Here is a 72,089-nt window from a genome sequence, read left to right on the forward strand (position 1 = left end):
TTTTATCTAATGGCATCTGAGTTTTACATTTTTTTTTTCTTTAGAGGCTGGAATCTTTCAGCCGAGATCATTCTATTAGAATCTGATAAAATTATTAGAGCAGTGAAAAAGTTTCTTGAAATATTTAAAGTAGCTATTATATACTCAAGATTTAAACTTGAGATAATTGGAAAAATTAAAAGTAAAGTTTTATATAGTATACATTGTCAATACTTACTATTTTTTATCTCTCTTTTTATTGCATTTTATTATTTATCATACTTATAATTTCTAATCTCTTTTTTTTTTCTTTCTCTAGATGTCAATAAGCATCTAGGTATCCATGAAATATTTTCTATGACATAATTGCAAACACATGCTCAATTGTTTGGTGGTTACAAGCCAAGAGGTGTCATGCATCTCCTTTTCACCTAAAAGAAGAGAAATCGTATGTTAATTATGACAACTTGATGGTTTGAATTTTTTTTATAAATTTTGATCAAATACTACTTCTTTTACGATAAAATAATATTTCATGTTTTTTTTTTTTCAAAATCAAAAGCAATCAACCAATTTATTTTAAAAAAAAAACGATGTGATGACTATATATAAATTTATTATTTTATTAATAAATAAATATGTAGGAGCAGGAATTATATAGTCCTTTAAAAAAAAAGGAATTGTCTCGCCAAGTCAAAAATATCTCTCTTTCATAATTCAATTTCTTTTGTAAAATATATTATGTTGCTTTATTCCTTGAAAGGTTTCATCTGTTTACAAATTAATTAAATTCTTGAAGGACAATATTGTTTACAATTAAGTTGACAATTTTGTAAGATAAAACTTGTTAACAAGTAGGATATTTTTAAAGACTAATTTGTATAGACGTACAACACACTTTCTAGAAATCAAAACAACTTAAAGTTAATACTTTTGGAGATTGTATATTTACTCAATACTTAAATAAAAATCAAAGGACTGTTTCAAGCCTTGAGATGCAGGACTGTTGCCTACTCATATAACAAAGCTTGGAAAAGTTTGTAATGTTTTGATGTTCAGAAGACTCATCATAGTTTTTGAGTAAATCAATTGCAACCATGATTAATTCAATTTAACACTTTTACTTTGACCAACCAAACCTCAATATTTTGTAGGCAAATTTCTTTCAAAATGCAAGTTTTGGACTAAGATCTATTTTGATCCCTACCAATAGAAACCTTTATATCACCCTTTTAAGTTTTACCAAGGACACATTGAAATGAAATAAATTTCATGCCAACAATATGGTAACTACAAAACCATGGTTCAAGTAAAAGCTATGAAAGAAAAGTTTTACCAAAACTACATTTCTAACAAACATCCAAACGCACACTGACATTTGAATCCATGGATCATGGTGTAGTAGCTACAACATCAATAATGGCACCAAATATAAGTGACAAGAAAAGTTTAATAATAATGAAAATTGAAATAAGCTAAATAAGCCATTGAAATACAAGTCTCACTGTACAGTACAATCACCATAAATCAATAATTTAAAGTCTGAAGAGAATGAAACTAAAGATGAAAAAGCTTTAAAGCTTTACAGTGAGAACATGAGGAGGCTTGTACAGATATGTTTGTGCATGCCACAAAAGTACAAAACTAGTATTTGAATTCAATCAAGATGAAAAATCTTAAAGCCTCAGAGTGAGATCAGGAGATGCAGATGTTTGTGCTGGAGGTGCAGTTGCTACTACAAAACAAGTATTTGAATTATGAGCATGCTCACCATGCCCCAAATTAACACCACCCCTTTCATCAGTCTGTCTGAAACTTCCAGGCCAAAATAGACCGACATCATCATCTTCCAAGAAGATCGGCATCCGAAAATAGTCTTTACCGAATTTTGCTGCAGCTCTTATATCAGGAGCCCTCATTGAATGATGATGCACATGTCCTTGGTGCATTGCAGCATGAGCTTCAAGTCCGAGCGACTGAAAAGAGGAACCATGAAGAGGCAGAGATGCTAGGCTTGTGTACCTTTCAGCGAACATCCCCATTCGCATTGCGTGCTTCGCCATTGTCCTCTCCCTTTTGTGAGCATTCTGGTGTCCACCTAATGCCTGTGAGCTAAAGAATTTCCGCCAGCAATAATTACAAGAGAAAACTCTAGGAATTGCTGATGCTGAGGCATGAGTTTCAGGTCCTACTTCACAGTTAGTGTCACTTGTAACTTTCAACTCTTCATCACCGGGATTGAAGTTGAGGGACAAGTCCAGGGAAACAGGACCTGGGTCAGGATCGGCCTTGGTAAGATCATGTGATGTCTCTCGTATCGACTTATCAGAACCTACTTGGATGAGGACTTTAAAATCATCTTCTGGTTCCAGATTCAAGTTTGGAGTCATCATGTTTATATGGATCTGCCGTGAGCTAACTTCTTTTAAGCAATTGGAAAGAATGGAACAAATTTTTGCTTTGGTTAGCTTACCATTTAGGCATCGCCTGCATTGATGAAGCACAATATTTGTTATGACAAAGCAATAAAAGGCATGGAACATACAAAATTCTGGTGTTAATATCAACTGGTCAATCAAAGTCATGCAAACCATGGCCAAGCAATTCATCATGTATAAGCAAAAATACAACCTGTCTTGGTAAGTAAATTAGAAATTAACTTTGCAGAAAAGTATCAAGGTTTCATAGAAAGCTCCTTCTATAAGATAATATTAAATAAGCAATATATAATAAGTACTTGAAAAATGTGAACAATGTAACTCCACTTCCTTTTACAGAAAGTTTAATCATAGGTCAAATCTTAAGAACAAGTGACAACTGCAAAATAAATCTCATGCAGATGCCAGATGCCAGTTCATTTCATGAATCTCTCTAAGTAACTATCCAACTCAAAACTAAACACATAAATCATGCATGTAGATTTTATCTTATATAAACTGCCTCAATTACATTAGCGCCTCCTCAAACAAATATGTTGAATATAATAAAACTGTCCAATTTCATTGTTATTTAACATATATGTTTTTCTTTAGACTTAGAAGGGTTTAATGAAACACAAACCAAAGGGAAAAAAGCACCAGAACAGAAAATTACTACATAAAACATTTTATATACCTTTATTCACATAAAACCTAAATGTCAAAGTAATTTAATTAATGTCTGGATACTAATACGTTTTATACATTGATTTTCAGTAGACAAGCCTAAGCTGATTCATTAGTCACATTACATAACCAATTGTTTCATACAGCTTATTATCTGAACGGCAGTTCACCAAAGTTATAATAGAAAACCTTTTTTTTCTAGGTCAAGCATGTATGGTATAAAGATGTATTAAAAGGAGAGTCACAAAGCAAATATAAAAGAAGAACAGAATATATATTAAGAATACTAGAAATAACATGTGTAAGTAATCAAAAGGGATATTAATGAAAAAGTTGTACAGTAGATAGAAACGAATAAGATCAAAGAATTCCTTTCAAGGATCACAACTATAAAGAATTATTTTTGTCTTATAGCAGGACTCAAACCTTCTATGGCAAATGTTTTGTGTCTTGTTTACTTGACCAGCTCTCAGCAAGTAAAGTTACCAGTATTATCTTAGATGCAAAGTGTCTCATGATGGATATACATATTTCATGTACTTCAGAATATGATTGTGTTCCTTTGTCACAATGGATGCGAAGTGTCTTGAATCTCTCTGCTTCCAATGGTCTAACTTTATTAAAATACTGCATGATCAAATAAAAAATAAATTAATAATGTAATAACAATGATAAGAAAACCAATTTTATTTGAAATAAACAATTACCGTTTCCCAATTAGTCCTGAAAGATCCTAAGATTATTGTAGACATCTAGTGCATGACGTAATAGCCGCATTCAGTGCTTTCTTTTTGTCTATTACACTAAATACATAATGAAATTTGGATATTAATTAAACGTTAACCACAATTAGTGTACACACACATAAGCAGTATATATAAGTAGAATAAATTTAAATCACGTACCTTAACAACAATCCACCTAGAAGCAACCTTAGATTTAGGTTGTGGAGTATCATCAAGTCCTTTCAAAGCACTGCTGAATACGAGGAGCTTGGATGCTGACATTGCTATCTTAGAAGAACTGTAACATCCCAATTTTTGTAAACTAGATTAAAAAGGATTGTTATTTATAAATAAATAGAGTTTAAAAAAAATGATGAGATTTTATAAATGAATAAATAAGGAGATATAATTATTAATTAAAATAATGATTTGAGAGAAAATAAAAAGGGTATTTTATTTAATTGTTTGATAGAGAATAAAATAAAGTTTGTTTTTATAAAATAATAAATAAATAAATAGAGTAAACAATAGGTCGTAAATGCCCCTAGCTATAAACAACAACATGCTAGGTCAATTTTTAGACGGACTCCTCAGCCTCCTCTGTGTCTCACAATGTTGTTTTTTCTCCTTCTCCCAAAACCCTCTCTTTTTCCCGCAGGCCACCTAACCTGTCTCAGAAAAACAACGATCTCGGACTCATTCACCGTTGGATCGTCGTGAAATTTGAGCACCACGTTCGCAACCCAATTATGAGCACTCTCACCGTTGGGAATTTCGATATTATGTCTGAGCTAAGAGAAATACCCCTAGCATTGTAGCATTTTCCTTTCCCATAGAAACCCAGAGCTGTCTCGGTAAAATTATGATCCCGGTTTCGTTAACCGTTGGATTTTCATGAAATTTGGATATGTTGTTCGAAATTCAATTTCTCAAGTTTTCACCGTTGGGATTTGCGATATAATATTTGTGGAGGGAGAAAAATAAATCGCATGGTGACAGTACAAGTGGAGGCTTCAATCCCTTCTCTGTCTCTTTGACGTTTAGGAATTCTATCGGAGCAGCTAGAGGAAAAAATTGGAGGAATCTCAGAGAACCGCTAGAGATGCTGCTATCGCTGGCTGAAGACACGTGAGTCCGCTTAGAGGTAAGGGATGAGTTATTCACAATTGGGAATTAGTGAGAATATGTGTAGGGATCCTTAAAGATATCAATTGGAATGAGTTTTGGGATGTTTTTGCAATTTTTATTTTATCCTTATAATTATTACAGTGAATTATATATATTTGACAGACCAATTGTTGTGAAATTGATATGCTATTGTGTTGTAGCGTGAACCCTATAAATCGAGTACTTTTTCTAATTAATATGAATTGATGAAATAAAAGAGAAATTTAGAGAGAGATATTGATTTTGTATTTTCTCTTTTTCTTGTTGTTTAGGTTTTTATATATAATTTAAAAAGTTAATATCATAATTGAAATTGACCAAAGTGTTCATATAATTATTTAGAATTTGTGCATTGAAAGCTTATTTTGTAATTTGTGATTCAATATGATGTATGCTAGCTTATATATATATATAGAGGTTATTATTTATATTAATAATTTATGTAAATAATATTGTAGAGTGTTATAGTATGATTCCAAAAATTATTAAGTGTTGGAGTTTGAGAATATTATGGTTAAATTTGATGAACATGTGTATGTTGTACCTTATGAATATCATTAGGAATGTTATGAGATGGTTGATGTGATGTTATGAGATGTTAAAGTGTGGACATGATATTCGATTGTAAATAAGTGAATGTGTTTAACACTTGATGTTACATTAATTATATCGTGAGCTATGAATTATACAATAACCCGACCAGTGTTTATGCGCAGTGTTAAAGAGAAAGTGTAGGTTCCTAGTTAGGAACCAGTGTTAAATTGTAGCGCAATTGTGTTAAACATGTTTGAAACATGAGTGTGAGGTCGTGGTATTGTATAGTTCATGAGCAGTGCTTATAAATGGAATATGTGATGAATTGTGGAATAATATGTTGCCTTGAGATTATAATATTGTTATTGAGATTGAGTAAAAGTGTAAAGTAGAACAGGTGTTGAATTGTGAGATACGTGAAAACATGTGATGGTGGATTGTGACATTATGAGATGTGAAATTGTGAATGAGTTTTGGTTGTGAATAAATGTGTGATTAATTCTTGATGTGACATTATTTGTGTTGTAAGCTGTGAATTGTACAATAACCCGACCAGTGTTATCTTGAGAAAAGTGTAAATGCGCAGTGTTAAAGAGAAAGTGTAGGTTTCCTATTTAGGAACCAGTGTTAAAGAGAAAGTGTAGGTTCCTATTTAGGAACCAGTGTTAAATTGTAGCGCAATATGTTGTACGTGTTTAAGACACGAGTGTGAGGTCGTGGGTATTGTATAATTCACTAGCAGTGTCTGTGTGCTAAAATGATTTTAGGGGTTGGACCTGAATCAAGAGGGAGAGGCCCTGACGGACTCTTCGGAGTGTAGGCCTTGGGGGTCATCGGGTTTGAGTGCTCCTTTAAGTCTATGCTGATCCCATATGGTTGGAGCATTCTCGCAAAACATCGTGACCCTGACTGGTCTCCCTATGATCTTACTTAGTGAGAGTGACCTGGCAAACCCATTGTGTGGTGTGTCTTGTTATATACTCCTAAGCGCCCCAGGGTGGTTTTTCATTGACATGGTACCATATTGCATGTAGGCTTGAGTCTTAGCATAATTGTCTCATGCGCTTGCTAATTGTTCATTATGAAATTGAGGTGTTATTATGTCTTGATCAGAGCGTGTGATTCTTGTGTGATGTGATTGATGATTGAAAAATGTGATTGATGGATGAAAAGTGAACTTTGAATGACAAAGTGGTGAAATTACGTGAATTACATGTAAGTAAGTTTTATTTGGTTTATATGATATGTATATCTAGTTGTCTTGTTTCTCTATTAGTTAGGAATGTGATAACTCACTCCCAGTTTGCTGTTTGTGTTTGGATCTTGTGATGATCTTGAACTTTGTGTTCGGGGGAGCAGATGACTAGGTGAACTGCTTTAAGGAATATTGTGTTGAAGGACGTCGGGACACAACGCTCTGATAAGATGTGACATTGGGATATAAGTTTTTATGTTAATTTTATGATGTTAGTCTATTTTATTTCACCTAACTGATTTAACAAAATATTTTTGTAAATTTGACGGCCTTATTTTGAGCCGAATATATTTTTAATGAGTTTATTTGGTAATTGAAATGAATGTGAACCTTTTACCCATTTGATTTTTGTTTACCAATATATTTTATTTATTTATATATATGTCGGGGTAGAGGGTGTCACAAGAACCAGAACATTTGAAGTGGTATCCTAGTAACCTTGGATGAAGGTAGAAGCTAATTCACTATATTTTTGTTTAGATGCAAATGAAGGTAGAAGCTTGGATGAAGGTAGAAGCTAATTCACTATATTCATGTTGTACTAGAGCACCCCAGAACCAAATCTTGAATCACATGCAGTACTAGAGCATCAAAAGTTGGCATCCCCATCTAACTATGCTCTAACAGAAGAGTCTAAGTCTTTGGTTCTTCACAACAATTTTATTAGTCCAGATTCTCAGGATGCACCTGTAAAGCATGAAACTTTTGGACACAAAACCTGCACTATTTGTTATTTACAAAATTGGTTGAAAAGAATTCAAATGTTTCTGGAAAAGAAGCTAATGGGGAAGTCATTAAGGATCAACAGCCACGCCCAATTTCACCACTCCTTTTACTAGTTGGCAGTGCTCAGATTCTGTACCTATTCTTTTCTTTTGAGTGTCCTACACCGAACTCATTTTCGCTAAATTATCAACAACAGCCAAATATTTATGTACTGTAAAGGTCCACAAAGAGAAGAATTGATATCCCCACATTGAAGAATGATCTTAACCTCAATGCGTGTCTCCAATGTATTGGGTTAAAGGAAACTATATGATATCAAAATTGACCAATGGTATGTGGATCTGAATATATATCTTGTACAAGCTATTTGGAGCCACATAGGACAAAGAAGACAACTTTGTATGTAGCATGGTAAACAAAACGTACATGCATGATTTGTTTCTTGTGCAGTAAAGGATTAAATGGAACCTTAGGTTTATGTTAGTTAGGCTAGTAGCTAAGCTTTTTAAACTATAGCTTAGTGTTTGTTTATGCAAAATTGTCATATCAATAAATATTTAGGGAACATGCTAGTGTGTGTGTGTGTGTATATATATATATATATATATATATATATATATATATATATATATCATTTGAAAGTATGATATGATGCTAAAGTGTTGAAAGATAAAACCCACTAGAAATTCTCAATCTTAACGCATAAATTAACCTAAGTTGATTGGTTAACGTCTTTATCCTATTGTTGGACAGTGATCGATGAGGAGTTTGAGTAGTTGATCAAACCTACTTGTCATCCCTATTGACAGAAAAATTTCATGAGAAAGCAACAAGATAAAGTTAATTAGCTACAAAGAAGCACTAATTACTTCAAAGATCTCAATTTATTAAAAAATTTCAAGGAGAAGTGTTTAATAAAATTAAAGAAGATGCATATATGCTAGACAATTAGATGATCAGTATGTTGTAGTCCTTCAAACCCTACAACAAGTTAATATATTTTGAAATTTCTTAAACCTTAAGTGTAAAGTGGTATTACATTTTTTTATTTTTTAAAGATTAAATGTGTGATTTCATCAAAGTTAACCGAAATTTTGAACAGAAATTAGTAAATTTACATGTAGTTGCATCTAGCTAGAAGAGTTTCTCAAGGTGTATCATCCACTGAAATCCCCTAGTCATCATGTTTTTCCAACTCTACAAGCCTATGGGCTTCCACATTTCCTTGTGTTGTAAACAGAAAAGACTAGAAAGGCAAATGATTCACGATGTTTAAAAGTGCATATGGGATTGATATTACCAATCTATCTCTTCAACAAGACAGTGAAAATCAAGAACTAATGTAACTGGCAAATATCCATATATGAGTGCTAGCTAGGGCCTAATGCTTCTCCTAGTTTACCAACCATAAAGTAGCTCTCCCCACTCCATAGTTACCACCAACCAAGAGTGCACCATCCTTCAATTGGTTTTCGTTAACTTACCATTAAAAACTAATAAAAGTCACTCATAATTCACCCCTTTATCTAAGGCGCATGCACACATATATTCCTACGCATAGACTTTTTGGTATAGATTACATTACAAGTGATCCGTGTTATATCTTAAGGACTCTTTTTCTTCTTTGGAAGCTTTGACTTTCATTTCCAAATCATCCTTTTCTTACTCCAGTTGTGAGATTTTTCTATGAAGCCAAATCTTCTTGCCCAAACTTTAACATTTGATCGCTTATAAATTATCTAACAATTCATCACTTTAAGGTTAAAGCATGATATAGACACAAATAACTAAAAATGATAGACAATTATTCTCTCATGTTTCAAAGGAAAAAAGGGCGTGCCAATTGCGAAGAAGCTAGCCTTTAATTTTTTTATAAACTGTGAGCTATAATGTCCTTGCAATTACAGTATGGTAATTGTGTATTAAAACAAAATGCACTCATTTTGACTTGTTTCTAAATACTATGAGGAGGAAGTATATGAAAGAATCTCGTTGGATCTCAACATTAATAAAGAGAAAGCAAAAGGCGTGGTTCTAGAGCTTGCAGAAAATAGGTTATCTAACTATCTAATTCAAGCCATGGCACTATTAACACAGTTACATCGTCAATATACACAAACTGAATGCAAGTGCTTTACTATTATTCCCAAAAAAAGGCAGAGGGAAACACGAACCTGTGTGAGTTACTCGTGCGACGTACTGTTGGGTGTTTCACAATTGGAGATCTAGTGTGTGGTAGATGGAAAACACAAACTTAGCCTGAAACTTCAACAAGAACAACATTGTCATCACAAGCATGGTCGTGGAAAACATGCAGTTAACACGTACCTTGGGTTGATGCTCACAGTCACGATAATGACGAACGCAGAGGGAGAAGAGAAAGCTTTTGTTTGTCAGTCAGCAGAGCGCGCGGGGGAAAGAGGGTTTTTGGCCTTTGGGTTTTATAAAGAAAGCGTACGGTTAACATCGGTCTTTTTTAAAACTGCTGTTAGTTACCCAAACTTATTTATGGAAATGCCACCTTGTGTTTGTTGACATCGATTGTTCCAATAACCGATGTTAACTGTACGATGTTAAATCTATTAATTCTAGTAGTGAATAAAACCATGCTTTCGATTTGTGAGGGAAGGACACGGTTGAATTCATTTGTGTTGGACTATTGGTTAATGATTTATAGTGGATTATGATTGTTTCTTCAATCATATTCTTTTATTTATTTATTTAGACCACATATTTTTTTTAAAAATAATTTTATTCAAATTAGATAAAATTATTATGAATAACAAAGATCAAGATCGACTTAAGTTGTTTCAGAGCGGATAAATGCACCTCATTTTAATAAATTCACATATTATTTTTCTTTTAAAAAATTATATTTATACCCCTAATTTTATGTATCTAAACCCTTGAATTATTCTCATCCAAGTGTAAATAAAATGCATTCCTTATTTTAATAAAATGATGAGTATTCATCTTAAAACTTTTATACATATTTTACATTTCTTAATTTTTATGTATTTGAATTATTTTCTCATTTTTATTAGTCAAATTTATTTTTTAAATAGTTTGTTCCCACGAATTTCAGAACTTAGATTTGAGACTGATAAAAATTGTATATCAGAATTTGAATTTAAATTTGTAATGATTGATTAATTCAAACATTTCATTCGCCCACTTAATGATATTTCTTCGGTCATGAAATGATTTAATTTACATGTATTTCTTCTTTCCATGATAGTGGTCATGTGGCGGATGTCAATTAGGTTTGTGCACATTTCGCACTCGGAAAGAGGCCAAGCCCACCAAGAACTTGTGTTTGGAAGAGTTTGGTAAGGTGGCATTATGCGCGCACCACCGACTTTAAAATGGAGCACATATTGTGGTTTTCGAACTTTGTAAAGTAAACCCCAAAATTAAATAGAACATGCGAACTCTTTATGCGGTTTAATTTATACATATTGTAAACCACTTATAAGATCCACTTCTAACTTAAATGGATGTCCATCAGTTCAGTCCTGTCGCTATATAATTTATACTTGGTAAGAGCCAAATGCAAAACGTGATTTAAAATTGAACCATCTTGGACTTTTGTGAAATTACACAAATATTTCTGCCTTATTAATATTTATAGTAATCTCTCTTATAGGAGAGGTTAGTGTAATGTATGACAAAATATAATTGTATAATTTTTTAAAAATTACAAGAGAATTAGTGTAATATATAGAAGAGTATGTCTGTGTCTCAAAAATTAAGAGTAGTTAATGTAAGAGTAGATAGAAGTAGGAGAAATTGGTGCAATTTCATAAAATCTCGTAGATAGTTAGTATCATTTACTTTTATTTAAAAGTAATATCAATATCTAAAATTGATTTAATGAATGTTTGAAATTTTTGAAAAATAAGAAATTTTTTAAAACTTTTAAAAATATGAAAATTAAATTTTTATATAAAAAAATATATGTGAGAGCAAAGATATTTTAAAATTCATTAATGTAATTTTTATCTTCATTTAGTTATTCAAACCAATCAAATTAATTTGATTTAAATTGATAAAAAAAAACATTTAACAAATTAAATATGATCATTGAATTTATTTTTACCTCAACTCCAAATGATACTATAGGTCATCACCACTGTTTTCCATCAATTGGAAGTTTTGACTTATCATTTTCATGGGACTTCAACTTCAAAGTGATTGAGCTTCGTGGACCGTTGTTACAGACTGGCGAAGACCATATCAAAGACTATTAAGGAGCCCATAGCCATATGCAAGTAATTTGGGCTGCATCACCTGTCTTAGCTAGCCCTTTTCTCTGTATACATTAATTTTTCATTACAAAAAGTGACATATTTTTCATATGACGTTAATTTTTATAAAAAAAAAATTGTCACGTCAAAATTATTTTATACAAATGTTCCCAAGTGACTGAATTCTTATGAATAAATTAATTTATGTACTATGTGAAGGGTTTGCACATCCATTCAATCATAATTTTTTAGGGATGTAAATGGGTGGTGTCCAAACCAACACAATTATATTTTACATATTGTATTGAGTCATTGAGGTGGGTTGAGTTTTTCTAGTGTATCCAATTGGAAATGATTTACACAACAAGTTTTAAATACGATCAAAATCAATTCAATCTAATTATATAAGAAATATACAATAAATAAAATAATGGTCTAATATAATTCTTTTTATGTGTCCTATGTGAGAGTTTTAGTGATAAAAAAGTAAAAAAAAAAAAATGGAGTTGTAAACCAATTTTAATAACTTTATTAATACTAACTGAGTTGTAAAACAATGAACTAATAAAAACTAACTACTAGCTTATGAAAATTAAGAAGTAATGAAGCAATACTAAATTAAATTACTAATTTTGAGATATTTTCTCGTTAAAATTAAAAAAAAATGATATATTTTTTTAATTACTCAACTTGATGATCCAATTCCATTAAAGTTAGGTTAGGAAGTTAAAAAAAAATCCCAAATCAATTAATTTTGAGATATTTTGACAAAGTTACCTTTTATATGTATAGAGAGAGAGAGAGAGAGAATTCAACCGCATTGGAAGGCTATTTGACGCTATTTTTTTGTTCTTAATAGAATTTCACTGTGAACATATTTTAGGTCGGTAAAGCTGGTGGTGACAAATGGAAATCGCTGTCTGATGCTGTGAGTATTAAGATTTTGAGAATTATTTTTCATTATTAGTTTTTGCGTGTGGTCCTATATGATTTAATTTATTGACCATATCTACTTTTTTGTAACCTAGTTTGCGTTAATTTAATGTTTCAGGAAAAGGCCCCCTTCGTTGCTACGGCCGAAAAGAAGAAACAAGAGTATGAGAAAACTATTTTGGCTTACAATAAGAAATTGGTGAATACTTTTTACCCTATACTACTTACTCTTATTTTATAGTATAATGTAATGTAATGCAATAATCGATTGAGCTTGTTATTTTGATGTGTTAGGAGGGGAAGAATTCAGAGGAAGACGAGTCTGACAAGTCAAAGTCTGAAGTCAATGACGATGAGGAAGATGAGGTAGATTGAGATATTTTCTCGTTAAAATTTTTTAAAAAATGGTATATTTTTTTAATTACTCAACTTGATGATCCAATTCCATTAAAGTTAGGTTAGGAAGTTAAAAAAAAATAATCCCAAATCAATTAATTTTGAGATATTTTAACAAAGTTACCTTATATATATATATAGAGAGAGAGAGAGAGATAGAGAGAATTCAACCGCATTGGAAGGCTATGCTAGGCGAACTTGGAGAAACTCAGATATCAGTCTATAGAAGCACACCAAAGTCAACACTCTCCAAGAATCCTGTGCTAAATTACCAATCCATTTCAAATACTTAGCAGTTCACCTTGAACACATCATTCACATTCATTTCGGACAAATCAAAAATCAATTTTTCTATTGGTCTTTTGTCAACATCGATCAAAGAGAGGGGAAAAAAAGCAAGACACAGGAAGGGGAAGAAAAACTGGAATCCAAAATGGTTCTTCTTATTCGTCAATCGTGTTATCTTAATTTAGCAAAAACTAAAGCCTTGATGACCCTTACAAAAATACAAATAGTTTTTACTAATAAGAAAAGGAAAAAATAAATCATTCTCGAAACAGCGCAGTTGAGAGTTTTGATTTTTTATAAGCTAACTGTTATAGCTACGATGCTTACGTTTGTCTTTGCATTGACATTAACTATTAGTCACTTGCAAAAAAGAAATCACTGTGATCGACTTTTATGGCGTTATACTATGAAAGAAAATCTTCAGTCTTATACATCAAGCAAATTAAAATTATCAAACAAACACTGCATTTACTTATACACCCAAATTAATAAATTAAGTTTATGTTATCATTTCTCATATTTTAGTTAAACCTTTTATTCCGACGAAATATTTTAGTTAATTCAAACTTGGCTGCTAAATGAATGACTTAAGGCCTGACAAGTAAACGCCTGAAATCAATATCCGAACTAAACCCTTATCTTCTTGAATATAATAACACATCCTTCTCTTTATAAAAGAGAACATGACTAAGACATTTGACCATAAGAAACTGATGTTGATAGAAATGGGGAAGGGACGAGCAAAGAACAAAGAAAAATAAAGTTGTAGTGTACCAAAATAGAGAGTTAGTGAAAGACAAAGGCAGCTTTACCACTTTAATTTGCTTTTAGCAAGACTCATCAATCCATCATGTGTTCGACCCGAAACAAACAAAATTCGATTTGAAAGATCACATATTTAACACAACCCTTCATCCAAATATATACAGTACCAATTTTATTCGACGTTACATTTGAATGACACCAAACTTGTAATAGTCAAGATGCCCAATTCCAGGGCAGTACTTATTCATGGGCATAGATAAATACAAAATAACAACAGCTAATCATGAAAGAGAAATATACTAACATAACCGCGTTAATAACATGAACCCGAGTGAACCAAGATTCGAAATCCCCTTGAGAGAGATGTTTCCATCCAGTGAGATATGTGAAAAACTAAAAATAATAATAACAACACAAGGGACTAATATGAGCCATCCTATGATATCTGATCATCACAATCTCAAGCGATGTGGTTTGAGAGCGTTGTAAGTCACAGGCTCAGAAGGTGGAGCAGGGGGCTTGTTGCTCTGTGTCCCCCAGTGGGATTTACACGGGACGTAGTAAAATGAATTCTGGTTAGGGCATGTCTTCTTTGTTTTGTAAAACTGGTAGCATTCTTTGGGTGATTTTTGGTCTGGAAGCCCCGGAATGCAGTTTCTTGACACATCCAAAACCTTGGACTTGATCAAACTCCAACACGAAGGTCCAATTTCCTTGAAATAATTATCCGCCAAAGAGAGATTCCCATTGTTCCGGATAGAAGGAATTTGACAAAGGTTGTCCGGAACACAACCGTAGAGCTTGTTTTGCGCCAAATTAAGAAACTGAATGCTCTTCAAGCATCCGAAGGAGAGCGGGATAGGGCCGGTCAAGAGATTTTTGCTTACGTCAAACACGACGACCTTCTTGAGGTAACCTATTTCGAAGGGCAGACACCCTTCGAAATGGTTCCCCAAGAAGAGCACCTCGGTGAGACTCGGCGCGTAGCCGAGACTCTTCGGGAGTGACCCGGAGAGTCTGTTGTTGGCAAATGTAAGGTACCGGGCCGGCGTGGACCCGAAATTCTCCGGGAGGCACCCGGTGAACTGGTTATCGTTGACAAAGATCACATCGAGGTCCCTCTGGAAGAGTTTCGGGTCTATCGGCCCGGTAAGCTGGTTGAACCTGAGGTCCAGGAAGACTAACTGGTTGTTCTGAATCGCTTGCGTGGGGAACTGGCCACTGACTTTGTTGTTACTTAGGTCAAGCTCGAAGAAGAAAGGGAAGGTCGTGATGTTGTTGGGGAAGCCACCGGTGAAGGAGAAGTTGTTGGAGTTAACGTGGAAGAATGTTAACTCGGGTATGCTGTCGACGAGACCCGTGAGGGGCAAATTGCAACCGTCTTTAGTGCTGAGTTTTGCTCCGTTTAGGTCAAGTCCAGCCACTGCTTTCTCTTCTGAGTTTGGATATGTGGCGCATCGTACCCCGTTGAAATCACACGTGTCGGTGTTCTCGTTCCAGCTTTGCGTGTAACAGTCTGGATCATAGATTAGGGTTTTGAACTTGAGAAGCACTCGACGCGCTTTTTCTAACCGGCTCAGTGGTTTTGGTGGAGGAGGTGGGCAATATGCAGGGGAAGATGGAGAAGGAGAAGGAGCAGGGTAACCACCACCACCACCACCACCAATGATGATTTCAAGTGTTTCTCTTTTTTCTAATTCCGGTTCCCCTAATGCTTCACTTTCGGATTTTGCAATTGCTACCTCTTGGGCTACTACTACCACCACCCAAGAGCATAATAAGAAGGTGAAGAAAATGGACTTGGTTTTTCTTGCCATGGTGTTGAATGAAAATTGAGAGAAAGGGGTTTATTGTGGCCTTATCGAGTTGTTATTTGTGGGATGGACTATATATATATATATATATAATTATTATCGTGTGTGTGGAAGATTATTGGATTTGATGGAGCTGAAGATATTCTTCTTCACTCACTCTATATAGTGAGAAGCTGTTGTTAAGCTTTCTCTTTCCGAGAAGGACAATGATTTGTTGTGATCCAGTGGGTAGCCAAGTTGACACGTTCTCCATCGTTTTGTGAGCCAAATACTACCAAAAGAAAAAAGAAAACAGTGCAACCACTACAATAGATTAGATTTGACTCATAATTTTGTTTTCTGGGATATTTTGCAATATATTTAGTATTAGTAAATATTGTAAACTAATCTAGATTATTTTGATTAATTCGAATTAAATTGTCAAATTTGCCGAGGACCTTGTAAGAATTAATTTGATTGATAGAATAGTAATTACATCAAGTCAATTTAAAGGAGCTTCATGCTAATATGAGGATACGCTAATGTATATATTGTTACTATATTTATCTGTGTGGTATCCAATCATATCAGTAAAGATTGAGATATGATTTGGGAGTTATTTTAGGAAGGTTGTTTAGATGATTTGTATATATCTTTGACTTTGTTATATTAGGAAATATGTAATCTGATAGCATAATTCTAGAAAAATTTCGTGGGAAGTCAGTAGCTAATTCTTGTATATATTGTACACAGTGGTTCAATCAACGCAGGCAATTCAAGAATTTGGCATGGTATTAGAGCCATGGCAGAAAATAAAAAGCCTCATACCGATGGTACCAAGAAAACACCTTCTCCTTATGATCTAAACTCAAACGACAACCCTGGGAACTTGATCACACAAGTGCAGCTGCGGGGTGAGAACTATGAAGAATGGGCCCGAGCAATGAAAATCTCGTTGCGTGCCCGGAGAAAGTGGGGCTTCATCGATGGAACCTATGAACAGCCTGACGATGGCTCACCAGAAATGGAAGATTGGTGGACTGTTCAATCCATGCTTGTGTCGTGGATATTGAATGCCATTGAACCCACCCTGCGTTCAACCGTGACATATGCGGAAAACGCAAAAGATTTGTGGGAGGACATTCGAGATCGTTTTTCAGTTGTAAATGGTCCGAGAATCCAGCAATTGAAAGCGGAATTGGCTTATTGCAAGCAACAAGGGATGACCATGGTTTCCTACTATGGCAAATTAAAGACACTTTGGGACGAGCTCGCGAATTATGAGCAGATCCCTCGGTGTTCATGTGGAGGATGCAAATGTGATATTGCATCCAAACTCGAAAAACGAAGAGAGGAAGAGCGGGTTCATCAGTTCTTGATGGGCTTGGATGATGCGAGTTATGGTACTGTGCGGTCTAACATATTAGCTGCCGATCCTCTACCTTCATTAAATCGAGTATACGCAATTCTAGTGCAAGAAGAAAGGGTGAGAACAATTAGCAGAACAAAGGAAGAGAGAGGAGCAGTCATGGGTCTTGCAGTACAAGCAGGACATAAAAGTAAGTGGAGAGGAGAAATCAAAGACAAATCGATGGTGTATTCTATTTGTAGGAAAGCAGGACATGATGATAAGAACTGCTTCCAAGTCGTCGGATATCCTGACTGGTAGGGTGATCGCCCACGAAGTGAAGGCGGATCTAGTGGCAAAAATCAGCAACGAAATGGGACTTCAGCTGGACGTGGCAGAGGAGGCATGGCCCGAGCTAACGCAACACACGTTGAGAAATCTGAGCTGCCTGGTTTAAGCAACGAACAGTGGCAAACTCTTGTTGAGATGCTGAACAACCGTAAGACAGATGAGACTGAGAAAATGACTGGTAAGCATCCTGATAATTTGTGGATAATAAACATTGGTGCTTCTAACCATATGACAGGGTATTTGAAGAATTTATGTCAACAAAGAACAATACGAGGATGTCCGGTGGGATTGCGTGATGGAGAAAAAGTAATTGCCACCAAAGAAGGGACGGTGATTCTTGATGGGGGTCTCAAACTTGAAAATGTCCTTTATGTACCAAACTTACAATGCAATCTTATCTCTGTGTCACAAATGATTGATGAAATAGATTGTGTAGTCCAATTTACAAAAAAATTATGTGCCATGCAGGACCGCACTTTGAAGACGCTGATTGGAGCGGGTGAGCGGAAAGATGGGCTTTATTTGTATCATGGTGTTCGAAATTCCAAGGCTTATCATACCAGTACAAAATATGACCTTGATATCTTGCACAAACGCATGGGGCATCCATCCTTTAAGGTTGTTAAATTGATCCCTAATGTAACTAGTAGTGGTAAGCATTCGAATAAAGTCTGTGAAATATGTGAAAGAGCAAAGCAGACAAGAGAAAAATTTCCCTTGAGTACTTATCGTGCATCAGGAATTTTTGATTTAATACATTGTGATCTATGGGGTCCTTATAGAACTCCTTCATCATGTGGTGCATCCTATTTTTTAACATTAGTAGATGATTATTCCCGTTCTGTTTGGATATATTTGTTGAGTGAAAAGAGTGAAGTGTCTCAAACAATGATAAATTTCTTTGCTCTAATTGAACGACAATTTGATAAACACGTTAAAGTGATTAGAAGTGATAATGGAACTGAATTCACTTGTTTGAAACAATACTTTCTTGAACATGGCATTCTCCATCAAAAATCATGTACTGGCACTCCGCAACAGAACGGAAGAGTCGAGCGGAAACACAGACATATTTTAAATGTAGCAAGGGCTCTAAGATTTCAAGGGAGACTTCCAATTCGCTTTTGGGGTGAGTGCATTTTAACCGCAGGTTACTTGATTAATTTGACACCATCGCCCATCCTTGATGGAAAAACTCCATATGAACTCGTCCATGGAACCTCTCCTTCCTATGACCACTTGCGCGTGTTTGGTTCGCTTTGCTATGCACACAATCAAGATAGAAAGGGAGACAAATTTGATAGTAGAAGTCGTAAGTGCATTTTTGTTGGCTATCCATATGGTCAAAGGGGATGGAAATTATATGATTTAGAGAGAGAGGTCTTCTTTGTCTCACGAGATGTAAAATTTGTTGAAACAGAATTCCCATTTGAAGAATCAATCAATAATCCTTCCCCAACATCACTGGTGCCCCTCATTAATCCATGTATGGATGGGGAATGCATGGTTGAAAATGGCCATGATAATGACACAAATGCTGACGTCAGGGGGGGTGCTAGTGAAGCAAGCAATGAACCCCAAAGCTTTGCACCACCACTAGAAACACAGAATTGCATAGATGTTGTACAATGTAGTAGTGAAGGACCGGAAACAAGAAGCAACATTCCTCCCACCTCTCCACTTGGAAAAGGTCATCGGATCAAGCGACCGTTTGTGAAGTTAAGTGATTATGTGACCAACACCATGATCAAGTTGAGCCCATCTACCTGTTCCTCCGCTTCATCACATGATTCAGGTGCGCGTTATCTTATAGCTCACTATGTAAATTGTGATAGATTTTCAACAACTGATTGAGCGATGAAGATCGTTCCTCTAGTTGTATGTTACTCTGGAGTCTGTGGTCTAGCAGAAATGAGAAATTGTTGATATGACTATGGATAATATTGTGGATGGAAGGCCACCAATATAAAACATTCAATTCAATCATTGAAGCTTCAAAAAGGTGTTAGGAAACTTCATAGTTAAGTACAATTTTCATTAAATATTTCAAAATAAAAAAATATAGAAAAGAAAAATATATTATGCTAACTATGTTCTACTTTCCTCTAAAAAAAATTATGTTTTACTTGTTTTTGTTGAGCCACTGTTTAATTAATTAGCATTATAGTTTGTTGTTAGGTGAATGCTAAATATTTTTTTTTTCAAGATGTATCCATGTCGTAGGGTAATTAAGAAAAAAAAAACTGGCACATAATTAAGAAAAGGTTTAACTATTGCTAGCTACCTGGAGGAATATTTTTAAGATTTCGTGAATATTCGTATTGATGATATTGTTTCACTTTTAAAATTGAAATGATTAAGATAAGTGCCAAAAAAATAATTTAACACTAATCAAAATTTTAAATTATATCAAAACATTTTTTTCCAAATGTATGTATTAATTATAGAGTAATAATAATAATAATAATTGTTATTGTTAGAAATAATTTTTTTAAGAAATTAAAATTGTTTACATTGTATAATAAATCAACGATAGTTCCTTCATCCTATATTATAATTGTCCGTATAATTTTTTTTAAATTTTTAATGTAATATTAATTATTTTTTTATATCTCTTATATATTAATGATAAACTAATATTTTAAAAAATATTAATAACTAACTAAAAAATCTAAAAATGAATTAATGATAATGTAAGTTTAATTTTCTAAAATTATTATTATTTTATCTATTTATTATTATTTTTTAGTTTATGAAAATAATTAAGACAACAATTATTTTGGGACAAATAGAGGACTTGAGTTATCCATTTTATTTATTAGAATAAAATGTTAAAATTACGTAATTATAAATATTTAATGAATGTTTTCACAGTTCTTGAAAGAAATTAAAAAATATATAAAAAAATAAAAATATATTATGTTAATTATGTCGGTTAGAACAAAGGATGAAAGTTTGAAAAAAAGAAAGAAAAAAAAGGCTTCAAGTCCCATATTACTCAGGATAAACACTTGAATAGTGTTTCACTCCCTATATATAGAAATCTCATTTTTTCATTTTTCCTTACCCCAGCTGAGAAGCATTTCCTCAACTTTTCTTTCTCTCTCCCATATTTCAGCCGATGCATTTCTGGCAAACTTCTCCCTGTTTCTTTTTGTCGCTCTAAAATTTTCAATTGGCTATAATAGTGACTTTTTAAGTCATATTTTTCGGTTGACTATAATAGTGACTTTTTAAGTCATATTTTTAGTTGGCTATAATAGTGACTTTTCAAGTCATATTTTTCGGTTGGCTATTAGAGTGACTTTTCAAGTCATATTTTCGGTTGGCTGTTAGAGTGACTTTTCAAGTCATATTTTCGAGTGGCTTTAGAGTGACTTTTCAAGTCATACAAGAGGGTGTAATTCTAGAAAAGGTTCCCTCAGTGCAGTGGGAATCTTATACAATGATCTGGGCTGTTTTATCCTGGGGACGTCGTGGTTGATAGTCTGTTTGCACAATTTTTTGGCAGTGCCACGAAACGTCTTAAAGAAAGCGACATTGTCCGTGACTCAGTCAGTAATTTTTTCAGTCTGCCATAAACTATTGTTACAACAATTTTAAGACGGTTTCGGTTCTGCTATGGCTACCGTAGATATTACTGGCTCGAACAGCAATGACCTCAACAAACCTTTTAGGTTTGAAGGGTATCATTTCAAACGTTGGCAACAAAAGATGATGTTTTCTTTAACTATGAGAAAAGTTGCTTATGTTTTGAACACTGATATTCCGGTGGTACTTGAGGATGCTGAGAAGGAAGTGAAGGATAAAATGACTATGAAATTAGCTCTTTGGAATGAAAATGATTACCTATGCAAGAATTTCATTCTGAATGGGTTAGCTGATGATCTCTATGATTATTATAGCCCATATAAGTCTGCCAAATTAGTTTGGCTGGCTTTGGAAAAGAAGTATGATACTGAGGAAGCTGGGACTAAAAAGTATGCTGTTAGCCGCTACCTCAAGTATCAAATGACTGATGATAAATCAGTAGAGTCTCAATCCCATGAGATACGGAAAATTGCTCATGATATCATATCAGAGGGTATGACATTGGATGAGCAATTTCAGGTTGCTGTCATCATAGACAAACTGCCTCCTAGCTGGAAGGATTTCAAAAACCTTCTCAGACACAAGACCAAAGAATTCTCTTTGGAGTCTCTGATCACACGTTTGCGCATTGAGGAAGAGGCACGCAGACAAGATCAGAAAGATGAAGTGTTGGTTGTGTCTCACAACAACATTAAAAGGAAGAACACAGGTGCAGTTCTAAAGCCTATTGGCAAAAACTTTAAGAATCAGAACCGCAATGTGAGCAATACCTCCAACTGCAACAAGAACCCCCAAGGGTCCAACATGCTAGACAACATCCACCTGCCAAGAATAATCTCGGTGAGCCATTCCTCTGCTACAATTGTGGCAAACCGGGACATATGGCACGTAAATGCAGAAATCCTTCAATGACAGGTGCTCCCCAGGCTAACATGACTCAAGAGCCATACATAGTTGTGATAACATAAATCAATATGATTGGAGGATCAGATGGATGGTGGGTAGACACTGACGCCTCTCGCCATGTCTGCTATGATCGTGCTATGTTTAAAACATACACGAATGTTGAAAATAAGAAAGTGTTGCTGGGTGATTCCCACACCACTACTGTTGCTGGAACTGGAGATGTTGAACTGAAGTTTACCTCTGGAAAGACTTTGATTCTCAATGATGTGATGCATACTCCAGAGATGAGAAAGAATCTGGTTTCTGGTTTTCTTTTAAACAAGGCTGGGTTTACTCAGACCATAGGTGCAGATTTATTTACTTTGACCAAGAATGGGGTATTTGTAGGGAAAGGGTACGCCACTGATGGCATGTTCAAATTGAATCTTGATATTAATAAAGTTTCTCCTTCTGCTTACATGCTGTGTGATTTTAATATTTGGCATTCTAGACTTTGTCATATAAATAGTCGTTGCATATCTAACATGAGTAACTTAGGTTTTATTCCAAAGCTATCTTCTAATCACTTTGAAAAATGTGTTTTTTGCGGTCAGTCTAAAATAACTAAGAAATCATATAAATAAGTAGTTAAAGAATTTAAGCCATTAGATTTAATACATTATGATATATGTGAATTTGATGGAACGTTGACCAGAAATGGAAAACGATATTTTATCACTTTTATTGATGACTGCTCTGATTATACATATGTATATCTTATGAAAAATAAATGTGAAGCACTTGACATATTTAAGTTATTTATAACAGAAATTGAAAATCAATTCAATAAGAAAATTAAGAAACTTCAAAGTGATAGAGGCACAGAGTATGATTCCAATTTGTTTAATGAGTTTTATAATTTGCATGGAATCATACATGAGACGACTGCTCCATATTCAGCTGAAATGAACGGTAAAGCTGAAAGAAAGAACATAACTTTTACAGAATTAGTTGTAGCTACTATGTTGAGTTCTAGTGCAACATCTTTTTGGTGGGGCGAAATTTTGTTAACTGTTTGTTATGTGCTAAATAAAATCCCCAAATCAAAAAGCAAGACATCTCCCTATGAGATATTAAAGAAAAGACAACCAAATTTGTCTTATTTGAGAACTTGGGGATGTCTGGCCTATGTAAGGATCCCAGACCCTAAGAGGGTTAAACTTGCAAGTAGAGCCTATGAATGTGTGTTCATTAGTTATGCTATTAATAGCAAAGCGTATAGGTTTTATGACCTAAACGCAAAAGTGATCATAGAGTCAAATGATGCTGATTTTTATGAAAATAAATTTCCTTTTAAATTAAGGGATACTGGGGGTACTTCATCCAATTATCTTTCTGCTATTAGTAGTGAAAATCTTGCACAACCAGAACAAGATATAGAGCCTCGAAGAGGTAAGAGAGCAAGAATTGCTAAAGATTATGGGCCCGATTATATGACTTATACATTAGAGGAGGATCCATCAAACCTCCAAGAAGCTTTGTCTTCTTTGGATGCTGACTTGTGGCAAGAAGCCATTAATGATGAGATGGATTCTTTAGAATCTAACAAGACATGGCATTTAGTAGACTTGCCTCCTGGTTGCAAACCAATTGGTTGTAAATGGATCTTGAAAAAGAAACTAAAACCTGATGGTACTATGGATAAATACAAGGCTCGCCTTGTAGCCAAGGGTTTTAGGCAAAGAGAAAATGTGGATTTCTTCGACACCTTTTCACCAGTCACTAGAATAACATCTATTCGGGTGCTAATATCTCTTGCTGCTATTCACAGTCTAGTGGTACACCAAATGGATGTTAAAACTGTTTTTTTAAATGGTGAATTGGAAGAAGAAATCTATATGGAACAACCTAAAGGGTTTGTGATTCATGGACAAGAAGATAAAGTCTGCAAGTTAGATAAATCTTTGTATGGCCTAAAACAAGCACCTAAGCAGTGGCATGAAAAGTTTGATAACTTAATAGTCTCGAATGGGTTTAAGGTGAATGAAAGTGACAAATGCATTTACTACAAATCTGTAAATAATATTTGCACTATCATATGTGTATATGTCGATGACCTTCTCATATTTGGTTCAAATATTCATGTAGTGAACGATGTGAAATCATTGTTGTGTAACAACTTTGATATGAAAGACCTCGGAGAAGCAAGTGTAATCCTTGGTATTAAGATTACTAGGTCAAAAGAGAGAATTTCTCTGGATCAATCTCACTATATTGAGAAGATCTTAAAGAAATATGACTACTTTGACTGTAAAAACCTGCTAGTACACCATATGATCCAAGTGTAAAACTGCTTAAGAACACTGGTGAAGGTATATGACAAACTGAGTACGCAAGTATCATTGGCAGCCTTAGGTATGCCACTGATTGTACTAGACCTGACATAGCCTATGTTGTGGGATTATTATGCAAGTTTACCAGTAGACCTAGTATGGAGCACTGGCACGCTATTGAAAGGGTAATGAGGTACCTTAAAAGAACCATAAACCTTGGATTACATTATAAAAGGTTTCCCGTTGTACTTGAAGGATACAACGATACAGATTGGAACACTCTTTCAGATGATTCCAAAGCAATCAGCGGCTATATATTTAGCATAGCTGGTGGGGCTGTTTCTTGGAAGTCAAAGAAACAGACTATCTTAGCTCAGTCCACTATGGAATCTGAGATGATAGCACTAGCAACTGCTAGTGAGGAAACAAGTTGGCTGAGAAGCTTACTTGCAGAGATTCCTTTATGGAAAAGACCGATATCAATTGTGTTGATCCATTGTGATAGTACTACGACTATTGCAAAAATTGAGAACCGTTATTACAATGGTAAGAAACAACATATACGTCGTAAGCACAACACTGTTGGAGAATTACTCTCAACAGGAGCTGTTAAAGTGGATCACGTACGCACTGATGATAATTTAGCAAATCCTTTGACGAAAGGATTAGCTAGAGAGAAAGTCCATAACACTTCTAAAAGAATGGGACTATTGCCCTTACTATGATGATCATTCATGATGGTAACACGACCTAAATGACTGGAGATCCCAAGAACTAGGTTCAATGGGTAATAACAAGTTATGAAGTGATATGAGATGAACATGCTGTTATAAGTGAAACCAGCATGATTCCTGAAGTAACAAGAGGATGAGTTATGAAAAAAAATTCATAATTCTTAATGAGATCTATACTTTACGTTGAGTGGAGTACCTAGGCTACAGGAGTACTCTTGATAGACTCACTTATGTGAATGTTGAAGTGGGGGCCGCTTCATATGAAATTTTGGGCAAAAATTTCTAGAGCGTTCACTATACCGGGATAGAAATGCATGGCCTTTAACGCACGGGCTTTATAGAATACACCTATGAAAAGGTTGTGTGTGGTTTGATGTCAGAGATAGAGTTCAAGACTTCGAGTCACTCTAGTAAAATCTAAATCTTACTCACTATGCAAAGGTTCAAGCTATATGACACCTTTGTTTATGCACAATTTTATGAAATCCTCGAAAATCTTCTTTTCAAATTTCAAGTGGGGGATTGTTAGAACAAAGGATGAAAGTTTGAAAAAAAGAAAGGAAAAAAAGAAGAAAAAAAAGGCTTCAAGTCCCACATCGCTCAGGATAAACACTTGAATAGTGTTTTACTCCCTATATATAGAGAGCTCATTTCTTCATTTTTCCTTACCCCAGTTGAGAAGCATTTCCTCAACTTTTCTTTCTCCCTCCCATATTTCAGCCGATGCATTTCCGGCAAACTTCTCCCTCTTTCTTTCTATCGCTCTAAAATTTTCAGTTGGGTATAATAGTGACTTTTTAAGTCATATTTTTCGGTTGGCTATAATAGTGACTTTTTAAGTCATATTTTCAGTTGGTTATAATAGTGACTTTTCAAGTCATATTTTTCGGTTGGCTATTAGAGTGATTTTTCAAGTCATATTTTCGGGTGGCTTTAGAGTGACTTTTCAAGTCATACAAGAGGGTGTAATTCTAGAAAAGGTTCCCTCAGTGCAGTGGGAATCTTATACAATGATATGAGTTGTTTTATCCTGGGGACGTCGTGATTGATAGTCTACTTGCACAATTTTTTTGGCAGTGTCACGAAACGTCTTAAAGAAAGCGACATTGTCTGTGACTCAACCAGTAATTTTTTCGGTTTACCATAAACTATTGTTATAGCAATGTCTAATGATTTTGCCTAACGATCTAGAACTTCCAGGCACACAACTCTGTTTAAGATACTGTACTTACAAAATAAGCCTTAAACCACAACAGATTACCGAGAGATAACCTATCAAATAATTTCAGTTCCTCATAAGCATGCATTGCCATTCATTTAATCCTGCCAACTCAGTTTCACAAATATAAGGTAATGAATAATCTTCCTGGCTACATCGTAGGGATGATGAAGAGAGAGAGAGAGAATAATTGAATTGAATTATATATGAGACTTTTTAAATATAAATAAATGTATGTTAAGAAATCTCTCTGGGTAAATATAATTAAATATTTAATAATAATATTCATTGTAGCTTAGTTGATATTTTTTTTAAAGTTCTTTCTTATGCAATTATATGCAAATGAAAAAAAAACACTTTTTAAATTACTGAATAAGAGAACTTGCAAATTGAAAGTTGTAAAACGTATAAAATCCATGCAACAACAAAGGATTCAAATGCATTATTAGACTCGTGAAATACTTTGTCCCGTGAGAGGCCAAAGACAGAGGAGGACTGATATGATTTGCGATGCTGTAAGATATCTTGATTGCACAAATAGTTAACCAATTTATTATCTCTTCAAGCTTTTTTTTGAATAAAAAAGAAAGAAAATATATAACAATAATATTTTTATAAAATATATATATATATATATATATATATAATAAAATAAGTAAAAGGAAGAAAAAGGTAAAAAAATATTTTTATTCAAATAATAGGCGATAATAAAAATAATTTAATCTGATTAAAGAATTAATTATACAGATCACACCACATCACTAAAACTTAAATTATTAAAATATTATTTATTATGAGATTTCTTTTATATCTTTTTTATCTTCTTTTTATTCCTTTCTACACAATTAAAAACTATCAAATTCATTATACTCACCTAAATACATATAAAATATTTCGTTAATAATACATGTAAAATAAGAATTTAATCAAAACCATTATTTTATATATTTATAATATAATGAAAATTATTAGATTATCAATAATAAATTTATCCATTTTTTGGCTTAAATATCCTTTTATACCTATAAAATAGGTTTTTATTTTATATTAATCCTCTAATTTTTTTTAATTTTAGTCCTTTAAATATTTTTTTTTTCAATCCCTACTCTCAAATAATAATATTAATCAATGACATAACAATAATACTAATTATTCATTAACTTGTCATGTCATAAAAAATATAACAAAATAATCACACATTTTGTTTTGTAAAGTGTATTTTTCAATTTTTTATCAATTAATTTGACGCCATTAATTATTTTAAATATATGAGGTTTTAAAAACATTATTTATCTGAAAAAATTATAAATAACTAAAATATCAGACTTCTTAATAACGAGGGAAGTCAACCGAGTGTCAATGTTAAAGAACAAAATGTTATTTAAGTTTTTTTAGATACCTTTCATAAATACCCTACATGTGGCACTATAAAGAAAAAAAAACGTTATATCCTAGTAAAAAAATGTCGGTATTAAACTTGTTTTTATCAATTAATATATTATTTTTTTATTCATAAGAATGAGATTGAAGAACCAAAAGATTTACTATAATTCGTACATTTTATTTAATTAATTCAACTAGATGTTTTTAAAATAAATATAATAATTATTTTAAAAAATTATTAATATAAATATTTTTAGTTGTTTTACTCTAATATTTTGATTGATCAATAAAAAACATTAAATATGTATAGTAAATGATATATATGTGCAGTAAAAAAATGATATCTGAGTGTTTACTAAGCAAAAATTTCTCTCTAATTAAAAATTTATACATCCCTTTCTCTATATAAAAGTGTAAATTATCTACTTTGTCAGGCCTCCATTATTCATTTTAATTTTCTCTTATACTCACTTTCATTTGAATATTTTCTTTCATAAAGTGAGACTTCACTCTCTCAACATGCATCAATTGGTACATTTTCTAATACTTTTAATATCATCGAATGATTTAATAAGATGTAACTTAGTTAATATAAAAAAACCTATAATTTAATTTGAATAATAATAATAAACTCCGTTGTTTAGTAAGTTTAATTTAATGATATACAGTAATTTTTAATTTAATTTAATTTTTTTTGGAAGAAATAGATTCTTCAATAATTGTATGAAAGAAGAAAATTGTAACATGGCTGGAAAAAAAGTTGCAGCATGTAATGAACACCTATAGTTTCAGATATAAAGAAAATGATATTTTCTTTTGATAGAAAAATATATTATTCGAACGAAAAATATTTTTTTATGTTTTTGTTAATTACTAGAATTGAAATCTGTGTAATACATGATTTTTTTTAATAAAAGAAAGAGTGAGAGAAAAAATGCTAAAAAAGATAAAGTATTTAAAATTTTTGAAAAACAAAAATAAAATGTATTAGAAAAATAAGAAAATGGAAATATATATATATATAACAAGTTTTGTTTGAAGTTTTTTATGTATGAATTTGTACTCCTATTTACATACGAGGACCCACTCATGACATACTAAGACTTATGTCTACAACCTACTTTTTGTAGTGGCCTAAAAATACTTTTTATATAAGGATATAGATATTAATTATTATTACCACAAGCACTCCAGAGCAGAAGTGCTGAGGAATATTCATGTCAACTAATTCTAAAACTTTGTTTTATCAATATTTTCACGAGCTTATATAATATGTGACAAATTAAAAAATCCAACTACGACCAACGATCAGCTAAGTGGAAGAGTCAAGTCTTTTATGCACTAGTTTCAATAGTGCTTGATCCAGAGATTTCAGCTGTATAAATCTCTAAACTAATCATAATTCACCCAATTATACAACATATTTAATGTTTTTTTAGGTTTAAATACGTTTTTATCTATGATATATACCCATTTTAGATATCTAGTCTCTAATAAATTTTTCCTTTGAATCAGGTTCCAAATATTTTAAAAGTTTTGTCTAAGGTCATTGCCGTTAGTCAAAATTTTTTATATGCTTACATGACCGTTAACCGGACACGTAAACATGTAACTTGTGATGTCACATGTAATCTTTGTTTGAGTGAGATTACACGTAAAAAAAGTTTTTTTTTTGTAAAAAAAAAGTAAAAACGACGTCGTATTATTTAGGTGGTCTTGTACCCTAATTTCCTAATCAACGGTGCATACATCTTCTCAAGGTCCACCCTTTTGCTGAAAAAAATTGTCCACCCAAAGGTACCCTCCGCCTCTCAGCACCCTGTCCACATCCAGTAGCAGGAAATTCCATCGCCGTCAATGGAATCCACTGATTCATAGCGTGCCTACATTGCACCAAATCCACAACGCCGTCGCACAACAGCAACCGTTGTTGCAGCGACACAAGGTGGAAGGGTTTCAACAACGTCGTTTTGCTAAAGCTTCTTGCGGAGGTGGAAGGGTTTGTGGGGTTTGAGGGTGAAGTTGAGGAAGGAGTCAACGATGACATGCTAGTTGCTTCATCATTACCATTGTAGTAGTTTTGTTGTGTGCTTCCTTTGATGGCATCGTTGTGGTGGCTACGGTGGTGTCGTCTAAGTGGTTCTTGGTGATGACGATGCAATGTGCGTGTGGAGCCATTCGGACAATTCCGACAATACATGTGGAACAACCAAGTAGACTCTTAGAACATGTTTTGGTCCAAGCCTGAACTCGTTTGTCAGGTTCGAGGACTCTGGTGATTATTTGAAAGGGTGTTACCGTGGGGATGCGGGGTGTGATGATAGGTTTCAAGATCTGGGGGATGTGAGATTTGGGTTTGGGAATGTGAGCTTGATTAAGGGGAAATCTAGAAGCTTTTGTGAAAGGAAGTGTTTGAGGGATTGTGGGTGTGGTGGCTTGAGTTTTGACGAAGGGAGTGGGGTGTGCAGGAATTTTTATGGGTTGCTTTCGGATTTTGATAGGAAGGTGGTGAAAGTGAGGGGTTTTATGTTAGGGTTCCAAAGAGGGATCGGGTGGGAGGAATAAGGGGTTTGATAGGAAGGTTTTGAGTGGGGTTGTTGTGGTTTTGGGGGTGGTGGTGATGAGTTTGTTGGTGATGGTGAAGAAGAAGAGGGGTGGTGGAAAAAATGGGTTGGAGGAGGAGGAAGATGAGTTTGTGCTTGTGTTGAATTTGAAGGATGTGGTAAGAAGTTTTTAAAAATTAAAAAAAACTTTTTTCTTTGTGTAATCCCACTCAAACAAAGATTACATGTGACATCACAAATTACATGTGTACGTATCCGGTTAACGGTCACGTAAGCAAATAATGAGTCCCGATTAACGATAAAAACCTCATACAAAACTTTCAAAATATTAGGGACCGAATATGTAAGAAAATTTTATTAGGAATCAAAGGTCAAAAATGGGTATATATCATGGAACAAAAACATATTTAAATTTTTTTTATTGTTTGAGTTTTCTTTCTCCCAAGAAGAATTAATGTATTTATATATGTAAAATTTATTTAAATTAAAAATGATTTTATAAAACTTAATTTTGGTTAAAATTACTTTTCAATCGAAGTAATTTATATCTAAATGTTTTAATTCAAAAACAAAATTAATAATAAAATTAAATATAATTTTTTTTATGTAAAGAAAAATTGGACTAAATTTACATTAACTCAAAATTATTTTTATGCAACATAAAATATATTTTTTGGGAGAGACAATATACTTTAAATGTGATTACTTAAATCTCGAATTTAAGATTAGTTTCATAGTCCAAATGATCAAAACTTGTAAAAATATATCAGACTCTTATCTTATCGAAAAGTGAAAGATGCTAATTATGGTAATTTACTGAAACAAATATTAATTTTAACCTCAATTAATTTTTGAACGTTAAATCAAATATGTAAATTTGACAGAGGATCTGTCGGTATAGCCATGTAGGGGCTTATTTTATTGTCAACCTGAAGACCTGTACCTACCAACTAGTGATACCCGTGGACTTAAATTGACCTAAACATTATCAATAATTTAGTACGTTCAAAGGTTGTTAGATTGATTTTGTAATTATACTTTTACTTCTTATACTTTAATTTATATGTGATTTCGACATTTAATTTTTATTATTCGTATTTAATTCATGTAATTTTTAATTGACATGATTAAATTCTTACATAAATTTTGATTAGTCACTCTAATCAACATTTTGATCTTCTACTCAACCAACTAATCAAATCAGATAAGTAAGTTCCCTTGACAATCATTAACAAGAATATAAGTTACGTTACATTAATTTATGTGAATTGTCAAGGGAAAAATGCATGTTAAATATTTGAATAAAAAAAGGGCTTCATATCTTCCACACATAAAGCTTCAGCAAACTCATTATTTATCGTGGAAATTAATACTACATTTTTTCTGAATTAAAAATAAGCACGAAATGAAATGAAATAGACATGAATAGAAGAATCTCGGTTTAATTGTATTTTTGGTCTATCAAATATTATTTTTTAAAATTTTTTTCTGTAATCATATTTTTTCTATTCAAACAACTCAAACGACCTTGCTTAAATGAATTAAGTTTAGTATTACTTAGATCAAGGACTTGGTGTACATATATTATATTTTTTATTAATCATATTATTAACTCAAATTTATTTATACAAATATATATTAGTATATACTTACAATTAAAAAACATATGAATACTTCTATCTAAATATAAATATAAATACTTACAAGTGAAAATGTTGCTGAGCAAAAGAAAATTAGTCAAGCAAGAAAAAATGGTCCTTCACCTTTTTTTTATTTCTAGCTGAAGATATAAGGACTGAAAATTGTTAGATATTCTACTGAAAAAATAGATGTGGTGTTTAGAGTTGGCATTGGTTGCCATTCATTTAATTTTATATCAAGTGAGATGTGCACGGTAAATGAAATTCGAAAATTATGCGTATGACGAGCTTAACTATTTGTTGATCCTACTTAAATATGTTATGATTGTGGTTGATATAAGTTGGGAACTATATTTGCAAAAAGATAGTAGAATTATTGATTGAAAGGAAGCTGCTTGATGATGCTTTGAACTATATGGACCTGAGTGCTTGAGGCAACTTAAGAAATGACTTTCATTTGCTTTGAAAAATAAATGTTTGATTGGTCATTAGACTGACTGTCGTGGTTCAGAACCACATAATATGCTATACATGCGTCTGATGTAATATAGAAAATTTAATTTCCTAATTCCTCAATATTAATGAAAGTAATTAATTTAGTTGATTGTAATAAATTTATTTTAAATTTTTATATATTTATTTTAAATTATCATTATCATTAATATTTTTTCTCTTTTTTACTGTTTTAATAAAAAAAAAATTCTTTTTTTAATGAAAGGTATTTCTAATTTAAAAATAATTAATATAAAAAATATTAAAGATTGAATCTTATAAAAAAAATAATTACCAATTTAAACTTAAATCTTATAAATAGAAACAGATAAAGTAATATTTTTTTCTTCTAGGCTCGACTATTCAAGTAACCTCTTCAAGTATGTACAGTAGTATTATGATATTTCAAGGTCATGCTACATATATTTTTTTAGCTTTCTAAAATCATTTATTATGATGATTTAATCATTTACTTATTTCCTTCTCTTCTCTTAACTTAGCAACATAGAATTTTGAGGATTAGATAACAGCATCTTTTAGGGATTATTTTGGATTTATCGTTCTTGTTTCTGATTTATAGTTAGCAGTTTGTAGAAATGCTGTCCCATGCTTACAGGCTTGTTCTGATGTGTGCATAGATGCTTAAATAACACTGTCTCCTCTCTAATTTTAAAAGTTGCCCTTAATTTCCTCCAATGAGAGATGACTATGAGCTAAACTTCAATCCATTTTAGTATAATCGGATCCAAGAGAAACCACATTAGGCTAATGATATCTCGTATATAGAATTCTAAAAGCTGAATTGTTAGTTATGAATACAATGTTAAAACTCTAGAAGCTAATTAGAACACGATCAACGTGGCAGCTTTAAGTCGTTCATGCTATCAATGATTTTCCTTCTATTTTGCCTTCACATTCCCACACCCACCACCTAAGTATATGCAAATTGCCAACATTGGGGGCAGAAATATGGAGATTAATAACAGTTTAAAGAGAATAGAGAGGTAGATATCTATATGAATCTGTTCTATGTTCAGTTCAACAGTCAACACCTCTTCTGGTGGGAGAAATTTCTGTCTGTCCCCTTAACAAATTCTGTTGATTTCTGAAGCACAACATTCTTGAAATTAATGACTTCTTGAACTTAAGAGAAAGACCTCTGCATTCTAACCCCATTCAAGCTACTCCATCATTTCATTGAGGGAGAACCTCTTCCTTGGACTTGGTTCTAGCCGTTGCTTTGGGAGCACTATGAGACCTTCATGTATTTTTGATCTGTAAGAATTGAAGACAGGTACCAGGAGAGTTTATAACAACTTATGAGACCATAATCTTGCCTTAAAAGAATGAGTATCAGCCATGTAATTTGGGAAATTCCCATATTGCCTTAGGAACAAGTTATCAGTGCACACACTATTCGCCTATTCGGTGTTTTAAGCACAACTGAACCACAATTACATGAATTTGTGAAGCGTGGAGTGCTTTGTGCAGTAGAGAACCTAAAGTTTTCTCCTCTTGGTTCAAGAGAAAACCACATTAGGCTAGCTGATATCTCATATGTAGAATTCGTTGTTTCTTTGAACAGCAAATTTCTACTTTTTAATATAGTAATTTGAGAAATTTAAACATAACAAATGAAACTGGCAAGGATAGAATTATTTATGAACTTACCTAGATATTGGCTACTTTACCTTATGTATTAATGCAAACTGACTGACTGTCACCTTTTTTTGTTTTTTTGTCATTTGAACTAATCAGTATTTATGTCCTGATATTTTGATTCCAAATGAACATACCTTTTTAACTTTAAAATGTGGGAAAACTCAGTTCTCTCCAACTTGAGATCATAATATACTCAATTCATGTATGATGTTATGAATATTTCTGTTTTTATATATTATACTGGCTTAATTTATATACTGGTAGCAAAAGGTTATCTTCTGCTACTGTAATTATCTAATATGCTCATCTAATACCAGCTTTTATGATTGTGTATTGTAATATGCTCTGTTATACTTGTACTTATTCTAATAATTGGTGTAAATTGTAAAATATTAAGAAAGACAAAACCACACCAGAATAGGCAGAAGAACACAAGTTACAAGTGAGCTCAGCTTTGGATGTCAAACTCGACAGTTTGAAGCTCCACCTTGGGTTGGAACACTTTGCAACATCCTCCCTTTAACAACAGTAACAGTGAAGCAAAACTCACCTTATGTTGTATAAAGCATATCTAATAATTAGTTATTAAGTTCACAGGACTTCAATCTATTTTAGTTCAAATCGTTGAAATTTAGATAGCAAAACAAAATCCTCAGTGGAAATACACTAAACATATGCATACTAGCTTTTGTTGCGGGGTATATTAGTAGTTCAATGAACTTAACTCCTCAACTAAAGCTTCCAACTCAGTGAAAGATGATCCTCCTCCTTTCATGGCCTGCTTAGCTAACTGCGAAGGCACCTTTGTTCTGTTCCTCATTTCAATGGCTTCTTCACCAATCATTATCCTCTTCACAGCCTCCTCCACTGCATCACATGTAATACTATCTCCCTCCAATCGAAACAATTTTCTAGCACCAATAGGCATCCCAATTTTAAGGACCTCAGTCACCAACTTCTCATTGAAAATTTGGTCGGCACCCATAGGCCAAGTGATCATGGGAACCCCTGCATTCACTGCTTCCAAAGATGAATTCCATCCGCAATGAGTCACAAACACGCCAATCGCTTCGTGTTCAAGAATCAACACTTGAGGCACCCACCCTCTTTTGAACTTTACTGTGCATCCAAAGCATACGTGAACAACTGAATTGGGTTTCTTTGTGTCACGCCATTTTAGGCACTCATGCTCATCTATAGATGCCTACTTTCCTCTACGTGCTTTCTCTTCCGTGTCTTTGTTGCAAAGAGATAAGGGACCAATATGCTACGATTTTCTACCAAGCACGTTCCTGGAATGATCTGCATAGACCTTCTCAAGCTCGTAGAAGCTATTAACAACAACCCCATAGCTCCTCGACTCTGATTCCTTTGCTACCGCGCCTTTTTTTCTCCTTAATCTGGTTAGAAGGTGGCAGCTGATCACGGCTTGGATAATTTCCATCAAAGTTGTGATGATCTTGAAACATGTAATTATCTGTTTTCTCATATTCTCTCTCTACTCACCCATTTTTTCTTGTTTCAGTCTCTTGTGATTACAACATGGTTGGTGAAGGCACATCCAAGGGATGTGAGGAGCAACAGAGAGCAATAAGGCATCAGCAGCAGCCACCACCGTCTCCATTTGAAACAGCTGACCAGTTGCCACTGTCTACTAATAATTCAAAAACAAAATGAGAAATTAATTTAAAATTTGAAACTGACTTATTCACGGACAATAACTAATTCAAATTAAAAATAAAAACGATCTTGACAACATCTGAGGCACATTCATGTGATTGGAGACAATTCACTGGTATTCTCTTTTATTGAAAAAACAATTTATGCCTCCTCCAATGGATTTAAAGCAAAACTTTTTCCTCTCATTTTTAATTTGACAATATCCCTTGTCTTCAACATCTTTAATCAAACAAATTTTATTTTCGAACAACACCTTATAACCTTTCTCAACTAGTTGCCCAACACTCAACAAATTCTAATCAATTTGAGAAACATACAACACATCATAAATGAATTTTGTATCTTTGTTGGTTGAGATTGTTATAGTTCCCTTTCCATTCCCAGTGATGAACTTATCATCTCCAACTTGAACCTTCAATGTGCTTATATTGCTTAGTTCCTTAAATAAATCCCTGTTATTTGTCATGTGATTAGTATAACCATTATCAATAAGTCAATTTTGACTTGATTCAATACTAGAGAAACATGTAGAAACAAACAGGTACTCCTCCTCTGGATCAGCAGCCTTTGCAGCCTCATTGTGTGGTTGATTCCTGTTTTTGCAAATACAAGCTTCGTGCCCCATTTGATTACACTTATTGCACTTAGCATTAGGTCTTTTCCAACATCTGAATAGAGGATGCCCTTTCTTTCCACAATGTTGGCAAGACGGATAAGATTTCTTCTAATTTCCTTTTGCATTGGTTGATGTTGAACTTGATCCTGTCCCATCAAAGTTCTTGTTTTTCTTGTATTTGGTCGCATTCTGGTGCTTGGCTGGTAAAGCTCCTTCAACTATTGATTCTTCAAACATCAATCTTTTCTAATCTTAGGATTGCAAGACATGCATCACCTTTGTTAAAGAGATCTTGGACATATCTATTGTAATCTCCAAAGTGGTTATTGATGCTTCATATCTCTCAGGCACTGTAACAAAAAAATTTCAACAATTATGGAATCTGCAAATGTAGTGTCTAGCAATCTAACCTTATTAGCGATGTCAAACAATCTGTCCGAGTACCCTTTAATTATCTTGAATTCTTTCATCTCTTGCACCTCAAATTCCCTCATCAGGTTTAGCACTTGCATGCCACGAACGTGTTCATATCCTTCATATTCTTTCTTTAAATAATCCCAAATTTCTTTGGGTGAATTGACATTCATGATCTTCGTGAAGATCGTTTGAGAAACACTAGCAAATAGGCATGTCTTTACCTTCACCTTCTTGGTTTTAATCTTCTTGCGATGCTTTATTTAGACAATGGTGGGATTTTCAGGTAGTAGAGACACTTCATAATTCTCTTCCATAGCATCCCACAAATCAAAATACTCCATGTAGGACTTCAGTTTCACCTTCCAAAGGTCATAACTCTTCCCATCAAAGACAAGATGAGCAATTTGTGAGAAATTAGATTCAACATCCATTTCAGAAGTCCCTCAAGAAGAAAGCTCTGGATACCAATTGTTGGTTTTAATTTGAGAGAAAAAAACGTAGGAGAGAAGAGAAAATAATAGAAAATAAGGTGAGTTTAATTTGAAACAATTGACACAATTTTTTTATTGAATAAGCTTCATATTTAAATACTTTTAAAATAACTGAATAAAAAGATCATGTTCCATTATTATAGGAACTGTTACTGCCTATTGATCATTCAAAAACAAAATAAAAAACTAATTTAAATTTTGAAACTGACTTGTTCACTAACAACACAATAACTAATTCAAATTAAAAATCAAAACTGCCTTGATAACATCTAAGGCACGTTCAACAACACTCACATTGCAAGATTGCTTCTTTCATGGTCAACCTCCGACTTGAGAAGGTTTTTTGTTGTTTTTTTTAGTTTCCAGTATTTTTTTTTTCAATTTCTTATTTCGGTACTTTTGTTGTCTTCATTTAAGCATTATTTGCTTCAATTTTGTATTTATTTTGATTGCATTGAGGACAATTAAAGGCAAAGTGAACTCCAACCTCCTCTCTTGAGTCAAATAAAAGAGATCAAAAGTTATTCAAAACAAAAAATTGACCCAATTACAACAAGAAAGAAAAAAGAAGGAGGAAACAAGTGAAATTCAAAGCAAATAAGATTGGTGAAAGTCAAAGGTAAAAGTTCCCCTAAACTTTTAGTTAATTGTTATTGAAGCCCTTTGTTGCTTATTCCTTTTAGTATCTACCTCACATTACAAGTTTAACCCCATTACAACCTGAATTGCCTCACTTGTTTGAAATTTTTTAGTGTCTATTAGAGTTGAGTTGATTGATTAACAAAATTGTGAATATGTTTGTTGTATTGTGATTTGAGTGTTTCTTGATATCTGATACCACTCAGAGATTGTGAGAAAAGTGAACCAACAACTTATTAAGATTATTGTACAAAAGCAATTAAGCCTGATGATTCCTTGAGATTCTATGTGACATGAAGTGTCGAATGTTTTGTATAAAGAAGTACAATGAACTCTATTAGACTGTTACATAAGACTTGATTGGAGAAATTTGCTTAATTTTGATATGAGAATCAAAACTATTGCTTGAGAATAAGCAAAGCTCAAGTGTAGGAAGGTTGATAAATCGGATTTTGAGATCACCTTTTTATTTGTAGTTCTAGGCCTATCACATGCATTTATGATATAAATTATTGGTAGAACTTATGGGTTGCGGTTAGTTTTATTAAACATGTGATCAAAGAGCATTTGTAGAAAAAAGACTAAAAAACTTGCCAAAATCTAATGAGCTAGACTCTAACCATTCATCACAACCTTGTTCAATCATCATGGTCGTCATCAACTTGGGCATCATCAAAGTTGTGTTGTTTTCATCATGGGTTAATGTTGGCAAGTTATCAAGGACTTGATCAATTTATCAACAGTTAACAAAGCCATGGTGGATTGATCATGACCCAACACAAATTTGAATCTGAAACACCATCATGGCCTTGATGGATCGGCCAAGAGCGTGATCAGGACGCACTGGCTATACTTAAATCTTTTGTTATAAATAGTCTCTTTTATACCCTAGGTTTCTACTCTTTTTATTCTTTTGCAATTTTGAGAGTTCTGAAAAGCAAGAGTGTTGTTTGTGAGTCCTTAGCCAAAGATCACAATTGAAAATGTTGCTCGCTCAAATTCCAAAACCTCTTGGTATGTTTGGGTTTCTTATTGGGATTTCTAGTTCATTCATGGCCATGAACAACTCGTCTCCCTAGTATGGAGATTATGATGTACCTTACCTTAAACACTTTCTTGATTTCAATAAGATTCTCGATGTTTTTTCAGTCTTTTGATTTTCTTCTTTGCACTTTAACTCTTATTTGAAAATGGTCATTTTAATGCGTAATCGATTACATGGTCATGATCATCTACATGTAATTGGTAGATCCAAGAAGGAAATGTTTTATATCAAACCACATGGTCAAACTGGTTGGATAATCTTCGGCTATCAATTGAGAAACTGATTAATCACCATCGTCTTCGAACTTAATCATTTGTTTTAAATTAAATATGTCAACGATCAATTGAGTATTATTTAAGACAAAGTACATTTTTAGACCACGATCAATAGCTAATAATTAATTTTAGGATGCCACAATTGACTATTGAAAGAATCTTGGTTATTAGCTAGACTTCAAGTTTGCTAATATACGAAGGGGAAGTAGGGAAAGATTGAGATAGATCGATTGAGAAAAAAAATTTATTTTCTTTAAATTACTATTTTATCCCTAAAATAAATGAAACAATGGTGTTATTGTCTTAACTTTTTTTTGTATATAATACTAATGTACTCCAATTGAAAAAAAAAAGTGTGCATATTAACAAATATAGGGATTTGAAAATATACAAAGGGCAAATAGGAGGATGACAATTCTCACCTATCTTTCTTCTGAGTTGCGGTCATCCAAACAAACACGTGCCATCGAGCAGTCCAAACAAACCGAAAGCTTAGTTGATTGTAGCTCCAAAGATGTGAGGAGAGGATTCGTCTGAAATATAGCTAAATCTATTATTATCCAAAATGTACATATAACTTCAAAGGGTCATGCTGATATTCTGGCTGCTACAATAATGCCGTACAGGCATTCGGGTTGGACCTCTCCATGCATGGGAATGGTGCTTATATCTAGCTAGGTTAATTTCGTTATTTGATTTGTATGTTTGGTTTGGTATTCCATGTGCATGCATGCCAAGTGCCAACCGTTCTTGCCTATGCCAATCTTACCATTCAGACACTTTTTAGTTGACTGCTACTCTATTCTCGTATTTAAAATTTTGTTATATTAATGTACAAGCAGTTTTGTCTGGAATTCATGTACTTCAGTTTATTTTCCATGTTATTTGCTGCATCTTTTTTTAGGGAAAAAACAATATTATCACTAAGAACTAAAAATGATAGCGCAAAATTAATGAAGGATAAAAAAATGTGTGAAGAATTGGTGACACTAGCTAAAACAAAAAATATTATTTTTTTAGGGAAAGAATATTTAAGCCTATAAGAAATTTAAAATTGATTTATTAATTGTAGGGTGTTTTTCGGCCGAGAAATGTCAGTACATTAACGTAAAACACGACAGTCATTCACTTTTTGTTATGAGCAAATGGGCATAAAACTGGATTTAAAGTACCTGATCTACAAAAGTATCGTGATCTGATACGTGGTTGCTCCAACTCAAAGAGTGAGGATGTATTTTTTTAAGTATATATGCTTATATGTGAGAAAATAAAAAATAATTATATATTATATTATAGTATATATATATATATATATATATATATATATATATATATATATATATATATATATATATATATATATGATATTAGTTTTTAATATTCAAACAATAAACTAAATTGTATACATGCAAATGTATTTCCTCGAATGAGAATTAGGAGTCAGATAAAAAAAGGATTCACTTTCTTAATTATTTATCGTCATTTTTAGCTGAAAACAAAATATTCTTACAATCAAACCTTATAAGACTAATTTTAAAGGATAGAAATTATTGAGATGAAATTTACTTTTCTCAACCAACTTTTCATAGAAAATATTTGATCATTTTCATCTACATAACTGTTGTCATTCTCTCTTATATTACATAAAGTGCTGATTTCTATATAATATTTAACCATTTAATTTTTCCTACATAATTGAGTTTTGCTCCCTTATTATAATAATGTATCACATCACTCTAGAGTAACTTTTAAAATATAGGATGATGATGCAGGACATTTATATATAAGAAGCATCATTAATATTTCCTATTTTTATTTTTTTTTCTTTATGACATCACATCACTAATTATATTTTTCACTTAACTCTCCTAAGAATAATGTGTTGAGTTTGTGTTTACACAAATTTTTTTTCTCTTATGTAAACTCTAAAAAAATGTCTAAGAACCATTTTCCTGAAATATAATAATGAGTGCAAAATTAAGACTTGTACTACAATAATATAAAAAATCAAAATATAAATATCCTTTAAAGGTAGAATTTCATAATTTATAATAAGATAAAAATATTTTTATAATTGTGAAATTTAAAATAGCAAGATCTGTTAATAATTCCATTTGATTATTTTATTACAAAATATAAAAACATATTTAAAATTATAAATTATAAAATTGATATTTTAATAGTTAAAAATAGAAATCACAATAATATTAAAAAAATAAAATAAAAAACAAATTAATTATTAATAGTTTAAAATAAAAATATATGAAACTGTAAAAACATAAATAATATATATAATACCAATTATATTCAATAAAAATAGAACATAAAATGTATCGCTTATCTTCACACAAACTGAAAATATTTTACAAATTTAGAGAAAAAAAACTACATTATTATTTTTTTTAAAAAAAATGTTAGCAGCAGCAGCGAGAATGAAGCCCCGCCACCTCCAACTCACGAGGAACGCCCACGAAGGAGTATCACGCGACCTAGACACTTGGAGGATTACGTCTAACCGCTCAAGCACGTGACTGCATGCATGCATAGTTAAGTCAAGCTTTGTATGGACCATGGGTTAGTTAGTTAAGTTACTGGGTAGTTGGTTGCAACGGTTACGAAACCGTTAGAGTTTGTTAGATTCCTGCAGCAAGTGTAAACTCATTGTATAAAAGATTGGCCCTTATTCGAATAAAGCAGGAAAACACATTTTGAGAAACTTAGCTTTAGTAAGGAGGATCCTTGACCTCGAATCAAGGAAGTTCATTGCTCTCTTCCGTTATTCTCACCTTCTTCTTCCTTCCCTCCCTGACCACGTCTGGAAGAAGCTATCGCAGCCCTCTCCGAGAGGCACTCAGACCTCGCCAACAAAGTTGAGGCCATGTGCAAACGCCTTTCGCACCTCACCACTCCCACTCCGCCGTCAGCTCAGCCTTCCTATCCCTCCAGACCGCCGGTCAAGCTCGACGTTCCTTGATTTGACGGCCATGATCCACTAGGTTGGATATTCAAAATCTCACAGTTCTTCGAATATCAAGGAATTCCGGAGGAAGAGCGCATTACGGTGGCTTCCTTCTACCTCGATGGCCCAGTACTCAGCTGGTTTCAATGGATGTTCAGAAACGGATTCATTACGTCGTGGCCGGCGCTGCTTCAGGCAATCGAAGCCCGTTTCACTCCTTCCTTCTACGATGATCAACGAGGAACACTATTCAAGCTAGTCCAACAGAGATTAGTAATAGAGTACCTCACCGAATTCGAGAGATTAGCAAACTGTATCACTGGCCTTTCCCCTTCAGTCTTGTTAAGCTGCTTCATCTTCGGCCTGAGTCCAGAAATCCAATGGGAGGTACAAGCTTTTCAACCAATATCATTACCTCAAGCTATTTCTTTAGCACGCCTTCAAGAAGACAAAATAAATGATCGTAAGAAACACTACTCTAGACCTTCGTCTTCCCTCCCACCATCACATTCATCCTTCCCTCTCCCAAACAACAACCAGACACCAAAGCATAAACCCCCATTCATTCAGAGAACCCAGGAAGACATGGCTTATAGGCGTGAAAAGGGCTTATGTTACAATTGTGATGAGAAATGGAGCTCGTCTCACCAGTGTAAGGGACGTGTCTTGTTCCTCATAGCTGACTCTGAGGAGCCCTCACCATCGGAATTATCCCTCGACGAATAGTCACAAGCCAATACACTCGAACCCCACCCTGTCTCACTCGAGCCTGAGTCAACCTTCGATCCTACCACGCTTCAACCCCATGTCAGCCTGCATGCCATGGCAGGAGTCCCCGCTACGGACACCTTCCACCTTTATGGATCCATCAACAAAACTCGCGTCACCATACTGATAAATAGTGGGAGCACTCATAATTTCATTCATCCCCGCGTCGCTAAGTTCTTGAACCTGCCCGTCAAAGACACTGTACCTCTAAGAATAATGGTAGGTAATGGCTCCGTAATGGACTGTAATCAACTGTGTGCCGACATGAAGCTCTTCATCCAAGAACATACATTCACGGTGACACTACGGATACTTCCCCTAAGTGGAGCTGAAGTCGTCTTGGGCGTAGAATGGCTTCGAACTTTGGGGCCTGTCATCACCAACTGCGCCTCCTTCATAATGCAGTTCTCGTACTCGGGCAAATCCATCAACCTTCACGCCGATGTTCAGACTGATTCTAGTCCAGCCTCAGCTAACCAGGTTAAACGCATGATTTCCACTAGTTCTACTTCAGGTCTGTTCCATCTTTCTCTTATACCCATGGATTCGACTGCAACACCTTCACACCCTTTCCATTCCATCCTCGCCATTAACGAGCTCCTGCTTAAATACCAATCTCTATTTCAACAACCCTCATCCCTACCCCCTTCCCGACAACATGATCATCACATCAATATCCTCCCTACAGCTAACCCCATCAACGTTCGACCTTATAGATACCCTCACTTCTAGAAGACAGAGATTGAACGCCAGGTCTCGACCCTACTCGACTCCGGCCTCATCCGACCAAGTCGAAGTCCCTTCTCTTCCCTGATATTGTTGGTGAAGAAGAAAGATGGAACATGGTGGATGTGTATTGAATATAGGGCGCTGAATACGATCACAGTTCGAGATCATTTTCCACTCCCAACGATAGATGAACTCCTCGACGAGTTAGGGAAGGCATCGTGGTTCTCCAAGCTTGATCTATGGCAGGGATTCCATCAGATTTTGATGGCAGAAGAAGATATCCCGAAGACAGCCTTTCGCACTCACCACGATCACTACGAGTACTGGGTGATGCCTTTTGGACTCTGCAACGCGCCGTCAACGTTTCAGGCCGCCATGAACGCTTTACTCAGCCCATTCTTGAGGAAGTTCGCGTCAGTTTTCTTTGACGACATTCTGATCTACAGTGCAACCTTCAACGATCACCTTCATCATCTCGAATGCGTCTTCAATTCTCTTCTGCAGGCTCATTATTACCTGAAACAATCTAAGTGCTTAATTGGTCAACGCCAGCTTGACTATCTAGGCCACATCATCTCTAGCAGCGGCGTCAGACCTAACCCGACTAAGATTCAGGCAATCGTTGAGTGGGCTACGCCGCGATCTCCGAAGGATCTTCGTGCCTTCCTTGGCCTCACAGGATTTTATAGAAAATTCGTGCAGGGATACGCCGCCATTGCAGCTCCACTAACGAAACTCCACTGCAAAAATGCATTTCAGTGGACCTCGGAGTCTCAAGATGCCTTCGATAAACTGAAAGTTGTCATGACTGCCGCGCCAATACTATCCCTTCCAGATTTTTCTATCCCCTTTGCACTCGAAATAAAAGCATCAAGCACGGCCATAGGTGTTGTCCTTCAGCAACACAACCACCCCATAGCTTATTTCAGCAAGCCATTTTGCCAGCGCCTTCAACATGCTTCAGCATATGTTCGTGAATTGCATGCCATCATCACCGTCATTCGCAAGTGGCGGCAGTACTTACTTGGCCTTAAATTCACCATATTTACCGACCATCGGAGCCTTCGAAAGCTCATGTCTCAGGTAGTACAAACGCTGGAGCAACAATTTTACCTGGCCAAGCTGCTTGGATACGACTACAATATCCAATATAAAGCAGGATCTTCAAATATCATCACCGATTCACTCTCTCGCAGGGATAATCACTCCCCTGGCCAATATTTTATCCTCTCAGCTCCTCACCCTGAGTTTATGATTCAATTAAAGGGCACACTCCTGGCTACCTCGGAGTTTCAGAAGCAACAAAAGGCCATACATTCTCAGTCCGAAGCGTATCCTGAGTTTTTGATTTCAGATGACTTCATCATTTTCAAGGGCGCTATATGGTTAGACTCTCAGAACCCATTCATCCCATCTTTATTACATGAGTACCATGCGACACCTGTTGGCGGTCATTTTGGAGTGAAAAAAACTTTGCATCGTCTTCAATCTAACTTCCGATGGCCTGACATGCTTAAGGACGTTAAAACCTTCGTTCGACACTGTGCATTGTGTCAACAAATCAAACATATCACATGAAAAAATGTTGGCTTACTGCAACCAATTCCGATACCTACCGGGGTTTGGGAGGATCTTTCCATGGACTTTGTCACCCATCTCCCCACCTCTCATGGGTTCACCCAATCTTCATCAGCTCATTCTAGAGGGAGCTCTTTAAGATGAGTGGCACAACGTTGCATATGAGTACTGCCTACCATCCACAAACGGATGGCCAAACATAGGTGATGAATCGTACCCTTGAACAATACTTGCACTCCTTCGTGCACCACCAACCCGCGGCATGGTACAAGTTCCTCGCATTAGCGGAGTGGTCATATAACACCTCGCAGCATACGGGTACTGGTATGACTCCTTACGAGGTCGTCTACAACAAACCTCCTCCCCCCTTTCCAGCTACCTATGAGGGTCGTCCTGCAACGACGCGGTTGATACGGTACTTGGCACACGAGAGGAAGTTCACGTGACCCTCAAACGGAAACTTCTCAAAGCTCAGGAGGCCATGAAGCACTTCATAGATCAGATGCGCCGCGACGTCATATACGAGGTTGACCAGTTGGTGTACGTTAAGCTTCGACCTCATCGACAATCTTCACTTTGTTCTCAGCCATCAACTAAATTGACCAAGCATTACTTTGGTCCCTTTCGAGTTTTGGAGTGTATCGGCAGTGTCGTGTATCGTTTGCAGTTGCATGAGGGATCCAAGATACATCCTGTGTTTCACTGCTCACTACTTCGACCTCATCATGGCCCCTTGGATCTACAACAAGCTCCTCTCCCACCAGATGTTCTTGATAACCACCCTATAATGGAACCTATGGCCATCCTTGACTCACGCGTTGACTCCTCAACTCAGCCACCCACACAAATGGTACTAGTGCAATGGACGGGTTTGGCTCCAGAAGATTCGACCTAGGAAAAGTGGACTGACGTTTGCAGCGCCCATCACCTTGAGGACAAGGTAATTTTCCCAGGGGCAGATAATGTTAGCAGCAACAACGAGAATGAAGCCCCACCACCTGCAACTCACGAGGAACGCCCACGAAGGAGTATCACGCGACCTAGACACTTGGAGGATTACGTCTAACCGCTCAAGCACGTGACTCCATGCATGCATACGTATGGACCATAGGTTAGTTAGTTAAGTCACTGGGTAGTTGGTTGCAACGGTTACGAAACCGTTAGTCTGTTAGATTCCTGCAGCAAGTGTAAACTCATTGTATAAAAGCTTGGCCCTTATTCGAATAAAGCAGGAAAATACATTTTGAGAAACTTAGCTTTAGTAAGGAGGATCCTTGACCTCGAATCAAGGAAGTTCGTTGCTCTCTTCCATTATTCTCACCTTCTTCTTCCTTCCCTCCCTGACCAGCGCATAACAAAAAACTATGTGAGACAGATCAGAAAAAAAAAATATTGTAAGCACATGAGTGAAAAGAACTAATAAATAATATAATATGATTATAAACAATAACTAGAATTTTAAAAGAATTTTTGGCATAAAAAATGTGAATTTTAAAAGACTATTTAATGATGAATAATTTATTTTTAAAGTTGCTAAAATAAAGATTTTCATGTTTAGATTTTAAAAGACTTAAAATGATTATATGGATTTATAAAATTTGAAGGGAACACAAATTTTAACAAACATTTAAAATTATAAGAGTTTGTAAAAAAAAATATTAAGATTAACCTATTGGTGAGTGGTATCAATATATAGTATGCATGAGGACATAGTTTACATAAGGTCATAGACTTGAAACTTAGTGTGATATATTATATAAATAAGATAATAAAGAAATAACAATTTTTAATACAGAATTTCATCAAGAAAGTCAATTTAAAACACTTGAATTTATACGATTTTTATTTCTTTTTTTTTACAGGTATAATATTTTTACTTGTTGAGAAATCCATTAGCATCACACAATATATCCCTGATTTACATTATTTATAACGTCTACTAAGAGGTGTAACAATTTATTGGTATGTTCCATGGTTCAAGATTCATAATTCTCATTTTATTTTATTAAATTAAAATAATCGTGTGTCAATTGATTTACACATGTGTAATCTTTGATGTGTACGTGATGAGTATGAATACTTTTATCATTCCAAATGAAATTGATATCGTTGAGTAAAAAGGTAAATATATAAACAATGAACTTAAAATTAATGACTTTATTGAACATATAAAGTTTCCAAATTTTTATTTTTTTAAACTAAAACTTGAAAAACATATAGCTTGTAATGATCAATATGTGCCAACAAAGGTTAGTTTTTTTTATAAAGTCAACAAAGGTTAGTTTGATAGGTAATGACCAGATTTACATCCTCCAAATAAGTGAGTTTTTAAGTCTCGCGCGCGTTGCCTCTCACCAACCATTGTTGCAAGCCCTAGCTTATTTTTTTTTTGGACATCATTGTGAATACATTCCATTTCCATGCCCTTTTTTCTCTCCTTCAATTAAATACCATCACCATCACACGTTCATGTAGGCCAACTCAATAGATCAGTGCCCCAATTAGGCCACCGCACCAAAGCACCCCATCTTAAACGGACACTAGCTCTCCAAATGGTATATTATTTAGATTTCTTGCATAATGATATAATGAATTATCCAAGATTCAAATAGTTATTCAATCAGTAAGAAACTAAGAATGTGTCGTTTCCATTACATATATGTGTATGATGGATTTAATATATTAACTTGATTTTTGTTTTGTTATGATATTAACATATCTTTTAACTAATACTCAAATTAGTATACCTACATCTAAATTCAATAGGACTAAAGTTAATCTTTGTAAAGGTGATGTAGAAATTAAGATGTTTATTGATTTAATTCTTCATTCATTGTATATGGTGTCCAAGTCAAATGGACGAAATTAGTTCTGACTTTTGAGTGATGCATTATGAGATTTATGAAGGATATAAGCTTCTTCGATCATAAATTTAATATCCTAGAGACAATATTCCAAGTATAAAATCTTTATATTTTAAAGATTTATTGCATTTGACAATCAATTCTTTTAATTTAAAAAATGATATATTGTTTTTATTTCGAGCTCTAATTCGGGCCTCAAAAATTTATGAAGTCCAAGACGGGAAAACCTTGAATTTTTTCAAGATTTTTGTAGGATAAGCCATGATCGGGACATGATTAAATTGAGATAAATAGCTCAACATTTAATTTGAGCTCAAAATTAAAAATCCAAGCCATACATTCATCAGTATTCAAGTTGGTTCAACTGACCCAACGCATTTTGTTGTATGGTCCAAATTTGTGGTTCTTATTTTTCATAATTAGAAGAGTTATCACTTTAACTCTTTATTATGAGCAATGAAAATTAAAAATATAGACAAATAAATTATTTTTGAATGGTCAATTTTTTTAAAAAATATGACTTGTTTTAGATGTCATATTATAACTACTAACTAACTTTTCTCAATCATCTATATATAGCTGTATGGCTTAGATTTATAGTTTTTATTTCTTACAAATAAGCATAATTATCACTTGATAGACTCTCTCTGTATATATTGCTCTATTTTAATTTTAACACATACACAAACTTGTTATAAGAAGAATTAAAATTAACGATGAAATAATTTATATGTATTTTTTATTAAAAAAATCATTAGAATTTTTTGTAATATTAGAATTAGATAGAAAAAAAATATTTGTCACTAAATTTAATCACTAATTCATTATTAATTTTTCCTTCTTAAATTCACTTCTGATCTTTATGATTGTGCAATTTTATTCTTAAAAAAAATTAAACATTTGGTCGTGGAATTTTTAATTTTAATAATTTTGATCAATCATTAGTCTATTGTTAACTTTTTAAAGAAAATTATTAACATAACATACTAATAATATGTAACATTAATATAGTGATACATAATAGGACAGTTTATCAAATATTTTGATGTCACATTAATAATGTTCTAACATATCAGCATTGACATGTTATAATATGACATTACAATAATTATGGGTTATCATCTACTATGTTAACATGTGAGTATCATATTATTACTAATATGACTTATTATCAATAATACATCACATCAATATTTTTTGTTAAAAATTTCGTGAAAGATTAACTATAAATTTAGTGACCAAGTATACAATAAAATTTTTGAGATAAAAAAAATTAAACAGTAGCAAAATCATAGGAATTTTTTTACTAAATTAAAATGATAGGAATCAAAAGTAGATTTAAGTCTAATTTTTTTTATAGCGTGCTGGTGATTCTTTTTTATACTGATTAACATAATTAATCTTCGAAAACATTTTAAAACTATCACGAGATGGTTTTCAATTTACGTTAATTATCACATATCTAGTGCTATTAACATGGGCATTTTATAACCAGCATCAAAAGCCTTTCTATAACCGAACATTATGAACCAAAACTTATGACTTATACGTAAAAAAATTAAACTATAAATTAACAAGGCTTTACACGCATACACATAGCATACGAATTTGTATATGATAATTAACTGGTCTAATGCTGTGGTTATGTGATCATGGAACCATTGTAACACCGAAAAAGAAAAGATGCTAACCGTTTGGCGCAAATATGGTGAACTATAAATGTGTCTGTTGGGAAAGATTATCCACTAAACTTGTTGAGAATGGACTATATATATATATTAGTAATAATCAAATTTTTGCATAGCATAAAAGAAGAGAAGACCTAGCTTGTGAAAACATGCATGCACCCACCTTATAATCCAGTTTCGTGTTTCGTCAAAGCAGAACAACAAATGAGCTTGAGAAAACTAACAGTCAACACTGTAACGTGTGACACACACCGCCAACTTACCATTTCCTCCTTTGTACTGTTGTACCTTTTCAATATCATTTCCATATAATTTTTATTGCACAGCTTCAATAATTTTGTAAATTTAAAAGTCCAAAATGACAAGACATTGATTTTCTCCCATTTCCTTACACTCAGAAAATTAAGGAACCAATGAAAGATTTAGCACAATTAGATAACAGTAAAACTATTATTTTATAATACCAGTGTGTTTTTCTAATATTATTATTAAGAAACTAACTATTTTTCTTTGAATTAAAATCTAAAGATTTTGATATTGTTATTAAGAAACTAACTATTTTTCTTCCTCCTATTTCGAATTCAATTATTGAGAAAAAAAAAGGATTCAAAGTTCAAACTCATTCAATTATTGAGAAAAAAATAACTTGTTGCTAAACCATCAACCCTCTTATTTTCATCCCACCATCTCTTCTCCTAATTGAACCGTGTAATCTACTCGCCTATCATGAGGATCAATATATCTGACGGTAAGTTAGAGGCAATAAATCATGCAACCTCACCGCCAAACACATTATTCATTAAAACCAACCGTATGTCATATCCTCCAAATTTGGCAAGAAATTGGTAAACAACACAACCAATTCACACTCCCAATTCCCTAAATAGTGTTTTTCATTGCTCTCTCTCTCTCTCTATGTCTGAAGGTGTGTTGTGAATCACGCAGTCACGTATTAGCAAAACCACCGGTCCAAGTCAACCCTTTACACTTCCTTATATTCAAATAACTAACTCACAGTATATATTACCTCCTTTGATCTTATAACCCCTCCCATTCTTCTCGTGTGTCCTCCTCCATATCGCTCTTTTTTTTTCTTTATTTCTTTTTACTCTTTCTCTAACACTTGCTTATTATATATATCATCCCCACCTAGGTTCTTCCGTTTTTGTAGCTGGGGTTTATACCCTTTGAGGTTTGAAAGGAAATCCAAGCAAAGGTAGAAAGAATGAGGAAGCCTAGTTGTGATATCAAAGAATTGAACAAAGGAGCTTGGTCCAAACAAGAAGACCAGAAACTCGTAGATTATATCAAGAAACATGGTGAAGTTTGTTGGCGTACACTCCCCCAGGCTGCAGGTATATATGATTTTTTTTTATCAATAAATATTAATTTGTTAGTTTTTGTTAAGAATATCAATTAAAATATTTGAATCTTTGACATTTCACATCTCCTTTCATCTTTCTCTAATCATTATATCAATCTTATATCTTTCTTAACATCATATAATTGTTGGAAAATCAGATATAATTGGTTAGTCTTATTTTTTGGTGTATAACTGTAACAATAAAGATCATACTTAAGTTTTTATACATTATAATTACTCCAATCTCCCACCATTAGGATAACACAGTGAGTGATTAGTCTTATATCTATTGAGTAGAAAAGGATTCATCGAAAGATATATGAAAAACGTGAATCCTATATCTGATGTCTTAATAAATCAAAGGTGCAAGTGTGTAACAAACGATAATTATAATAATTATTGCAATACATTATATGTATATCCACACAAGCGATAGTACTCACAGACATGTAACAAACAAGATATATATTTGACCAAATACATTTTGTTTGATGATGATTAGGTTTACATCGGTGTGGTAAAAGTTGTAGGCTGAGATGGATAAACTATCTACGTCCAGACCTCAAAAGAGGCAACTTTGCTGAAGATGAAGAAGATCTCATCATCAAGCTTCATGCCCTGCTAGGCAACCGGTGCGAATTTTTAATTCGAAACATAACATAAACCCACTTTTTTGTTGTGCTTTTGATGACCTATACATGTGTGTATTTGTGCGTGTAAAAGAATGAAAAGAATTTTGATTATAAGGTAGATATGTGTACTGAGCAACCATATTATCACCACTAAATAATATAAATGGAAATTTAAGTTAACTTTTTTCAACGTACATTGCTAAAAGGGTTTTCTCACATAATTCATTGTTTGGTTGTATAAATTGTGCTTATAAAGGAAAAAAAATCATTGATTAAAATTGATTCGTACAGGTGGTCACTAATAGCTGGGAGATTGCCTGGACGTACAGATAATGAAGTGAAGAATTATTGGAATTCTCATATAAGAAAAAAGCTTATTAGCAATGGCATTGACCCAAATAATCATAGATTAAACCATACAATCCCTTCCGTTTATCAGAATCCACCTATGTCTGATGATAGTTCAAAACACTTTGGCATGAAAGACAATAATAGCAAGAACGAGACAAGCAAATCACCTCGTGTTTACAACCATGGTGAAGTCTCAGATGCTGCGAGTGGTGAGGCTGAGTCATCATGTGCATTGCCAGATTTAAACCTTGATCTCTCTATTTGCGAAAAAAATCTAAAACCATTTCACGAATCTAAGTTGTCGAGGAAAGTGCCATTTGATTCCCCTTCTACACTTCTTCTGTTTCAGTAATTAATCAATCAACATCGACCTTGGCTTGAATATGGTGATTCAGCAAATCGTCATGTGGAGACGCATGCAAGTGTGTTGTGATATATAGTATATTGAGATCTTAATTATCGACATGGAAAAGGACTTAGCTTGTGTTTCATTTTGAAGAATGAAAGCCCTCAACTAGCTAGAAAGAATGTTGGCTTATGCTTTGTTACAACCTTGCAATGGCATACAATTGGCAAACATTAATTGCTGCTATCTTGAAACTGAGTATTCACAAATTTGAATGTGAAAATGAGAAGGGTATATATATATATATATATATATATATATATATATATATATATATATATATATATCCATGGAAAATCCAACTATTAGCAAATAGATTGAATCCATTGAAACGTACTTGTAGTAATAATTTCCTTGTGTTGGTCCTGAAGAAGTGAGGACCATTTTAATGAATATTTCAAATGTACAATATGTTTGATACGGATTTGGCAGATATATATTGTGGCGTTAGAAACAATGGAAGAAATATTGAATATGTACCTTTCTATCAGAAGCCTTCATTATTCGGGAACTAATGCTGCAGTGAAAATTGTTTATTTGCTAAATGAAAATTCATTTTGGGGTAGGTGATTTCTGGGATTCAACTGCGGTTCACAACTATAATGACTCGTAAACATGAGACGGAATGTATATATATATATATATATAAAATATGGGCAGACAGAAGTATAGGAGAGGAGGGATAATTTTTTTAATATTAAATTAATTATTTTTATTTGATGACTTTGATTATAGAAAAATAAATTAAATATTTAGTTGCACACTAATAAATTGTTAGTTTGGGTAGTAATAGACTTAAGTAAAGTCTTATGGATAAAAAATAATATTATTGTAAAGAAAAATTATTAGGTATTTTAGAATTATTAAGTCATTTATGATTCTGACCAATAATCATATGATATGTGGACAATTAAAGATATATTTATTAAATTAACGATGTAGGTTAACAAGAATTAATTGTGTTATTTATTAATTTAAAAAAGTTTAATCAATTTTAAATATTAAGTTATCTATATGTTACATGATTAACGATAAAAATCATAAATGGTGTGATAGTTCTAAATCACCTAATATTTTTTGGATTTGAAGGGAAAAAACAATAAAAATAGACAGTTAAATTTTTTAATAAAAATTAAGTATTGATAAAGTCTTTAAGTATTTCATACCAATAACATGATATAATAAAAAAAAATATTAAGTTGTACAAAATATTTGTCAAAATTCATTTTAATAAATTTTGGATTTTTTTCTTATAAATAAGTAGTTTTTTAAAGATATAAATAAATAGTTAATATAAATTTTTATTATAAAATTATCTAGGTTATATTTGATTTTTTTTTTTAAAAAAACTTATTATATCGGTCGTTATATATATTGATCACGTTATATATATAATTATCATTTAATGATCAGATTAATTAAATTTATTATATAAAATTATTGAATGATATAATAGTTAATATAAATTATGCGGTGTCATTTTTAATCATAGTTTGGATCGATCCTAGACGAAACACTGAATGGACCTCAAAAGAGGGAAGTAACTATAATCTATAAGTTATATTTTTCGATTTTTCTAGAACTCGAAAGGGGCCATAATGTCTGCTTTTAATTAATTGGATGTTTACCAATTGTTGTTTATGTGTCGTAATCTGGTTCTCTTTCTTCAAATGTTTGCATCCTTTTATCCATATACCTATTCATTTGCTCTTGGGCTTAATTTAGTTAAATTATACTTCAATCGTAGCAAAGTTTCGTTATGTATTAGTGAATTTTCCTAGAAATAATTTAACTAATTTTATTATTTTTTATGAAGGTCTTTCTTCATATAAGACATTATTATAAAATAATTTAACTAATTTTATTATTTTTTATGAATTGAATTTTTTTTATTTATTTATAAGAACAGAGCTGCTAGTGATAATTAAGAAAATTTAAGGACGAACTATCAGTTAGTTGTTTTTAGTATGCCGCCAGCCAATGCTATAACTAGACCAAGCTTTTTTCTTTTTTCTTTTTTTTCTTAAGAAAAGTGCCAAGCTTAAAAGTCAAATAGTTTTTAATTCTTAAGCACAAAGCAAAAATACTACATTCGTCTTTAAGGTATCGTGTTCGCTGGAGTGAAAAAAAAATATTTTTTTAATTAAAATAAAACATAAAAGTATGAATTTAATTAAAAAAAAATATGGATTTCACTTTTTTTTTTTCTCTTTTAAACGAACAGGACCTAAATGTAAGACTTTTTTTTATAATTTGTTTGTCTTTTATTATAATACTCATATCAAGTTATCTCTTATATTAACTATTTTATTAAAGGGATTTAGTTTATCTACTTAAATATAATGTGTGTGAGTTGTTATAAATCTATATTATTTGTATTAATTATTTTTTTATTAAAATATTCTTAATTATTTTGCAATAAATATTACTCTCCTCTGTCGCATAATAGTTGTTCAGTAAGAAAAAGAATTATTCTAAAAGAATTATTTTTTAAATTTTTCAATGTAATATTAATTATATTTTTTTACTTGTATTCTTATAATGTTATTATATGGACAATAAAAATTAAAAATAAATTAATGATAATAAAATTAATTTTGTAAGATAGTTCGTTATTTTTTTCATTTATTCATTAGATTTTCTTAATATCTCTAAAACAATCTAAACCAATAATTATATTGGGAAATAGAGAGTATAAATTAACAAGATATTATGAAGATTGGAGAAGATGATTAATACACATTAATCAATTAAGTAAAAATAATTAAATAAAAAAATGAGATTTAAAGAACATAAATTAATAAGAAATTTAATCCTATAGGTATGAATTAACTAGTTAAATGAATCTCACGGACCGAGGTGGCTTTTTTAACCAATTAGGGGTAATTTTTTTTTCTTTAAGTATTACCAAATTGAGGTAATTTTTGAAAATATATTCATTTATGGATAAATCGTATACATATGAAAACATCATTTTATAAGTAGAAGTCGTAAATATAGATATAATTTTTTAATTTTATTTTATTTTCAATTTTTGTAATAGAAGTCACACAAAAAGGTACGACTTCATCTTTTCTCTTTGAAATCAATTTTTTAATCATAAAGCAAAACTCGTGGATGAACTCACGAATTTGGTGCGAAAAAGTAAAAATAAAATAAAAGTTTAGAAATCATAAAAGTAAATGTCTTTGGTGAGTAAAATTAAAAATAAAAATAAAAATCAGAAGTCATTAATTCATATTCCACTTCTTAAATAAAGTCGTATCTCCATTACGACTTATTCCTGAACGACTAATTATTCACAATCTACTCCAATTTGATAATTTTTTAAAAATTACCTCTCTTGATAAAATAAAAAATAAAAAAACAAGGGAGGCAGGGTAATAATAAATTGTATTATGGATCAAATGATTGCTTTTCATGTAATAATGTATGTTTTTTTTTTAAAAAAAAAAAAAAAAAAAAACAAGCCGAAGGAAAGAGATTTTACTATTAAAAAGCATCCAAAACCAGTACAAGTAGTATTAGATTGGACCAAATCCGATTTTCATGTATGTATGTATGTTGGCTTATGAAAATCCAAATCGCTGGTGTACTATCAACCAGTACTCAATACTTCTAACCAAAATTTCAGTTTGAATGAAAAATCATGATTGAATGAGAAAATCTGACTAAAAATAACTAATAAGATTTTCTGATGAAGTAATTATTAATTTTACTAAAAAAAATTACATGTTTTAATTTTATAAGAATGATAAACATACTAAAAATTTTACAAAAACAAAATCTGAATATATCTAATTTTACGAGGTGAAAAAATATATTTAGAAAATATCTCTCATGTAACAAAGAATACAGTATGATAACTATGACATACTCCGAAAATGAAGAAGTAATTAATTTGTATCGAATTTACTGAACTCTGATCTCCGAACAAGGGTGAAGGATAATTTAAGACGTGGATATAAATTTGAAAGGACTGAGGAGTAGCAGTTAATTATATAGGTACATGCATTGGTACACTTTCAGACAATAAATTCTTGGATGGCCTATATTGAAAGCGTCTGGGAGACATGTTTTCATTCGTTTTCTCTCCCCTCACCTGTAAGTCTTACCACTCAAAAAGTTAGCTGCTTGATCTTTCCCTTTCCATGGCTAAGAGATGTTACTTTGAGTTTGGAAAGTCCTACTACCATGCTGCAATATGTTATAACTAATCTTCATAGCAAAATTATTATAGCGGTCTAACTGAAATACACTTTTTTTTTTGCCAGAATAACATTCAGAGAGGGAGGGAATGTCGCTCCAATTCAAGGCAGGAAAATAAAGTACTTATATTTATCTTATTCTAAAGAAACCAGTAGGAGTTCAAATTTGAAACTTGCCAAATGCGAGACCATGTATATCTTGCTCCACTCAACCAATCCTTGGGATTAACTGAATTACAGTTGTTTCCTCTAGTTGGCATTTTTGTAGGAGAATTGAAAATATTTACCTATTCCATTTTCTACTATTTTCATATCAGCCTCAAAATATATTCGAATGAAGTCTAGTAAAGTGTCAAGCCAAGAAATTAAGATTGAAGACAAACAAACAGCTAGCAATTAATTTCATGATTCTTTAAGGTCCCCTTTTGTTCCATCCAATGCAAACAATATTATATTAAACGACTCATGTAATACTCCATTTTTCGTTAAATAAATTAAAAAGAATTTTATTTAAAAATAAATAAAATTTTAAGAAAATAATGAAGTTTTTTAATTAAATAAATAAGAAGAAATAGTTTTATTAATTAAAATAATGATTTTAATATAAATAAAATAAATATATGTTCTTAGAAAATAAAAATGATGTTTCATTTATTCATTTATAGAAGTAAAATAGAGTTTCTTTTTATAAAAAACAAAATAAAGAAAAATAGAATAAATAATAAATTGAGAGTACTCTAGTCATAAATAGAGACATATTAGGTCATTTTTACATTTACGATCCGTCTTTATACTCTCTCTTCCTCTCTCAAAATTTTCTTTTTTTCCCTATACACTCAAATTTGTCCTAGTGAAACTAGGATCCTAAACTCGTCAACTGTTGGATCATCGTGAACTTTAAACACTAAGTTTGGAATTCATTTTCGGACATCTCCGTCGTTGGGATTTGTGAAATAATGTCTGTGAAGAGAGCAATGCCCCTCGCACGCAGATAATGAAATTGAGGCTCCAATCATTTCTCTTTCTCTCTAACGCTTGAAAACCCTAGCAGAGCAATCAAAGGAAAAGCTTGAGAAATCTTAAGGAACCGCTAGAGACACCGTTATCACTGCCAGATTACACATGTGAGCCCGCTTAAAGGTAAGAGATGAATTTATTGCAATTGGGGTTAGAATGAACATGTGTAGGAATCCTTAGAATATCAAATTTGGATTTATTTTGGGATATTTATTGTATTGTAATTCTTCCTTTATGATTATAATTACGAGATTATTGTATTTGACAGGTCAATTGATGTCCTGATGCGAATTGGTTGATAAAATTAAGTGCTCTTAGTGTTTTTTTTTTGTGTTTTTGAACCTACGATTTTGATTACTTTGATTTTGATATGATTATGTGAAATTATTTGAGGGGTTTTACTCCCCATGTTGTGAGAAACATTTTTGTATAATTCGTTTGTGTTTTGGACATGATTTACTAGATTAGCATGATAAATTGTTATATTGGGATCAGGAAATTGTGATTGAGATTGTGTGTAAGTGATAAATTGAATATGTGATGAATTGTGAGATACATGTGTATTGAGATGTTGTGTGCATTGAGTTGTGATCTATGAACTGTACAATCACAAGACTGTAAGACTCTTTAAGGGCGACGAGTTAATGCGCAACGAGTATTGTGATGGGATCCACTGTGAGAGCCTGATGAGTTTAATCACTTTGAGGCGCAGCGAGTTAAAAATTCTTTTGAGAATAGTTGAGGAATCTTGTGTTTTGTACAGTTCATAGATAGAGTCTACGTGCTAAAATATTTTCTAGGTTGAACTTGAATTGGGAGGGAGAGGCCTTGACGGATTCTTCAGAGTCTAGGCCTTAGGGGTAAATATACCTAGTTTTAAGTGCTCCTTTAAGTTCGTGTTTATCCCACATGGTTGGAACATTCTCTCAAAATAGCGTGACCCTGATTGGTCTCCCTATGATTTTACCTACTGAGAGTGACCTAACTTACCAGTGTGTGGTATGTCTTGTCATGTACTTATGGGCATCCGACAAGGTTTTTCACTGACATGGTACCACATTGCATATAGGATTGAACCTTAGTATATTTGTTGCATAACGCTTGTGTATTGATCGATATTGATTGGTTAAGTGATATTGTATTTTGATCCTTGAGTACATGAATGATGTGAAAATGTATAAGATGTGTAGTGTTGAGATGTGATGTTACACGATAAGTGGTGGAATGACGTGAGTTCTGTTTAAGTTGTATTTCATTTATATGATATGTATATCTATGTTGTCTTGTTTCTCTCTATTAGTTAGGAATGTGATAACTCACTCCTTGTGTGTTGTTTGTGTTTGGATCCTATGATGATCTGTAATTTTGTATTCGTGAGAGCAGATGATTAGGTGGATGGCTATGGAGAATCTTATGCTAGAGAACGCTGGAACACAATGCTCTGATAAAATGTGACTTTAAGACATGGGTTTTTGTATTAATTGCATAAAGTTTTGGACATGTAATTTTCATCATTTTATTTCACATGTTGAGTCTTTAGTTCATTCTTTGGAGTTTGGACGACCATGTTTTGAGTCGAAGATGTTTTCATACCCTTAATTGATAAGTTTTTAATTTGGTGATTAACGCGAATGTGAATCTTTTATCCACGTAGATTTACTTACGATTTTATTGAATAAAATTGATTAAATTAGATTCTGCATTTTATGTATTTTTTTCATTTATATGCATGTTGGGGTAGAGGGTATCACCTCATGATTCAAACCACTACTTTGTTAGATTATTGATATGATAGAGTAATTAATTATAAGTTGTTACCATTTAAATTCAAGTTATAGATAATTTGAGTTTGTTATCCATTTGTACTATATATATATATATATATATATATATATATATATATATATATATATATATATATATATATATCTTGTATACTCACAATTAGTAGTAAATAAAATCTTAATTATTACATCCTTTTAACATGGTATCATAGAGTCAGGAGTTTAATAGTTAAATTGATGTTTTTTTCTCTTCTTTATTATTTTTTTGTTTCCTCATGATCACCTACCAATACTTCTAATCTACCCAGTGAATTTAGCCTCTATCAATTATCAAATGGATCATCTCCTTGAAGTCATAACTTCTTGGTGGTTATATAATGAGGATCACATCATGTTCTTCATTCGAAATTATTCATGATGGTTAAGCCTTCTTACTTTGACCTTTTTAGGTAGTTAGTCATTTTGCTTCTGACTTTCAGGTGGTTAAACCATTTTTTATTGTCTTTTAGGTAGTTAAGCCATTTGTTGCCCCTACCTTGTTAGAGGGTTAAGTCCTTTTGCTTCTGTCTTTTTAGGTGGTTAGCCCTTTTGCTTCTACCTTTTTAGGTGGTTTAACCTTTTTACTTCTGTCTTTTTATGTGGTTAAGTCATTTTGTTTTTTCCTTTTTAAGTGGTTAAGCCATTTTGCTTCTACCTTTTTTAGGTGGTTAGAACTTTTTTCTTGCTTACCTTTTTCTTTTTAGGTGGTTAAACTATTTTCTTGCTTCTGTCTTTTTAGGTGGTTAGTCCTTTTGCTTCTACCTTTTTAGGTGGTTTAACCTTTTTACTTTTGTCTTTTTATGTGGTTAAGTCATTTTGTTTTTTCCTTTTTAAGTGGTTAAGCCATTTTGCTTCTACCTTTTTTAGGTGGTTAAAACTTTTTTCTTGCTTACCTTTTCCTTTTTAGGTGGTTAAACTATTTTCCTGCTTTTGCCTTTTTAGGTGGTTAAGCCTTTTTCTTGCTTCTGCCTTATGGTGGTTATGTGTGTTTGCTTTTTTCTTTTGGTGATTAAGCGTGTTTGCTTCTCTTAAGAGATTAATCCTTCTGTTATGACATATGCTTAATGGTTAAGTTTCCATTTGTTAGTTTTGATCGATGTGCGGACTTCCCACCAAAGATCTTACATTTTTGCCCCGCAAATTTCTAATTGACAAGGTTGGTGTTGTCTTCATCACCACCATATTGTTGGGGCATGCTAGACTATAGATATGATAGAGTAATTAGTTGTAAGTTATTACAATTTAAATTTAAATTATAAATATATTTAACTTCAAGTTATAGATAATTTAGTAGATAATTTTGAATTTGTTATTTCTTTGTACTCTATAAATATCTCTTATACACTCACAATTAGTAGTGAATAAAATCTTAATTATTTCATCCTTTCAATATACATCACAGTTCAAAATATCATCATAATGTTCCACCATATTGTAACCACTACTACAAATATGAGATTCAATAACGGTTATTTAGGGTCTTTTATGATGGTTTTTAACCTTCATGGAAATCACTGTCGTAGAAAGTCCATCACTTTCCACGATGATTTTTAAACCGTCATAGAACATGCATTTCAATGAAGGTTTTTAAAAATTGATGTGGAATTCATTACGTTTTTACATTAAAAGTCTTATTTACGTCTATTTTTATGATGGTTTTCTTAAAAATCATTATAAAAAATTCATGTTCTATGATGATTTTTTAGAAAATTATCACAAAAAGTCCTTTTTTTCTATGATGGTTTTTGAAAGCAGATGTAGATTTGATTTTTTTTTTTAAACTATTTTTTTGTTTTACAATCAACCTAGCCTGTAGTTTAATATAGAACAGACTCGGGCATGCCATCACAAACAAATATTAATAATAGACCAAGACAATCCAAACTAAATCATAAAGAACTATTGATATTTACAAGTAATTTGTAACACCCTCTTCCCCAACATGCATATAAATGGGAAAAACATATAAAATACGGAATCTAATTAAATCAATTTTATTCAATAAAATCATAAGTAAATCCATGTTGATAAAAGGTCAACATTCGCTTCATTGTTACCAAATAAAACTTCTCAATTTTTGGCTCAAAACAAGGTTGTTCAAGTTTATAAAAAAAAACTCAAGTTAAGTAGCAAAATAAAATAAAGTAAAATAACATTTTTGGAACATCATGCAATTAAAATTGAAACTCATGATCCAATGTCACATCCTATCAGATCATTGTGTCTTGACGTCCTCTAGCACGAGGTTCTTTAAAGTCATCTCGCTAATCATCTGCTTTCATGAATACAAGGTTTGAGATCATCATAGGATCCAAACACAAACAACACACAGGGAGTGAGTTATTACATTCCTAAACATGTAGAGATAAACAAAAACACATATGTATAATATAAGTATAACAAGTTCAACTTAGCACAATTCGCATCATTTTACCACTCATTGCATAACATCACTTGTCCTAAGGACTTAATCACAAATCACATTTCACACCTTCACATTAATCATGTGTTTAAAACAACACATCTCAAGAACAACACAACATCTCACACTCACACAATTCATTACTCACCATCACATAACAAGTCACAATGATCATTGTACAAGCGTTATGCAACATATATGTGTCGTTGAAGTTTGAACCATGCAATACACACAGCTACTCAATTGCTTTCAAAATCATTTTAACTCGTCGCGCCTCAAAGTGATTACACTTGTTGGGTTCTCATAGTGGAGCTCATCATAAAACTCGTTGCGTATTAACTCATCTCCCTTAAAGGGTCTTACAGTTGTGTGATTGTACAGTTCATAGCTCACAACTCAATGCGTACAAAATCTTAATACACATGTATCTTACAATTCAACACATACTCAATTTATCACATACATCCAATCTCAATCACAATGTTATAATTCCTATGCAACATGTTATGACACCTTATGAAAAATATACACATCACAGAATATTAATATTTACATGGCACAAAACATGTATATATTAAATCAAACTATATTTTTTTCAATTAAAAATAGTTAATAAATAATTAAACTAAAAATGCATTAAAAGTATTTATCGTTGAATCTTAATATATTAATTTCCTTTAATTTAATTTTATTATTTGAACTATTAATTCCTAATTTATTTTAACAATTCATATAGATATATATGTGTTATAATCATCAACACTTAATAAGCTTATGAGACCAAAACATGACAAAGAACGTTTCCAACTATCTAATTCTCATGCTAATCTAGTGAATCTTGTCCAAAACACACAAAAATTATACAAAAAAGTTTCTCACAACATGGGAAGTAAAACCCCTCAAACAATTTCACATAATTATATCAAAATCAAAGGAACCAAAATCATAGGTTCAAAAACACATAAACACCAAGAGCACTCAATTTTATCAACCAATTCGTATTAGGGTATCAATTGGTCCGCCAAACATAACAATCTCGTGATTATAATCATAAAGGTAGAATTACAATACAGTAAATATCCCACAATAAACCCTAATTTGATTCTCTAAGAATCCCTACATATGTTCATTCTAACCCCAAGTGCAATAAACTCATCACTTACCTCTAAGCGGGCTCACGTGTGTAGTCTGGCAATGATAGCAGCGTCTCTAGCGGGAGTTTCCTAAGATTCCTCTGGTTTTTCCTTTAGTTGCTTTGCTAGGGTTTCCAAGCATTAAAGAGAAGGAAAAGAGATTGGAGCCTCAATCCCAACGGTGGGAATGTTCGAAAATGAGCTCCGAAGGTGGTGTCCAAATTTCAGGACAATCCAACAGTTAACAAGTCTGGGATTGTAGTTTTACTAGGACAAGTTTGGGTGTATGCGGGAAAAAAAAAAGAGTTTTAGGAGAGAAAGAAGAGAGAATGAATTTGAGAGGAAGAAAGAGCGTAAAGACATATCGTAATGGTAAACACTTACATAATATATCTCTATTTATGGCTAAGTACTTTGTACCTATTATTTATTCTATTTTTTATTTTTTTTATTATTTTATAAAAAGAAACTCTATTTTACTCTTTCATGAAATAAACAACCAATTAAAACATCTCTTTATTTTCTAAAACATTATTTTACTCTATTTATTTTCTAATACTATGAAACTCTTATTTTAATTAACAAATTTTTTTCTCTCATTTATTTATTTTCTAAAAACTTTATTAATTTTTAAATAAAACTCTTTTTACTTATTTTACAAAAAAACAGGTGTTACATAATTAGTATCTCAATATATAAATTGCGCTTAAATTGATAAAAGCATTCTCAATATCTCAATAAAAACAAAAGGGTTCATTTGTTAATACAAACTAAACATCAGACATATTCTACAAACTAAACGGCAAGCAAACACTACACTACCAATACTAGATGAAAAGGTTCTCCCTAAATTGAGACCAACTGTTAATACAGACTAAAAGAGTTGCAAGTCCATTAACCCTATAGGTTGCAATTCTTTGAGAAGGCTCTCCCTTAATTGAGACTATTTGTTGGAAATTGTTTCTCATATATGATCCTTCTACTTCATTTCCTTCTGAAAATGCAATAGCACATTCATAAAGCAACTTCTTGGGGTCTGAGAAATTTGTGATGTTTCTTTGGTGTTGATGATGTTGTTGATATTGGAATTTGATCCTGAGTTTGACTAATAAGCATCATGATGCCTTGTAGACATAAAAGAAGAATGAAATGGGTTATTGGCAACCATAGAAGTTTCTGAATTGGCTGAGTTGGTAAGAAAAGGCTACATCAGGGTGATTTGAACTTCCAAAGATGTTGGAATTAGATGGTTCTATCTGTTCTTTTGTTTGTGAGTCATGGAAATACTTCTCATAACTCTCACCGAAGTAAATATCTGTCATGTACAAGCTTCTATTATTATCAGGGCCAAAAACTTGGGAGGATAGGCCTGGTCTAACATCAATTCCCTTTAGTGAGAATAGCTTATCATTTTCATATGATGTAGGAGCTAGATCAGCAGACCTAACTAATGACATGATTTGCCTTTTATTTGCTTCACACTGAATTCTAGGTTGCATCAGAACCATAACTTATTAGCCGATAAAATGCTATAAAATCTGCAATAAATTAAAGCTATGAAGGTTTCTAACTTTTTTTCTTTCTTTCTCACCTTAAGAAATAGTAAACATGATAGAGTCTCTCAATGATGTAATCTCATTGAACCTTCTAGGATGACTATGCCCTGCAGGAGAAACAAAAGGAGAAGAAAACAAACTTAGATGAACTTTTCAAGTAGAAATATGAATCTATGTGATGAAAAATATATACTAGATACACTTATGAATTTTGTGGCCTCAGTTAACAGATAAACATAGTCAAACCATCATAAATCAACTTCTTAATTAAAGTTAGTTATTGGATTCAGTCAAATATGAGTTGACATGGCATTCAAAATTCCACCTTACCATAGAAACATCATATCTCCCAAAAAATAAAACAAAAGAAAAAATGCAAACTCAAACACTATTAAGAATAGGAAGGTTAGAGATTTAGTCAGCATAGTAGTGATAAGTTGACCAAGCTCTGATCAGGAAAGTGACCTTCCTGCAATTTGGTATTGAACAAAGTAGTGGATTGTGTTTCTATAAAAGAACTTACCTTCTTGCAATTTCTTGGTATGTACTAGTGATTATAAAATCTGCATTTTTCATTGTAATAAGGTCAGCTGTGAATTGACAAGTAAAATGGTACTTGTCTTCATATTTTTTTCCAATATATATCAGAATCAAGATGCTTAGTCTTCTCCAAGGCATGAGCTGTGTTGCACTACATGGAAATTTCAGTAAAGAAAAGATTAATAAAGTCTTGGAATCTTTCTAGGCTAAAATAATGGGTGATTATGAATTTATAAGTTGATTGATATTTGAATTTGATAATAACTTAATGTTTAAGAGTTAGTGCACTTGTGTGATTCCTAGCTTATAAGATAACAAGGTTGCAACAAGATTTCCATCACTGTAGTTTCCAATTATCAGATCTGGAATTCCTTGTAACTCAACTCCAATTTCTTGTGATGCATTCCTTATAGAGTAAGAGACAATCCTATTCCACAAACCAGAAATTCCATTAGACCATGTAGACAAGACAAGATTATTAATTATTGAGTGCTCCTTCTTGTTACCTTAGAGGAGAATGAAATGATAACTAATGAAACTCTTCGACCTAGATTGCTGCTTGCAGGCTAGATTGTGGCATATAAGGTCAACAATTGCTCTGCATCATGGATTTCTAGCATGTAAATTAAAAGCAGAAAAAAAAAAGATCTGACAATTCTTAAGCTTATCACATATATCAAAAATTTCTTGATATTAGTTGACAAAAAAAAAATTCCAAGTTAAAAAAGCTATGCATATAGTCATTTACCAGCCAATTCACACATGGTAAAAAGAATTCCCAAGCAACTAAAATGTGAAATTCAACCCGCATTTTACCAAGATTTCATTGTCAACCTCATTTCTGAAGCTCTCACAACCACAAGTGGGAAGAATCTTTTGTGACCCACAATGCCTCTAAATCCACCTTTCTACATGAATTCCAAAGTCATAGTAAACTTGTATAATCTAGTGTATACTTTCATACAGAACGAACTACCATATCTCTAATAACCACATAGATGGTCCCCTAACCTGCATTTCTCCATGATTATGTTACGAGTTGCTTGTTGCAAACTTTATCTTCTCATCCTTTCACTTACCGAAACTCCAGTAGTAATAAGATATATTCAATAGTTCCTATGAAAAGAAGAAAAAGAACATTAGACACACTTTTATCTAATTTTTGTCTAGATGAAATATTATAATCAGACTTGATTGGAAAACTATCAATAGAATGATCCGTTGCAAACTGCTGCATCGCAACTTCCAAAAGCTGAAATGCCTCCATTACATCATGCTTTTCAACCTATTTGCATCTGGTTATTAAATAATTATCCATGCAATTTCATATATGCACTTCATGAAGAAATTAAGTCTAACTAACCCATTCTAAGAAGCGCATTCGAGCTAATGCTTCAATTAGGCATATCAGACTCTCAATCTGCCTTGGTGTTGTTGTTATCATCTGTTAATTGATTGGCAAGGTAAGCAAACACAACAGGAGATTATCTTAATTAATCAGGAAGAATTTTCCAGTATAGTTTGCATCAATTAAGAGAGCAAATGGTGAGAAATTTCATATGAAACATGTACCTGCTACACTGTTGGCAAAACCTTTGTTTCTGGCCTCCAATTGTACTTAAGGGATGCAATTTTTCAATTTTCACTTAGGATTTACACTCACAAGCAGTCATGATAATATTATCTCCTTCAATCTCAAGTAACTATAAAACCAAAAACATAACATTAAAAAATAGATTCTACCACATTTGTGATTTCCTCATAAAAAACAATGTAAAAAATAAAATGAAAACTACAATCTAGTACTACATTTATACATTTAACATGACGTTTTGCTGTTTTCAATCACGCTTACACCAAGCAAAATAAACTGACAATATCATTCCAAGAGAAAGCTTTTCATACCAATTTTGGAAAAAAAAGATAATTTATACATTATTATAGGTTGCCAAAAAAAATATAATAGGAACGTGATTGAGGTCAAAGAAAAAAAAGTAATAACTTGCTTCATGATTGGTTTAATAGGAACGCTTAGATGCTTTCTTCCTACTTATAGCAATGAACAAATCCGAAGGCGTCCACTTTGTATTTTGTATAAATGGGCTCTTGTGAAAGACCAAGAGGTAGCAAAGAAAATGGCTAAATTCATAGAACTGAATACAATTGGAGCATCTAAGGATTCACAACGCAGGGCTACTAAGGTTTTAAGGGCAGTTTCCTATTAGCTGGGAACAAGGAAACTTATCTCTTCCTTAAGTTTATGTCATTCCCATATTAAATTTCTTAAGGGCAGCTTCGGAATACAATTTTGGCAAGCTACTGATATTGCAATAGCTTCATTAAAATGGGCTTAATATTTATCAACTTTTCATTAGGATGCTTCATTATAATGTACTGAGAATAACAAAATTATATTGATATTGGTGTGAAGGATGTGATCCAAAAGACTAAGAAACACTTATGCTCTAATTATAGTACTATACCAATGATATACTCCTGAGTCTTGATCATAATTAAATAAGGAAAAAAAATCATGAAATTAAAAAACATAAGGAAACTAATCCGTAGAGATGATCAGTTATTTTTCCATTGAACTTGGTTCATCTTAAGTTCTCATTTAACGGTTCTAGATATTTAAAATTTATAAAGTTACTCAATAAATCTAAACGATGTGAGAATGAGACAATCAATTGTTCATTGTTATATATTAGGTAGCTAACCTGAGTCACGTAAACTGACCAGTTTGACAAAATTTGAAGTTACTCAGGATAGTTAATTAGTGTATAAAGAACTAGTCTAACAACCCATTCATGGAAAGTATCTAAGGAAGACCATGTACAGGGGCATCATCCTTTATGCAGCAACATAGATTTTGTGCATCAGTAGTGCATTTCCCGTTATAATCTTTAAAGCCAAAAATTACACATAAAGTATAACTAGCTTTAGCACATGGACAATCTCCGCCCTTGACTCTTCACGCAAACTATTTTCGCGGATCATTCATTAGAAATTATATGCAAATCATAGTTTTATTTTAATAAACTCAAATATGTGAATTTAATAAGTCTATATTGATCATTCCATATGTACTAATAACTAGTAAAATTAGAACAAAAAATATCTTTGTTTAATGTAAATACATGGATAGGATTAACTATTCTCTCGTTCTTTCATAAAATATTTAATCTATTAATATTGTATCTAATTTTCTTTGATATAGAATGAGTTTGGATAAAATTAAAATAATTAAAAATTTGAATGAAAATGAGCTTTTAAAAGAATAGTTTCCTTTTTCTTATTTTTCTCTCTCTACCATCATCACTCTTTCTTTGGTATTCCTTTGGTTGTTTCTTCTCTCTTTGTTTTTTCTCAAATATTTTTTTTATGCAAAGTACTACTCATGTATCATCCACAAGAGTCAAAAATCATTATAAATGTCAAAATTTTAATTATCCTAAAATATTTGACACAAATACATATTTAAGAGTCGAGCAATCAAGACTTAAATGGGTTAAGTTAAAACAATATCAACCTAGTTAATCCCACATGCTAGATACTTCCAATTATTTCTTTTAAGTTAATGAAAATTAAAGTTCCAAATCAACTTTAAATAAATAAAAAAAAAAACTAAACTAGCATGAAGTCAAAATATAGATAATACACATAATTTTCAAGATAAAGATGAGATTGGTGATTCTTCTAGTAGTCATTTTTTGCAAAGATGAACTTGTCGATATTTTCTCAATTTTTATAAACATAAATATTAATGTTATATTTAACGATTCTAATATAGGATTTATATTTATCTTAAGTATTCAAATAAAAAGATTTTTTCTTCTGTAGCATTAATTATTTTACTTTTTAAATACAATATATAATTAAAATTGAAAATATCGTGGGTCAAAAAATAATAATATATTGCATTTATCAGATTTTAAAATTTATTTTTTATTTTATTTTTAATATATATACGTGCGTGTGTGTACATAAATAATTATTCAAAAATTTAATATACAGATATACATATATTTAAATATGCATAAAAGTTATATTATTTTTATTATTATTATTATTATTATTATTATTATTTAAAAAGAATTGGTTTATTTATGTGTGAAAGTAAAAACTTTAATGTATATTAATATTGTGTGTGTATTTTTAATTTTTTCTTAAATAAACTATTATAATAAATTTTAACTATATATATATATATATATATATCCAATACCTATTTTAATTATTATTATATCACATCTTTATCTATATTATAATAAAAGTAAATAAGTCTGACAAGAATATGCAATTGAGCGAAAAAAATTAGAGATTTTTTTTCTATTCTTAATTTAGAAAATCATATAAATATAGTAATTATAATAAGTATATCTTCTAATTTGAGATAATTAAATTAATTATTATAAACACATGTATATGTTTTAATTAAAGTAATTCATATTATTTTAAAATAAATATGTAAGAATTTTGTCTTAAATTATAAATTATATTTATAATTAATACATATTTTCTGCATTTAAATTACCAGAAAATATATTTAACTAATTACTTTCAATAATTTGTATATCTTTCATTAAGCAGTTGTTAAATCTACATCAATATGAAAGGTCAAGGAAAATATTAAAATTCAAATTCAAATATATTGTAAAAGTTTAATAATTAAATCAGTGGTCGTTAATTGAACTTCATGAACCTGTGTAAAGATTTAAGTAAATTTTTATATATTGTTTTATGCATTTAAACTAATGTAATTGTTCAATAGTTAGCTATCACACCAAGGCATAACAGTAAGCCTCCAACAGCTAGGGCAAGTAAGAAAAAAACAAGTACGCTCTCGACACCGAGTCTCAATGGTTTAACCCAATTTGAAGTTAGTTTAATGACATCAAAATCGTGATTAATGAATGAGTGAATAAATAAAATTATTTTTTTTGTTAAAATTACTATAAAATCAACTTAATAACATTAGTTATATTTTTTAATAACACTTTTCTATTTTGAATTCCATGACTATTAGATAAACAGACTTTTTCCCCATTTAACCCAAAAAAATCCAAATTTCCTCAACTAGCCACATTTACAATTTATTTACCCAACTAGCCATTTCTATTGTTCATGGTGTGAATTCGGTACTACCAAATCGAAATTCACACCCCCTACTTTTTCTTGCTTGTTAACAGGTTAAGAATTCGGGTTTTTCAAACCCGAATTTTGACCCTATTTCATTTTTAAAAAATTCCATTTTTTTATTTTTTTTCTAATGAAATAATGCTACATTTTTAATATCTTTAAATAAGTTAATAAAAAATATTTATATATTTAAATTAAATAATAATAATATATAGCAATGCTAATTTTAAATATTATCAAAGATTATATCTAAAAAAATTAATTTATTGTATTTAATTATTAATGCATTTTAAGTATTTTTAAAAGAATAAATGTAATAATATTATTTTAAAAAATTAATATTAAAATTTATCCTAATGAAATATAATTGGTGGAGATGTTTTATTTACATTTTATTTATTGAATTTTAAAATTTTCATAATAAATAATCATTGAATTTTTTATTAAAAGGTTGTTGTGAATTATGGTACATGAATTCATTCTAACTTTCGGGCTCAATTAATAGTTACAACTTGGTTACTTCTTTATTTGACCAAAAAAGATGGATTTGTGCAAATTTTGACATCCGAGAACAGTAACATTTTAAATTAACAAAATGTCGGTACCTTTCACTGTTACGAAAAGACGAATCGTGTGTTTGTATTTTATTTATCAAATTGATTATTATTTAATTTTAATTACAATTATCATTCATTAAAATAAAACAAATATTTGTTATCAATAATTATTCTTATAATTTAATTATATTATATATTGATATTTAATAATTATACTAAGTAATTATATTATTGAAATTAAATATTTATATATACTACTAATGATTAATATTCCATTTCTATAATTAAAAAATTTAAAACAAAATTTACCATAAAATAATTTATAAGACGAAAAGAAAATTCTATTTCTATTATTTAATTTTTTATATACTCAATTATAACAAAATAACTAAATTTGAATAATTTAATTTTTTTAATAAATTTTATTATTTAAATTTTGTTTGAAATACAATAATTTAATATTATTGAATTTTTATTAATTTTAGTTATTAAGTAATTACTTAAAAAAAAGGGGGGGGGTCAGAGGGGGTGTGAATTTGGATTTGCTAGTACCGAATTCACACCATAAACAGTAAAAATGGCTAGCTGAATAAATAAATTGTATAGGTAGCTAAAAATTTGATTTTTCTTTTTGTTAAATGGGGAAAAATAGTCTAGATAAACATTTATAAATTGGCAACATTTTTTTCCAATAAACTTAAGTTAACCCTTAAGTGGCTTGCACTCAATGATAATGCTTTTAGGGGAAAAAGAAGTTTCAAAGTGGGGAGATGCCACTTGTAAAAGAAGGTCTAACCATATTATTTTATTAATATAGAGTATGAAGAAATCAAATTCACGATTAAAGAGTATGAAGGTATATTAGAAACCAAAAGAAATAAAGTGAACTTTTATTATATGTCACTCAATGATTGTGTATAGCATCAGTTCAAAAATTACATTAGATTATTAGAGTAGCCCTGTTTTACAACTTTTTCTTTCCCAACCTTCAAATTTTATAATAGAAATACTAAGTAGAAATCGTATACAAAAAAGAAAATAAATACTAGCAGAAATTTAGAAGCAACTGGTGGAGA

At 32.2% G+C, this 72,089-nt stretch overlaps 5 protein-coding genes and 1 long non-coding RNA gene across 7 annotated transcripts; 2 read left to right on the forward strand and 4 right to left on the reverse strand.

Annotated features, from left to right (window-relative positions):
• Positions 1-1,362: 1,362 nt before the first annotated feature.
• On the reverse strand, positions 1,363-2,877 carry LOC100792169 (zinc finger protein 7). The gene has a single exon (XM_003555807.3). It carries the CDS (start codon positions 2,589-2,591, stop codon positions 1,656-1,658), a length of 936 nt encoding a protein of 311 aa, XP_003555855.2. The 5' UTR covers positions 2,592-2,877; the 3' UTR covers positions 1,363-1,655.
• Positions 2,878-9,845: 6,968 nt separating this feature from the next.
• LOC113000769 (HMG1/2-like protein) lies at positions 9,846-33,098 on the forward strand. Its single transcript, XM_026127524.2, has 6 exons — positions 9,846-9,944; positions 12,621-12,665; positions 12,789-12,869; positions 12,965-13,036; positions 30,434-30,478; positions 33,033-33,098. Exons 1-6 carry the CDS (start codon positions 9,846-9,848, stop codon positions 33,096-33,098), a joined length of 408 nt encoding a protein of 135 aa, XP_025983309.2.
• Positions 14,265-16,359, reverse strand: LOC100796207 (uncharacterized protein At4g06744). Its single transcript, XM_003555814.5, has one exon. The coding sequence runs from the start codon at positions 15,934-15,936 to the stop codon at positions 14,572-14,574; it is 1,365 nt and encodes a 454-aa protein (XP_003555862.1). The 5' UTR covers positions 15,937-16,359; the 3' UTR covers positions 14,265-14,571.
• A 1,719-nt stretch (positions 33,099-34,817) lies between the features above and the next one.
• On the reverse strand, positions 34,818-42,157 carry LOC100817718 (UDP-glucose flavonoid 3-O-glucosyltransferase 7-like). Its single transcript, XM_006606559.1, has 4 exons — positions 42,064-42,157; positions 36,687-36,760; positions 35,621-35,765; positions 34,818-35,233 (listed from the first exon to the last, which is right to left on the reverse strand). Exons 1-4 carry the CDS (start codon positions 42,155-42,157, stop codon positions 34,818-34,820), a joined length of 729 nt encoding a protein of 242 aa, XP_006606622.1.
• An 8,646-nt stretch (positions 42,158-50,803) lies between these two features.
• Positions 50,804-52,846, forward strand: MYB3A (transcription factor MYB3a). Its single transcript, XM_003556598.5, has 3 exons — positions 50,804-51,218; positions 51,729-51,858; positions 52,150-52,846. Exons 1-3 carry the CDS (start codon positions 51,089-51,091, stop codon positions 52,559-52,561), a joined length of 672 nt encoding a protein of 223 aa, XP_003556646.1. The 5' UTR covers positions 50,804-51,088; the 3' UTR covers positions 52,562-52,846.
• A 10,991-nt stretch (positions 52,847-63,837) lies between these two features.
• LOC121174255 (uncharacterized) lies at positions 63,838-67,303 on the reverse strand. 2 transcript variants are annotated; one of them, XR_005890177.1, is made up of 7 exons: positions 67,132-67,303; positions 66,887-67,017; positions 66,678-66,758; positions 66,326-66,430; positions 65,821-66,222; positions 65,298-65,741; positions 63,838-64,881 (listed from the first exon to the last, which is right to left on the reverse strand). It is a non-coding gene; the product is annotated as an uncharacterized lncRNA (long non-coding RNA). The 2 variants fall into 2 exon arrangements; XR_005890176.1 differs by having other exon boundaries at positions 65,821-66,430.
• Positions 67,304-72,089: the final 4,786 nt, after the last annotated feature.

Source organism: Glycine max, chromosome 20 (genome assembly GCF_000004515.6).
Source record: "Glycine max cultivar Williams 82 chromosome 20, Glycine_max_v4.0, whole genome shotgun sequence".
Taxonomy (NCBI): Eukaryota; Viridiplantae; Streptophyta; class Magnoliopsida; order Fabales; family Fabaceae; genus Glycine; species Glycine max.

Bases quoted from the DNA above. Each gene is read 5' to 3' on its own strand.
- LOC100792169 (XM_003555807.3), bottom strand. From the start codon at position 2,591: ATGATGAATTGCTTGGCCATGGTTTGCATGACTTTGATTGACCAGTTG.
- LOC113000769 (XM_026127524.2), top strand. From the start codon at position 9,846: ATGACGAACGCAGAGGGAGAAGAGAAAGCTTTTGTTTGTCAGTCAGCA. The intron at 12,666-12,788 runs GTGAGTATTAAG...TTAATGTTTCAG, and splicing joins GGAAATCGCTGTCTGATGCT to GAAAAGGCCCCCTTCGTTGC. The intron at 30,479-33,032 runs GTAAGAAGTTTT...TCTGATTTATAG, and splicing joins TGTTGAATTTGAAGGATGTG to TTAGCAGTTTGTAGAAATGC.
- LOC100796207 (XM_003555814.5), bottom strand. From the start codon at position 15,936: ATGGCAAGAAAAACCAAGTCCATTTTCTTCACCTTCTTATTATGCTCT.
- LOC100817718 (XM_006606559.1), bottom strand. From the start codon at position 42,157: ATGGCCTCAACTTTGTTGGCGAGGTCTGAGTGCCTCTCGGAGAGGGCT. The intron at 35,766-36,686 runs GTGATGCATGTC...AATTATTAGTAG, and splicing joins CCAAGATCTCTTTAACAAAG to ACAGTGGCAACTGGTCAGCT. The intron at 35,234-35,620 runs GTGAGTAGAGAG...TTGGATGCACAG, and splicing joins ACTGAAACAAGAAAAAATGG to TAAAGTTCAAAAGAGGGTGG.
- MYB3A (XM_003556598.5), top strand. From the start codon at position 51,089: ATGAGGAAGCCTAGTTGTGATATCAAAGAATTGAACAAAGGAGCTTGG. The intron at 51,219-51,728 runs GTATATATGATT...GATGATGATTAG, and splicing joins TACACTCCCCCAGGCTGCAG to GTTTACATCGGTGTGGTAAA. The intron at 51,859-52,149 runs GTGCGAATTTTT...TGATTCGTACAG, and splicing joins CATGCCCTGCTAGGCAACCG to GTGGTCACTAATAGCTGGGA.